This window comes from Cricetulus griseus, chromosome 3 (assembly GCF_003668045.3).
Source record: "Cricetulus griseus strain 17A/GY chromosome 3, alternate assembly CriGri-PICRH-1.0, whole genome shotgun sequence".
Taxonomy (NCBI): Eukaryota; Metazoa; Chordata; class Mammalia; order Rodentia; family Cricetidae; genus Cricetulus; species Cricetulus griseus.
The window spans coordinates 188,103,848-188,168,670 of NC_048596.1; the positions used below are offsets into that span (position 1 = coordinate 188,103,848).

The window sequence follows — 64,823 nt, forward strand, 5'->3', positions numbered from 1 at the left end:
TCAGTGAAGTGAGGGTTGCCTACTCTGGGACTCTTTTATATCCATAAGGGTCCCCAGGCCCTGCCCAATCCCGGTGACCCTAGCCAACTTGGTCTAAGAGCCGCCCTCCTGGCTATCCAGAGACCTTGAACAGAAGTTGGGGCCAATGCCCTTATCACAGTCTAGCTTGGCTCTTAGCCTGTAATGTCCAACCCATGGGAAAAGGACAGCTGCCCTGATATAACAGCGGCCATGAGCCTTGGTGGTGCCCAGCATCCCAAGGCACTGTGGACAAGACCCCCACTGGACTGGGAGCACACGCTCTGCAGAGCCCTGCTTGTACATTCTTTCTGGGAGTGGGGCTAGGAGACTCAGTGCCCATCCCGATGACACAAGGATTCCCAGCTCTTAAATGGAAGGCAATCCCAGGACAGATTCAAAGAAGCTGGTGATTGGGTGGCTAGGTCACGACCACAAATGTGTTTCACTCATTTAAAAGAAAGGGTTATATGGCCAGTCAGGATTATCCAGGGATCACCTTGTTCCCAGTCCTACCAAAGTCTGAGTATGGAGAGGAGGAGCAGGAATGGTCCTGGGCCACAGGACAGTCATCCCGGTGTGTCTACAGTGATAAGTGGGATTCCCTCCTGTGATAATTCACAACCTATGGAATTGGTTTTGGGGCTGGGAGTGCCTGCCGAATGCACAGGAAGCCCTTGGTTCAACCCCCACCATGTCATACACGGGGGATGCAGACTATAATCAGCCTTCCACAGAGGTGAAGACAAGAGAATCAGAATAGCAAGTTCTAGGCTAGCCTAGGCTACTTGAGAGCCTGTCTCAAAAAAGAGGAGGAGGTCTTTGGATAAAGTCTTAGTTTCTTTTCAAGAATATATATTTATTGCACAAGAGTAATACGTCGTGGATTAAGAGCACTGGCTGCGGGCTGGAGAGATGGCTCAGAGGTTAAAAGTGCTGTGTGCTCTTCCAGAGGTCCTGAATTCAATTCCCAGCAACCACATGGTGGCTCACAACCATCTGTAATGAGATTTGGTGCCCTCTTCTGGTGTGCAGGCACAAATGCCAGAATACTGTATATATAATAAATAAATCTTAAAAAAAAAAAAAAGAGCACTGGGGGCTGGAGAAATGGCTCCCGTGGTTTAAGAGCACTGATTGCTCTTCCAGAGGACCCAGGTTCAAATCCCAGCACCCACATGGCAGCAGCTCACAACTGTCTTTATCTTCAAGATCTGACACCCTCACACAGACATACATTCAGCCAAAACACTGATGCACATAAAATAATAAAAATAAATAAATTATTTTTTTTTTAAAAAGAGCACTGGCTGCTCTTCTGGAGGACACAAGTTTGAATCCTAGTAGCCACATGGCAGCTCACAATTGTCTGGAACCCTAGTTCCAGGTGATCCTTCTGACCTCTTTGAGGCCTGAATGCTTGTGGGGCATAGGCTGACAAAACACCAACACACATTTTTTAAATGACATTTGTTTACTCATGGGGGCAGCACACATAAGTGGCATGGTGAACATGTGGAGGCCAAAGGAGACCTGTAAGGGCAGTGCATCCCGAAATTGAATTCAGATTGTCAGGGTTGATGGCAAGTGCCTTTACCCATCGAGCCATCTCACTGGCTTTCTTTCTGGAAAATGAGGCTTTATTTCTGCACAGGATACACAGCGAACACACTCTTTCCGTTGCCACAGATGGGGAATGGAGACAGGTGTGAAGGACAGATGCACTGGGCACTGGCAGGAGTACAGGATACAGTGTGCACACAAGTCCCTTCTCTCCTGTGGGCAGGCACTGTGTCAGAGCACACAGAGAAGCCAGAGACAGGAGGGGACACTAAAGCAGGGAGAATACGAAGCAATGATAAGAGGGACAAAGTAAGGATCTTGGTGGTGTGGCTGCAGCTGGTGTAGAGGGTGCCGCCCAGGCCTCACTGTCCAGGCAGTTGACAGAAAGCCAGTAGGGCAGCTATAGTGACATATGCCTATAATCCCAGCACCCCAGAGGCAGAGGCCTGCACATTGTGAGGATAGCCTAGGGGCTGGAGAACCCTAGCTAAGATTTTCTTAAAAATAATTTTTATTTCATGTGCATTCATGTTTTGCTTGCATATATGTCTGTGTGAAACATATATGTTTCGATCATCTTGAAACTAAAGTTATATGCAGTTATGAGCTGCCACGTGGATGCTGGGACTTGAACCCTGGGTCCTCTGGAAGAACAGCCAGTGCTTTTAACTGCTGAGCCATCTCTCCAGCCTCCTAGCTAAGATTTTTTTTTTTTGGTGGGGGTGTTTTCGAGACAGGGTTTCTCTGTGGCTTTGGAGGCTGTCCTGGAACTCACTCTTGTAGACCAGACTGGTCTAAAACTCACAGAGATCTGCCTGCCTCTGCCTCCTGAGTGCTGGGATTAAAGGTGTGAGCCACTAACCACCCAGCCCTAGCTAAGATTTTTAAACACTATATAAGGGAATGAAGATGATTCAGCAGTTAAGAGCAATTGCTGTTCTCCCAGACCAGAGTTTGGTTCCCAGCACTTGTATCTGGTGGTTCACGTCCACCTATAACCCCAACTCTAGGGGGTCCAATGCCCTCTTCTGCCCTCTGAGTACACAGATATGTGCACATACTTGGACACAGACACATACAGCCATAGAAACAGGCAGATACAGACACAGAGAAGGGAGGGAAGGAGGGAGAGAGGAAGGGAGGGAGAGAGGGGGAGAGAGAGAGAGAGAGAGAGAGAGAGAGAGAGAGAGAGAGAGAGAGTTTTTAAAGGCTAGCCTGGACTATTGCAGCTAGCCTGGTTGAAGACTGTTTCTAAAAAAAATAAAATAAAATAAAATAAAATAAAATAAAAAGATGTTGAAAGGAAGGAAGAAAAGCAGGCAGGAACTATAGGTGACCTTCATCTTCATCGAAGGCCCTAGGGCCCTCTGGTCATCAAGGCCAAATGACAGTAGCAGAATTGAGCCTGAGTCAACAGGACATGTGTCACTAGGGCTGCTGGAGCAAAGCAGTTCATTTGAATTGGTTTTGTCTTTAACTCTCAGGTTCAGTGTGGGCAGATGTCCTCCAGTACAGTCAGAGCTCCTCTGGCAGTTAGAGCCACAGCCAGCCCACTCAGGGAGTGGCCTGCAGACCCTGAGGCCAGGACCAGCAGCTCTCCCTAGCTACCACTAAGGCTTTTTTCCTTCCCCATTGTAGCACTCGCCCGCCCCGTGCAGCTGCTCAGGGGCGTGAGCCCTAGCCACTTTGATGTAAGGAATCCATGCTCTAGCTCTAGGCTAGGCTGATTTACTGAATCCCACCAGAGCTACCTCCTCTCATCCGCCTTTCCAAGCAGGTGGCCAAGCCATTTGGCCTTTCCTTGCCTAGGGGAATTTTCCAGAGAGAAGACAAAAGCTGCTCCAGAGTATTGGCTCTTCCAGCCTCTGTGAAAGCCAAACAAACGCATCCCAGACTGGAGACAAGGGTTGTCTGGCTCCAGACAGGAGAACAAAATCTGTGTGGCCCAGTTGGCTCTAAGTTATGTCCTAAAGCGCTGCCAGGGAGTCTCTCCTCTCTTTTTCCTTCTTTTGTGATAAAAAATGATTATAGGGTACCTTGGACAGGATTGGAGTCTGATAAGCCGTGGGTCACAAGAGTTACACAAGGGACTTAGGACTCTTTTACTGGGGTTTCTTTTCTTTCTTCTCTGTTTCTTTCATTTGTGTTTGAGATTCCTAGAAAATTGCAGGTTTGCTGCTGGTGAGGAAGAAGGTCAATATAGGTCCCTATACACCTGGCCTTCAGCACGATTCACTGCTATTTTAAAATACTCATTTGAAACACTTGTGTAAAAGGAATGCTGTCTCAGTAGGCAATGTCTATGGAGTTTGGTGTGCTGGGATTCTTGGCTTCCAGCTGGTAAAAAGGCTTCAACCAGACACTGGGTGAGAGCTTCTGGCTTGCCTCAGGAGAAACACAGATTTATTGTTGTGGCTCCTACCAGAGGGGCTGTAGGTGGCTGCCTCTCTCTCCTTGGAAGGCTCTCTCTACCATCCATCCTCTCTGTGTTCTGTAACATTACTACCCTTGTCCCTTCTCTGTCAGGTGTGGCCTACTATTTGTAGTGCCTGTGCATTCCACTAGCCTTTGCTGGCTTCCCTAAGTTCTACCCACCTCTGTAAAAACAGCTTTGTTACAATTCTCCTCCATCTGTCCTGCTGTGACTCTCCAAATCAGGCTTTCTTAGGGCTGAAGAGATGGCTCAGCATTTAAGAGCACTGGCTGCTCTTTCAGGGGACCCAGGATCAGCTCCCAGCACCCACATGGCGACTTAAAATGGTTTGTAACTTCAGTTCCAAGGGATCCAATGTCCTCTTCTAGCATGTATATGCATGCAAACACTCATATACATGTAACAAAAATAAATTCAAAGTAATGTTTTCAGATCCAACATGGTGGTTCACATCTATAATTCCAACATTCTAGAGGCTGGGGCAGTAGTATTGCTGTAAGTTTGAGGTCTCAACCAAACAGAAATTCTACTCCAATTACTTGGAGATTTTTGTTTTTGTTTTTGGAGACCAGACCTCACACTGTATGTAGCTCAAACTGGCCTGGAATTCATGGTCTCACTCTGTAGTTCAGACTGACCCAGGGTAGCCTGATAATTGAAAAGATGGCCAGAAGCAACAATGATAACAAAATGCAAAGTAAAACCACAGTGAGGTATCACTTCCTGATTATTGGGAGGCCTACAGGGTCTAACTCTGTAGTGCAGGTTGACCTAGAACTTATCATATAACCCATGCTGGCCTTAAATTCCCTGCTAGAATTAGAGGCATGAGCCACTGTGACCAGCCTATAATTGAAAGCGTAAAAATGGACTCTGGGCATGTAGCTATATTGACAGACTCAAAAAACAACACAGGAGGAACAAATGCTGGAGGAATGTGAGGAGAACTCCCAGGAAGCTAAAGAGAGCATCGATTTATGACCTAGCAATTCCACAAAACATCCACAGAAGCAAGGACTCGAGCAAAAACAGTCCCACACCAATGTTCACAGCAAAGGGCTCACACACAAGAGTCCGTGGTAAAACCACCCTCATGTCAGTTAACCCGTGAATGACTGGATACAGAAAATATGGAGAGATGGCTCAGCTGCTCAAGGATAGGCTCACAACTGAAAATAAAAGAAGTTTTGAGGATTGGTGTGGTGGTGCACACTTCTAATCCCAGCACTCAGGAGGCAGAGGCAGGTGGATCTCTGCGAGTTTGAGGCCGGCCTGGTCTACAGAGTGAATTCCAGGACAGCCAGAGATATATGATGGACCCTGTCTAAATCAACCAACAAACCAAAACCCAAATCAAACAAAACCCCCACCAAATCTGGGTGTTTAACTTGAGGGGTGACCTTTAGAAACTGGAGAGATGGCTCAGCAGTGAGATTCTCAGCACCACATGGTGGCTCACAACCATCCGTAACTCCAGTTCCAAGGGATCTGGTCCCCTCTTCTGACTTCCGAGGACACCAGGCGTGCACACGCGCACGTGAGAGCGTACACACACACACACACACACACACACACACACACACACACACACACTCGGTTAAGGCACTTGTTGCCAGACTTGATTACCCGAATATCCCTTGCCCTCCCTGGCATCCCTTACCCAATGAGGGAGCCAACCTTCCTGAACAAAAGCTTCCAAGGACAACCTGACTGGTGGCTTCACAGGAAAATGATCTCCTGCGCCACCCCCCAACCCCCAATTAAAGAAGTGATGACGGTGTAGTGTAGAGCAGTTCCAGTGTGCTTGGCTGGCATGCACAAGGCCCTAGTTTGATTCCCAAGAATGACTGGAAAAAAAAAAAAACAACCAACCAACCAAACAAACAAACAAACAAAACCCACCAAAGTATAAGACTTAAGACATAAGGTGGGTTTTCAGCCATTGAAATGGCTCAGCATGTAGAGGTGCAGCCACTAAGCCTGTGGACCTGCGTTCAATCCCTGGGACTCACAAGGTAGAAAGAAAACTAGCTCTAACAAGTTGTCCTCTGACATCCAAACGTGTACTGTTCTATGAGCACACATACCCCTACCCCACCCTATGAAACAAAAAGGACACATGAAGCCAGGCATGGTGGCTTATGCCTGTAAATCCCAGGAGGTCCGGGCTACATGGTGAGACCTTGCCAATGTGTCAAATTTTGTTAACTGGTAAATCTGGGTTAATAGTTTCTGGGGCAATGGCACGCCTGATTTAACAGATGTTCTGAAGACTTGAATTCAAAATTTCCTAAAGAAGAGTTGGAAAAAATATCCTTTTTGTTTTTGTTTTGCTCCCCCCACCCCCCAGACAGGGTTTCTCTGTGAACCTGTCCTGGAACTAGCTCTGTAGACCAGGCTGACCTTGAACTCACAAAGATCCTCTGCCTCCCAAATGCTGGGATTAAAGGTGTGAGCCACCACTGCCCAACAAAATATGCTTTTTAAAGTATCTTGAATGAATGGGGCTGGAAAGACGTCTCAATGGTTAAGAGTACAGGCTGCTCTTTCGGAGGAACCTGGTTCAATTCCCAGTACCCACATGGTGTCTCACAACTGTCTGTAGCTCAAGCTCCAAAGGATCTTACACCATTTGTTGGCACCAGGCATGCATGCAGACAAAACACCCATAAACATAAAGAGGAATACATATTAAATAAATAGCAATGGACATGGGCATCTTGAAGAGAGAGCAACAGTCTGGCTTCCGTAGCACTGACAGCGCCATCAGTAGAAACCTGCACTGTGATACTCCAGGGCAGTTTGTGAAGGGGCTCTCCGTGGCAGCAATCATCTGCATATCGACTTCTTTTGGCAACAAGAGCCAGCTGGAGAGAAGAAAGAGCCTGGATGTGCCACACTGGGAGATTTCCCTGGGCAAAGCCTCAGGGTGGAGAATAGCACTGTGACCACTTCTGAGAAGGATGGGAAATGTAACCTAGCTGGGGCCAGGGGTGTCCATTTGTTTTGGTAAACTGCCAGTTTTTGGGCCAGGCATTGGTGGCACATGCCTTTAATCCCAGTACTCAGGAGGCAGAGACAGGCAGATCTCTGTTAGTTCGAGGCCAGCCTGGTCTACAGAGCGAGTTCCAGGACAGTCTCCAAAGCAATACAGAGAAATCCTGTCTTGAAAAACCAAAAAACAAAACAAAACAAAAAACAAACTGCCAGCTCTCTGAGTTTAAGTGAGAAGCCATTCATGAGGAACACGATTGAAGATCTGGGGAGTCCCTGACTACTGTTGGGTGTGGTCATGCCCCAGAAGTGATGTTTTGAGTTCAGGGATTGAACTGTGCTGTCATTGAGAAGGGCATTTCTCCAACCTCACTTCGCTGGAGATCAACCAGCAGAGAAGAGATTAGGCAAAGAAGCAAGTAGCTGACCTACTCTTAGGATTTCGTACATGCTATGACCAGGGCACCAAGTCCTGTGTAAGCCCAGGCTCTGAGTTTTCTGTCCTTCAGAAACAGGAAAATTTCATGAAGGCAATTCTCAGAACTGGCAGGACTCGAGTCTTTCTGTTCTGCTATTAAAGGAAACTGCTAGATAATCAGCATGGAAAACTGCTAATAGTTTCCGCAAACATCTGCCCACCCTACTACATAGTCCTCCTGCCTGTGCACACTCACTCAAGAGAAATGACTCAACAGGCCTGGGACCCAGCTGCTCTGAAGAGTTAGACAGGAGGGTCCCAAGTTAATGGGCAGTGTGAGCAACTTAGCAAGGGTCTTCTCAAATACAAATAAAAGAAATAAATTTTTTTTTGAGACAGGGTTTCTCTGTGGCTTTTTTTTTTTTTTTTTAAGATTGTCCTGGAACTAGCTCTTGTATACCAGGGTAGTCTTGAACTCAACAGAGATCCACCTGCCTCTGCCTCCCCAGTGCTGGGATTAAAGGCGTGCGCCACCACTAACCGGCTGAAATAAAATGTTTTAAAGAGCAGTTAGAATCCAGGCCTTGGGATCAGGAGTGCAAGGCCATCTTCCACCACTTAGTAAGTTGGAGGCCAGCCTGGGCTACAAAAGAGCCTGTCTCGGCAAACCAAAAAAGGCCCAGGCGTACTTAGTTCAGAGGTAGAACTTAACATGCTCAAGTGCTAAGGTCTGGAATTCAATCCCCAATATATAAAACAAAACAAAACAAAACAAAACAAAAACCCTCAAAGTTCCCCTCCCTTCATCTGGTCCCTGTGCACTGGGCCTCAGCTTCCCCAGGCAGCTCTCTTTCTGAGAGTATTTGGAACTAGCTCTTTGGGCCTTTGAGGGAGTCTTCCTCCATGATGGGGGTCGGGATTACAAACTGGGGAGCTGCACCCCATGCATGGTTCCCTTGCATCACCCCACACCTTGTTGTGAGTCCTGAATCAGCACTGTCATCGTCCCCACCTCCGGCCCCAGCCCCGTGGCAGCTGCCCAGGTTCCCAGAGCCCCTGCACAGGAACAGTCAGGCCAGCTGTGGGTTCCCATGGACAGCAAACACGTCAGCACCAGCTGATACAGCTACCAGGGCCTGGCCACTGCAGCCATCCTCCTGGAGGAAGCCCGTGTTGGCCAGGCCTGGGGAACGTGATGCCAACTCTACACTGGGGATGTTGGAAGATGATTTTAGATCACACGCCCCCTCCCAGGCCCAGAGTCACCTCAGAACCTGGCAGCTGGTGGCCTCATCCCCTTCCCCATGCCCAGTCAGTCGGAGCTTCCCTTTCCTCTTCTGAGAAGTTGCTCACCTACAAGTCAATTCAATGTGATACACGCTGGATATGTGGCTCCTGAGCCCTCCAACTCCCATGAGCCCCTCAGCCCTGGAAAGCCATTGATTGTGAGGAGGGTGGTGGCAGGCCCAGGGTTTGGACCAGAGTTCAACTGCTCAGCTCAGAGTCTCAGTTTCCCCATCAACAACCTGGGGGTCACATCATTGCCAGCTTCACAGGACTGGTTGAGGAAGCAGGAAAGGACAGAGTTCTTGCTCTGTTCTTGATATATATACAGGAAGTGTTCAAGGCGCAAACTTTTTTCTTTTCTTTTCTTTCTTTCTTTCTTTTCTTTTCTTTCTTTTTTTTTGTTTTTTTTTTTTTTTTTTTTTTTTTGAGACAGGGTTTCTCTATGTAACTGCCTGGAACTCACTTTGAAGACCAGACTGGCCTTGAACTCACAGAGATCCTCTACCTATGCCTCCTGAATGTTGGGATTAAAGGTGTGCACCATCACTGTCCAGTGCATAGATATTTTAAAAGATTTATTTATGTATATGAGTGTTCTGTCTTCTTGTATGTCTGCATGACAGAAGAGGGCATCAGACTCATTATTATAGATGGTTGTGATTGCTGGGAATTGAACTCAGGACCTCTGGAAGAGCAGCCAGTGCTCTTAACTACTGAGCTACCTCACAAGTCCAAAGAAAAGACATTTAAAGGATCAAAAATCAAGGTTCCAAATGTACTTAGTCACCAGGCACATATGCTTATCCTCAAGTCTTTGTCCCTCCCAACTTGTCTTTCCTGTCCCAGAGGCTGCAAAGTCTGGAGTCAGATCTGGGAACACCAGTCTCCTTCCCCTGGGGACCTCAGATGGGCTTGGCACAGGGACAGGAGTGGGACCAGCTGCCAGGTTCTGAGGTGATTCTGGGCCTGGGAGGGGCGTGTGATCTACAGCCATCCTTCAACATCCCTGCTGTAGAGGTGGCACTGTTGAAGCTCAGAGGGGAACAGACTCCCTTGGGCTCTCGATACCCTACTGGGAGAACTGAAGATAGAGGGCATCAGCTTTCCTGGTCCCCAGATAGATAGGGCAGGGGTGAGAAGAGGCAAGACTTAAGAGAGCCTCAGAGTCAACTTTGGGTTCTCCCCTATCTCGCAGGCTGTAGAGAATTGTCACTGGGGGAGAATGCTCTCCCAGACTCCTGACCCTGGGAGGTGTTCCTCCTGCAGATGAGAGGAGGATTCTGGGTACATGAGGGCACAATCTGGGAGGCTGTTTACCTGGGGTTGCTGACAAGGTAGGAGTTGACTCCCTCTTTTTTCCTACCCAGGAGAGCACTAGTGTCCACTTCTGTGGGGGTTCCTGTACCAGGATTTTTCTTTTTGGCCACCAACCAGTTCCCAAATCATGACACGGAGACTTATTGTTAGTTCTGAGTGCTCGACCTAGCTTAGGCTCATTTCTGGCTAGTTCTTTTAAATTAAATTAACCTGTTTCTCTTTACCTACCTTTTGCCTCGGGGCCTTTTACCTACCTTCCTTCCTTCCTTCCTTCCTTCCTTTCTTTCTTTCTTTCTTTCTTTCTTTCTTTCTTTCTTTCTTTCTTTCTTTCTTTCTTTCTTTCTGTATATTTTACTTTTACTGCTTCTCATGTCTGGCTGGCAACTGCCTGGCTTCTGTCTCCTCCATTCTCTCCTCCTTCTTCTATCATTCCTTTTAAGTCTAGATTTCTCCTCCTGCTTATTCTCTCTGCTTGCCAGCCTTGTCTAGCCCTCTTCTGCCTAGCTGTTGGCCATTTCAGCTCTTTATTAGACCAATCAGGTGCCTTATGTAGGCAAGGTGAAACAGATACAACACATCTTTACATAATTAAACAAATGAAGCATAAACAAAAGTAACACATCCTTGACTAGTTAAAATAATATTCCAATACAGGTTCCCTCATCAGGGAAGACTGGGTGATCACGGCTGCCCAATGGAAGAAGAGTCAAGTAACGCCTGGGTTGCCTTGGGGCTCTAATTTTAGTTCATTTGGAATGAAGGGAGGAGGTCAATTTTCCATCATCTCCCATGTAGCTTAACACCTAGGGCATCTGACATGATAGTGGTCAGGTAGTTGGACCAGGGCTCCAATGTTGAAAACAACAAGGTTCTGGAGATCTCAAAGGTATACGGGCTGCTGGACAGGTTTTGGGCTCACCGAGGGCTAGGAGAGCAAGCCTAGGAAGACATCTCTCACTGCTTGAAGGATGGGTCACAGTGGGGCTGAGACTGGCCTTGGATTCTCTTTCCAGGCTCAGAAGCTTGTCTCCCTTTCTTTAACAGTCTTTTTTTGGGGGGTGTGGGGGTCGTTCAAGACAGGGTTTCTCTGTGTAACAATCCAGTCTGTCCTGGAACTCCCTCTGTAGACCAGTCTGTGTTCCTCTTTCTGAGAGCCCCACTTCTCCCAGGGTCTTAGCTGGGGATCCAGTCCTTATTGGCAGGTTTTCCAGTAGCCCACATTCAACATGTTCACTCTCCACAGACATTACCCTGCTTGAAGCTGGCTGCCACTCCTGTACATGACCTTGAGCTGGTGTCTTCTGTGTGCCTGCTCAGTGATGGAGGCGACTTTCCTGCTGGGACACTGTTCACCTCTAAGAGAGAGGATACCAGCGAACAGCTGACATGGTGGTACATGGGAGGTGGGTACTGCCATGCTGGATGTGGCTCCAAGTACTGGTCACTTGTTTGCCCCTCCAGACACAGATGACCCAGCCAGGCTGCCCTGCCCCTCTTGTCTACCACCTACTGTGAGACGTTCTGGGACAACATGACCACAGATGAGATGGTCTGTGTTGGGACCAGTGGTACAGCCTACTGAGCTCTTCCCATACCCTTTCCCCTCCCACCCTGTAGGAGATTCAGGCAAAAGCCTAAGCCAGGTCTTGGGCAGAGAAAGTAATGGAAGTACTAGGCAGGCCTTTCTATAGAGCCGTTCCAGCCTCCTCTGGACATACCTGCGCAGGGCTCCAGTCTCATCACTGATAACCTTAACAGGAGTCAAGACCGGGGTTCCAGTGTTTTCAGAGCAATCTTGTTACAGAATTTCACTGAAGCCAATGAGAATGGCCTTGCCTGAGTTACGCAGGGCACAACTTGGAGGATGGAGCAGGCAGGGTAGGCCAGAGGATTCCAGGAGATGCTGAGGTCTTCCCCTTCACCAGTGGCTCCATGGCCAGTACCACTTCCCCCTCGGGTCAAACCAGTTCTACTGAACTTCTGTTAGATGGTGCTTCCCTGGGGGCAGACCTGACTTCCAGGGTACAAATCACACAGGTGCTGGACTCTGATAATTCACCGGGTTAGCATGGGCACAATGTCTACCGGTGTCAGGCTGGCCCAGGGCTGTATGGCAATGCCCAGAGGCTAGGCTGCCTGGATGGCCAGACCAAAGCCCCTTCTCTTTCTCCTGCAGTACAACTCTGGTGGCCACTTGGTCTACCAGAAGGATGGATGGGCATCACAGCCTAGGGCGGTGAAACCTGATTTACCTCCATTGGCTGCAGTGCAAGCCCACGTCAAAGCGCTCATACACTGGGTGGGTGCAACAGATCCCAGTAGCCAACTAGCCCACTGCCTGTGCTCCCCATGAGGCCTCACTAAACCACGGAGTGGGAGTCAGTACTGTCTGCCTCCTGTCTGGGAGCCTCCAAGGCTGCACTCTGCTCCTGAACTGGAAGCTTCACTGGGTTGGACCATAATGATAAAGATCAAATTAAGTTATGAAAGTTTCTGCAGGTGTTCCCGCCTTGGTCCTTGTCCCCACACTAAGACTCAGAGGGTAGTAAGGATGGACACAAGCAGATGGAATAAGAGTGTCACAGGGAGGGTGGAGTCCAGGTCAGCCTGCCTTGTCTACCCCCAAGGCAGCAAGGCTGTTCCCTGTTGGTGTGCTTAGGGGCCCTACCCTGGGAAGAGGGTGTGGGGGAACTTAGCCCATTCTGACCTCATATATTTGTGGTTCCATTACACTTTCCCACAGTGGCCTCTCCAGGCCTTCTGTTTCCCAAGCCATGTTGTAGTCACTGACTTTATCAGACCAAGGACTTGTGATAAGGGGGACTGTGGAGTCAGACTGTGTCTGGAAGGCTCAAGGGGCCCATCAGGTGGCCTTGTTCTAGGTGGCCTTGTTCTCAGAAAGCAGTTTTGGTGAGTAGAGGCCCAGACATCTGGGAAGCACACCTATATATTGTGGCCCAAATACCCACAAACAGGGAACAGAGAGGACAAGGGAGGCTATAAGAGCCTGTTGCTCTAAGAAACTGACTCCATCCTGGTGGGGTACCAGATGGCCAATTTCATATAGGGTCTCTCTACATAGCCTGCCAGGGTCCAGACTCCATCCTTCTGGCAGACAAGAGGGCCACCAGAGTCACCCTGCAGAAAAAGACAAAGGACTTGTCTTCAGACCTGACAAGGATACCTGGACCTGGTGGGGTACAAGGAGATATGTAGGCAAGTTCCTAGGGTTCACTGACAACCCCAGCTATGCTCATGTATTCCTGGAGGGACCTAAACAACCAGCTTCCCTCTGTGAGTAGGAGACACATAGAGCTCACAGAGCTGGTGGCAAGAGTGGGTACCCTGTGGGCAGTACAGCACCAGTCTGGGCAGAGACCTCCCACCTGCCTCTGCCTCCCAAGTGCTGAGATTAAAGGTGTACACCTAACTTACAGGGGTGTTATAAGTGGACACACCCTGGCACTCTCTTGCCTTGATTTTGTTCATTCACTCAGCCACCCACAAATATCTCGCCTGCTTTCAGCCCCTCCTCTGTCTCCTAAAGCTGTCACCTTCTCCTGACACATGCTCTGAGGACATAAAAGCAGCGAGGACCGCAGTAGCAGCATGTCCCAGGACTTGAATCCAAAAGGACAGACATTCCCCTTGGGTACACAGCTGGGCAGAGGCTGCCAACTGTGGAGCCCCAACTTTAGATACCAAGGCTTTGCCCCCTCCCCCACACAGGGGTTTTCTTTCTTTTTTCTCTTTTGGTTTCTCAAGACAGGGTTTCTCTGTGGCTTTGAAGCCTGGCCTGGAACTAGCTCTTGTAGACCAGGCTGGTCTTGAACTCACAGAGATCCTCCTGCTTCTGCCTCCGAGTGCTGAGATTAAAGCCATGTGCCACCAACACCCGGCCACACAGGAGCTTCCTGAAGATGGCTCCTGGGCTGAGTGGAGCTAAGGGTCTTGCAGGGATCAAAGATCTGAATGTTAGGGGGTTACACAGGCCTGGAATCCTCAGGTCTTTGGTCTGGCCTGCTCTAGCCATGTTCATTAGCAGCACTGTCCAATGGCTGCCATGCTGTATGGTCACCTCCAAACACATGCTAGACTGGCCTTTCAGGATTGTCAATGGGGAAGATGCCGACCCTGGCTCCTGGCCTTGGCAGGTGTCTCTGAACATGAGGGGGGTTTTCGGCATGCAGGGGCTATTTTAAAGAGTGTTGTCCCGCTGAGACTTGTGATTTCCTGTTTTCTCACTGCAATAGCAATGTCTCCCACTTGGTGGGAAATCTATCCCATCAAGGACTGGGTGCTCCCTACTGTCCACTGGGGATTAAATGAGGCCTGTCTCAGGCAGCTGTAACCCCCCTGGGAGTCAGGGAATGGCATGTCTCTAACTCCAATCAACAGTGGATCAGGACAAACTACACCCATCCTCCAGTGGCAGGCAGAATGACAACCTGCCAGAGTGTGCCAGAGATGCCTACTGACCCAGTGGTGCCACCCACCACCCTCAAGTGAGAAACTGAGACCCAGGGCAAAGCTGGTTTGCCTAAAGTCTTCCTGAGATTTAGAGGTCAAGCTGTAGGAAGAGCCACTCACTTTCAGGCAGCCAGAGTGCCTGACCTTGGCTCAGTCCAGCACTGGCTCAATGGGGACCAGCATTTGCTTCTCTTCCAGGGACCTTAGTTCAGGTCCCAGCACCCAGCTAAAAGCCATCCCCAACTCCAGATCCAGGGGTATCACACACTCTCTTTTGACCTCTACAGGCATTGGCATACACTCACACAGGAATAAAAATAAACCTTGTTAAAGAAAAAAAAAAAAGTGGTTAGGGCTGGGACTTAGGGGTGGAATGTCCACCTGGCGTGTGTGAAGCTTTGGGCTCAATCTCCAACACTAAAGTAATAAATAAGCCTGACTTATTACTGAAAAATATGATGGCATACATGAAAACTGAGCGTTACTATATATACTGATGCCTGCATCAAAGCCACTTAATCTCTTTGTTATCTTGCTGTATCTCTGGTGTCCTCCAGCCTGGCCTAAAAGGCTTGTTTGCATGGCTGTGTCCACTGGACTGTCCACCATGACATCTCCCTCTGAACCTGGCCACATTTGCTCACCTCTCTAAGCTGCTGTCCTTGTCTGCACCATCAGCAGCTTGCCACAAGCTAAGTGCCACAGCATGCTGAAGCAACACTACCCACAATGCCCAGAGTCCCTGCAGGGGCTTGTTGGAGTATGAGATTTGTCTTGTTGGGGGTGTGTGTGTGTCAAAATTCCAAGTAAATTCATAAATTGTAACTTCCCAGTTCTTTAAAATCCTAAAAACTAAAAGCCCACCAAACATGGGGTTTGTGGAGATGGCCCAGTGGTTAAGAGCACTTACTACTCTTGCAAAGGACCAGGGTTCAATTCGTAGCACCCACATGGCAGCTCACAACCATCTGTAACTTCAGTTCCAGGAGGTCCAATGCTCTTTGCTGACCTCCGTGAATACCAGGCACAACGTGGTGCAGACATACATACATACAGACAAAACACCCATATACATAAAACAAAAACAAACAACCAATTCCACTAAAGAGGGAGATGGCTTAGTTAGGAGCTCTTGTTGCTCTTCCAGAGGATCCAAGTTCAGTTCCCAGCTCACATATCAACAGCTCACAACAATCTTGACTCGGGCTCCTAGACATCTGCAATCAGGTGTACACACAAACACGTGGAACTTGCTCTGTAGATCAGGTTGGCTTCAAATTCACAAACTGCTTTGATTAAAGGTGTCAATCAGCACCACCCAGCCCTCAGTCGGGAGACTTCTGGATGGGTAAGCAGTCCCCGAGTGTGGTTCCTGTCCACCTTCCTGTTAGCACAAGCAAGTCTGCCTCTGTCCTACAGAATCTGAAAGTTGTTACCACCCAGGCTTCAACTCACCATGGATCCTGTTTCCCATCACTGACAGGAACTTCCAGAAAGGGCACACCATTGAAGATGGTAGGCCCCTTCTATCCCTCTCAGGGACAGCCACCCATGTACCCCAGAGGCCAGAGCTTGTGGCCACAGTGCCAGACTCACTGGGCCAGGAAGGGCAGAACCAGTGACAGCCCTGCTTGAGGCCCAGCCCTTGCCTGGGGTAGAACTGACAGCAGCTGTCCACAGATGTTAAGGACCCACAGCTGTTTTCAGTGAGCTGGTAGTTGGAGGGTCTGTGACTATGACCCCAAGCCCCTCTGTCTCTGAAGCCAAGGCCTCACACAACTTGCATCAGGTGGCTCTGCCCTTTGTGTGCAATACCCCTCCTGCCTGCAAATTCTGGGGCAGTGACATCACCAACATGAGGGTCTACACAAACCCTGACAGGGTCTTCTCCAGCATGCTGCGGCTTCTGGCCCTCTCCACTCAGGCCTGCTGAGACCTTGGGCACTCCATGGCTCCCTTGAACCTTGATCCTTCTCAGTGCAGCAGAAACACCTGGGAGCCTGTGCTCAGGGTGCTGTTTGGAGCTGGGTATGCATTCTGATCACAGAGGGAAACCAGATGCCCAGGTCCTCCAGCTTAGAAGGTAGACATAGTGGCAACATGGGGTTGCCACTGAGCTTAGACCCGAGTAATGAGTAATAAGCAAGCCACTGTAACTGTAACCACCCTCCCTGGTTGAGGCACCCACAGGCTTTGGAAACAAGTCCTGTACCCTCTATGCAGACTGCTCTGATAGGCTCCTGGTGGGCATCATGTTCTGGGTCAGCACCACCCACCCTACTGCCTTTCCAGCCTGTTAGGTCCAGGTTTGGAAGGTTCTAGAAGCTGGACCCCTCCCATGCCAGCATCCAAGTAAAATCCAAATAGAAAACAGCAAATACCTGCCCTTGCCTCTCCACTTCTGCTTTCCAGGGTGGCTATGGGGTAGGAGGCTAGGTACCCTCAGCCGGATTTCTTAGCGACAGATCACCTAGTCCTAGTTCCTTCTTTATATGGGCAGGGAAACTGAGGCCCACATTCACATGCACAATGGTCAAAGACGAGACCGCCAGTAGAGTGCCAAACACACACTAAACTCCCACAAGCAGCAACCTGGGTCAAGCAAGCCTGTTCTTGGTCTCCGTCTTTCTAGCTTGGAGGCCAAGTCCCTTTTAATTCAAGGAAGACACTTTGGGTGTCCCAGACTGGAGTTCTGTGAGGCTGTTTTGTGCAGTGCCTCTGTGCACTTGGCACAAAGGATACTGCCACATTATCTCCCCACCAGGCCAGCCCAGCCCTCCTGCCTTTCCCCAGGTCCCTGGGCATTGATTTTCTACTGAAGGGTCCACTCTTCTTTTACCCTCCCAGAATCTTCACCATGTCTAGTCATTTTGGTGGGTCAAGGATACATCTACCTCCCCACATAGAGGATGTCTCAAACATCTTTATAGGCTGCTTCTCATTTTTAAAATTTTATTAAATGTAGACTATTAGTCAAATGATTGGAAAAAATCAATAGTGAAAAATAGTTCTTTAGGGTTTTTTTCTTGGTGCAGAGGTGCACACCACACTGTGCTTGCCTGTCACGGGGAGCTCTGCGGGTGGGGCCCATGTGCCTCCACCCTGGCCCCAGCCTGGTGATTAGCAGTCCACAGTGTACTCTTGTCCAGCTCCTCTGAGGAGGCAACCCACACCTGCCTTGCTATAAATATGTACAAATCCCTGGACAGTTGAGGGCACCAGGCCCAAGGCAGAGCTGGGGTTACCTGTCCCCAAACCTGCAGGATATTCACTTTCAAGACAGATGCTTGGGTAGCTCGGACCATCACTGCCCACTCCCCAGCCTCTATACCCTAGTCCTCTGTTCTCAGGCAGCAGCCAGCTGGCCCAGGACCCGGCGGAACTGCTGAGTGCTGTGACCCAGCTCCTTGACCCTGTCTACCATGTCCTGGGCAGCAGAGGGTGATGGGTACTGCAAGGCAGCAGCCTTGGTGGTGGCCACAATGCCTCGCAGGAGGTCACACAGCAGGTTGCTATAGTGGGTCACCTGGCTGCGCACATCAGCTGCCTTTGCCTGCCGTGACAGTGTGTCCCCAATGAACACCAGCTTATGTGCACTGAGGATGACAAACTTGCTGTGTGCCACAAAGATCTTGGGTGGCTGGTTGGTGGCCACTGCAGTGAAGAAGGCATCTACTGCATCTGTCAGTGTGGTCAGGTTGGCCTCGCACTGCTCCAAGTAGAAGAGCAGCAGCTGTCGGTCTGAGGGCCCCAGGCCCCCTGTCCGCCCTGGCACCAGGGGCTGGGCTGGTGTCCAGTTGGCCAGGTCATGGTCTATAGGACGAGATACCTCCTGCTCCAGTCGCTCAAACTGTTTCAGCTGTGGAAAGCATGACAAGGTTAGGCTCTCAGCTGACAGACATGTGCAAACATCTGTACCATCAGAGCATGCTCACTAAAGGAAAGCAAACCACCAGTGTCAGTGACAGCATTACTGGCTAAGGACAAGCTGGAGACTGCACAGGAAAGATAGCCTGCACACCAACTTCTTCAAACAATGGCACTCCACAGCTACACGTGCATTTCTATTTTAACTGCTATTACTGGGAAGGGATAGTTTGCCACATATCCTGGCTGGCCTCAAATTTATGATCCTTTTGCCTCTGCCTCCTGAGTGCTGGAATTACAGGAGTATGCCCGGCTTATTTTTAATTGTTAACTTGTGTTTCCTTTCACTTTTTATGTGCCACACACTTCCCAAGCAGTTCACACACTACTCATTTACTGCCAACATCATACCTGTAAGGCAGTTACCAGCTGTAAGCCCCACCTGGTGTCAGGGTAACCAGTGAATAACCCATCTCAGGGTGGGATAAGCTGTCCTTTGCCTTCCTTCTCAATACCCAGAGAAAGGACAGCGAGAGTTTTCATATTTATTTAGTGCTGTTATCTTCGCAATCAAAATCAAATATCTTTAGTATCCTTCGAAAATACTTTCTTACCCTGGGAAATGATTTAAAATATGAAGAAAATTGTGGCTGAACACAGCACTATTATTTATATGGAAAACTAGATACAATGTAAACATTCAACAATAGACATTATGTGGCCTATAAAAAGGAGTTATGAACAGAGTTTTAAGTCTGAGGAATGCTGCAGACAGAGGCAGAGTGTGACTGCTCACCAGTGTCATCTCGGGCAGGCACAGGGAGGCACAGCTTGTGGAGAGGAGCTGACCAGTGGGGAGTGGCTTGTCTCAGCTTCTGTACAGCCTCTGGCTGCCTGTGCTTTCTAATCCTACACTGCCTCTGTGCTCTCTACAACGGACTCATTACTCTGACAGTAACTTCGTTTGTGTTTTATTGCTATGCCTGTGATGTCTCAAGCATGCTAGTCAATTGCTGCAGTCACAGCTACTCAGGAGGCTACAGTGGGAGGGTTAGCTGAGCTCAGGCAGAGTTCAAGATGAGGCTGGGCAACAGAGTGAGAATGCCATCTCAAATTAATTAGCCAAATTAATTAGTCAGAAGGCAGTGATGGCTACGATGCCGGATAGTGACTGGCTGGGTGGAGGGCAAACAGGGCTCTCTATTCCTGTCGGGTCTCACCGTAAGGTGACTACTGGGAGCCTCACCTGCTGCAGCTCCAGTTGGCCTTTTCCCTGCCGCATTATGTTCCCCTTTTCTAGTAGCTCCTTCTGTGTCTTCTCAAACTCCTCCTTCCCCTGCAGGGAAGAGACAAAACACTGACTGAGAAGTCTCTTCTGGGACAGAGGCACCAGCAAGTACCATGGGTGCAAGGGCCAGGGAACCACCAGGTGGCAGTGTAGGCACACCAGGCCCAGAAGAGGCAGCTTGTAAAGGAAGCAGCCCCTACAGGAAGGGTCTGGTGCAGGAAGGTAGCTTTGTAGAGGGTACAGTCATTCTACAATCCTTCCCTTAGTCTACAAATGGAATGGCATGCAGGTGTCTTCTCAGAGGTCATTCTCATCCTACCTCCCTATTCCCCTTGTCCTATGTCATCTAGACTCTACCATCTGTCTCCTCAGAATGTTTCTACATAGAATGGAGCCACATCTATGGCCACTAGGAAAGCCCATTCCCCAAGGTGTTCTGGAGCCATCCTGATTGGTCCCTCAAGGCCCAAAAACATAGTCAAGTTGATCATCAGTCTAATAGCACAAAATACAGAGAGGGCACTAGGGTTCACCAGTGACCATTCCTGGAGCCCAAATCTCCCTTTGACCACAAGATCTCTATGTGTGGGATAAGAGGCCAGGGGAGATCATGGTCAGAGCTTTTGGGGCCCAGGCAGGCTGAGAACCCACCTGCAGGTGGACGTAGTCATAATCCTCCATCCAGCCTCCTTCACTGTTCTCATACTGCCCATCTGGAGAGTCCTGGGAGGTGAACTTGGGGGGTGAGGGCAGAGGGCGTGACTGGATGCTGCTGGCTTTATCAGTGGGGTTGGGGTGCAGGGAGCTGCCTCCCTCAGGCCCTGGGCCAGGGGCTTTGGTCCGTCTGAAAAGCAGTGAGGCATTGCCATGCAAAAAGGAGGCCAGCTGTTTGGCATCCTCAGGCACGGCCCGTGAGCAGGCCACCAGGCGGTCCATGTCTTCAAGGGTGAATCCTGGGCTTCCCCGGCCACTGTCAAGGACCTGACCATGGACCACCAGTGTCTGGTACACATCCTCCATCTTCTGTAGTTGCCGGCTAAGCTTGGCATGCAAGGTGCGGTCAGAAGTGTGGGTGGCATTGCTCACAGCACTGCGGGCAAACTCCAGGAGCTCATGTACTGCCCCGTGAACTGCAGCCACTGCAGCTTTGAGGTCCTGCACAGGAGGCTCCTGAGGCTCAGAGGTGCTACGCCAGCCCCCAGGCCCACTGGCACTGCCCACCAGGTCCAGAAGGTGGGCTACAGTGGTGCTTACACCCAGCTGCAGCCGCGCAAGGGACTCCACAGCAACCTCCAGCTCCAGGGGCTCCCGGCCTGGCACCACTACCTCCAAGGAAGATACTGATTGGCTGCTGCGTGTGCTGCCTGTGCTAGAGGCCGACAGGCGCTTGCCATCTGTTGGGGCCTCTCGTTCAGCTGGTGGAGGTACAGCATACACACCATCATCAATTACATTCCCATCAGCCACCTCAGGAGGGAGCACCTGTTCACGAGGCACATCATACAACGTTCCAGGGCCAGGACGCCTCAAACCAGGGGGCACGTCATAGAGGTCAGGAGCAGGGGGTGGCACATCATAGACATCCTCAGCTGGTGGGGAGTCTGTGGGAGGCGCAGCAAGGATCAATGGGTGTCGGGTTGGGCCAAAGGGCTTGGGCTTGGCGAAGGCAGGGGGTACATCATATGTCTCCTCTCGCTGCAGGGGGCCATCGGGCACATCCTTGCTCACGGACGGAGGAACATCATACACCTAGGGGACCAAGTAATGATTAAGACTGTTGTCTGTCTGCTCAGCCCTGGAGCTCAGGGGCAGAACCCAGCCAATGTACACACCCAGCCTGATTCTTAGCTATGACGACTATGCCAAGAACCTAGCCCTGGGGCTAGCTGACTAACTCTAAGTGCCTGGTTATTCATCTGTAAGATGGGGAACTCCCTCCCAGTGAAAGGCTATATATGTGTTCAGTGTGCAATTCTTAACTGCAGACATGTAGGAGAGACTTGCTACCATAGTGCCAATGCTGCTTGTTTGTCTCATTCCCACCACAATACCCAATGTCACTCTCATTGGTAGTCTTTCTATTTGTATCAAGCACTTGGCTGGGCTTTGTATGTTAGATTCCGGTTGGCTCTCAAGACAATTCTGTATGATTATCAGTCCCTTTTACATTCCAAGTGTCCTTCCTGGTTTGGAAGACAGATTTTGTGCTCTTCCTTTTTGATACCTCTCAGAGCATACATAATGAGAAGACCTGACAATGGGCTATTTTCTGGGGCTCAGAAGGGCATTTATTTTCTTTTTTAAAATTAATGTACTTATTTATTTTTTATGTGAATGGATGTTTGGTCTGCACGGATGTCTGTGCACCAAATGCATACCTGGTGCTAAGAGATCAGAAAGGGACGTTGGATCACCTGACACTGCCAGACAGTGCATGAGTGCTGAGAATTGACCTTGGGTCCTCAGGAAGAGCAGCCAGTGCCTTGGCCACTGACCCATCTCTACAGCCTGGGCATTCAGCTTCTATATCTGTCCCGGAGCAAGTAAAGACAGAGCCAGGGTCTGCAGACAGCAGTCCAAGCCCAGTTCATACACTCATCTGTGCCTTTTTCACCTTTAGAAAGGTCCAAGGCCCCAGCATTTGCTGGCTCCTTACCGAATGATGATTGGCTGGTGGCAGGCCTTTCTCCACACTCGGAGGCACATCATACACATCCAACAATGGGTCTCTGCCATTGGGGCCCTTGACTGCCATGGGAGGTGTGTCATATACCTGGAGGGCACAAAAGAAGGTGCAATGATACAACTGTCAGGGATATATGGTTTAATGGGATGAGTGGAAGTCCCCAGAAACCTACCTTGGGCACCTGGGCTGTAGCTGCTGTGCTTCTCAGGCCCTGGCTAGGCTGAGAATATACAGCTCCCACAGCAAGGCCCAGTCCCTGTCCTCTCCCATGCCTCTGATCCCCAATACTTACCTCCTGGCCATACTGGCTGGGAAGCAGTCCTCGTACAGGGGGCACATCATAGATGTCCTGGGGACCTGGAGCTAACAGGTGGCGTGGGGTATCATACTCGTCTTGCTCTGTCTGGGAGGCCTCGTATACATAGCCCTGTCCCACTCGAGTAGGGACCACCACCTGGGAACAAACAGCTGATTGCACCACTGGCCCTTGAAGCTAGCCCCTATGACCTACCCACAGATCCATGGGAGAGGTAGTGGTGGGGCTCTGCAAGGGTAGGCTTAGAGGCATTGCTTCTCATTCCTTTTCTGGAGTGAAATGCAGTGCTTGGGAAACAATTATTAGACCCCTAAGTTTTGTTTAGAGCTGTGTGGTTCTGGGCCATGAGACAGAAAGTCTCTACAGCCAGATGACCCAGTAGATTCCAGAGTAGGGTATGTGAATGACAAGATGGGATAGGAAGGGTAAAAGGCCTGACTCTTGAGGCAACGCCAGTGGGCAAGGCGCCAGCCCACGTAAGGTCTCTTGTGTCATTCCTGTTGACACCTCTAAGCTGCCCTGCCCCTCAAAGTTCTGCTCGGCAAGACAGCGACCTGATTATAGGACCACCACCATTTCCAGACACTGGAGGCAGAGGATATAGCCTGGCAAGGCAGAAAGCAACCCTCCCTTAGTAGGACTAAGTAACTTAGTAGGACTACTGAACATAATGACCACAGAGCTAACTCTTGAGCAGACGCACAGGGCTAGGATATAAGGTCAGTTACATGGCAAAGGAATTCTAACTGGAACCACTGTAGCCACACCCATAAGCTATCTTGCCCACCTGAAAGGGTAAGGCCTTAGTGGGAGTCCCTGGTCAGAGGGAGCCAGTCCCTTCCTTCCCAGGACCCTGACCCTGGATCCATGGCAGTGGGCTCTGTATGGAGGGCAGGCACTACCCCCTGGACCATGCTGTTCCTCCACAGCAGCACTCAGCCTGGAAGGGATGCAAGTGTGCCAGGCAGCCTCCCCTCTACAAGATTCTCCAGCCAGGCTCAGGGCACCCTCCCCCATGGGGCTCCCTGCTCAGCCTTCTCCACAGAAAGGCCTTTTGTTTTCTAATCAAAGGGGATGTCTGGGACAGGGTTGACTCAGGGCCGCCACACACACACATACCCTGCCACGTTCAGGCTCAACACTCTCAAACCCAACCCAAGCTTCAGCAGGCATACACCAGCATAACCCCTCAGCACCCCCCCCAAGACACAGGGGCACCCGGCAGACCCAGACCTGACAACCTCCATTTGAGCTAGGCAGATAACACTCAGTCCAGCTGGGATTCTGGACTGCCTCTAGCAGACAGCCTGGCAGGCTGGTGTGTGCCACTATAGGGGCTGCAGGGTCTCCTCTGTGGGGTGTCCCCACCCACCAATAACAGGGCCTGGGGGGCGGAGTTGCAGCTGCCTCTCCAGACTCATCTCCCTGCTCAGGCCCCAGACTTGAGTCTCCTCCAGGGCTATTTTTAGATGTTGGAACCTGCCCATGGCACAGCAGACTGGGGCTGAGGGACGTGGCAGGTTAGACGGGCCTGTGGCAAGGCCTGAGGCTTCTCTAGGCCAAGGCCGCCTAGGTGGGAATTCAAACCCAAAAGGGGCGATAGTGCACTTTTCAGACAGAGGCAGGCCAAGACCCAGTACAGAGAGCACCTCTGCCTTGTCAGCACCTATCTGGGCCTCATGTAGACAGGGTTGTATGCACAGGCCAGAGAGTCTCACTGCCAGACCCCTAAAGGTCAGTCCTAGGGCTAAAAGGCAGGGCAGCTCCTATTCCTACACCTGAGTCATATCACATTGACAGTAAGCAGCCATATTGGCTGGCAAATGTTTCTCTGTTGGGAAAACAGCAATAGAGAAAACAAGGAAAGAAGCTCATTAGGGAAATGGCCTCATCAAAGAGCTGCTGAGCTCTGCTAATCCCAGGCTACACTGCTCTGCACCTGATGCCCCATTAGCAGGTCCTGGAGGGAGAGACAGAGACAGACACACACCCAGGCTGGGCTAGAGAGGGCTGCTGTTTCCTCTGTCCCATGCCTACCCACAGGTTTCAATGATAAGGGAGACTGGAACAGAAGCATATCCCAGCTCGTCAGTCCTAAACCGGGATGAAACCTCTAGCATTGCCCTGGATCTACAGGGACCAAGGCAGGGATCCAAGCAGTAGGAGTCAAGGAGGAGAAACAAAGACAAGAGGAGTCTCTCTTGGCTGTTCATTCTGTTGGGGCCTCACCTCTCCAGACTGCGTGGCTGCTGATATTCCGCCCCTGCAAAATGGACAGCATACCACCAGCCTAGGCAATCCAGCCCTCCTCCCACAAAGAAGCTGCTTCTCCTTCCTTGGGAATGGAGGACCACAGGAACACCATGGGCCAGACAGGTGCCTACCTCACCTTCGCCTTCTGCTGGCCAGGAAGTGCTGCTTCCCAGATAAATACAACTAACTTAGTTCACAAGTGTACCCCATGTCTGGCAAGCTGTAGTTCCTGACCCAGGACCGGTCCTTCAAAAGTGTCCTTGCACAGACAGCTAGATGCCTTCCCAGCTGGGGTCCTACCAGCATGTTTACAGCCTCTGTGCCCATGCCTAGCCAGAGGACCCTGGATGCTCCTGACCTGCTTTCTCCAGCCATCAGGCAGATGGCCACTGTTCCAGGGGTTCATGCCCTCAGGGCCCCATCCTTATCACTTACTCTTATAGGCACTGCAAGCTATGGCACTACCGCCTCAGTCCTGCAACAGACACCAAAGGGGGAGCCCCAGAGGCCTCTGAAAGCAAGACCCTGAAAGAAAAAGTAGGCAAAAATGTGCACCCTAGGAGTTTACCTCCATGCCCTTTGTAATAAAATCAAACCACATGGTATACACAGATAGACATTTAAATTAAAAATAAAGAAATGTATTTTTTAAGAGTGATGGGAGTGGGGGACCCTGGAGAGATGGTCAGAGGTTAAAAGTGCTCACTGCTCTTACAGAAAACCCAAGTTTGGTTCCCAGCACCACATCAGGCAACTCAAAATTCCTCTAACTTCAGTTTTCTTCTAGCCTCCAGAGGCACCCACAGACACGACATAGACTCACACAGGCACAGACAAGCAAACAGACACAAAATAAAAATCTTCAGGTGAGGCAAGAACATAGCAAAACTCAGGGAGCCACCTTCATCAGTCTTAAGAAGAGATTTAATGACCAAGAAAATGCTTTTAGTATGTTGTGATGGATTTACAACTTCAAAATGCAAAAATAACATGCGTCGGGCATTGATGGTGTATGCCTTTAATCCCAGCACTAGGGAGGCAGAGGTAGGCAGATCTCTGAGTCCAAGGCCAGCCTGGTATACCGAGCGAGTTCCAGGACAGGCTCCAAAACAATACAGAGAAACCCTGTCTCGAAAAAACCAAAAAAACATGCATATGATCACAGACTTAGGAGGCGGAAGCAGGAGGATTGTGGGTTCAAGGCTAGTAGAGGATATAAGATATAACAAGGTTCAACCAAAAAAAAAAAGAAAGAAAGAAAAAGAAAAAAGGCACATATTCAGATCTGTAAAAGACAAATAGAAAAGATGCTACACAAAATACACCATTTCTCAGCGATTATCCCTTGACTGAGAGACTTCTCTCTAAACATTCTCAGACATTATTCATTTTTTTAGGGCAAACAAGCATTTCTTTATGTTAAAATAAGAGCAGAGGCAATGGCTGTCCAGATCAGGAATGACAAAGGTCTTGGGAATGGACACAGGGCTTCTCCTCCTAGACCATCAGTTAAGTCAGAGTCTTAGGAACACCTCCCTGGACAGCTCCACCAAAGGCTCAGCAGAAAAGGACACAGCTAGTGAGCCTCTAGGTGAGCGAGGGAAGGGCCCTTGGCTAGCCCCCTTGGGCCTCCTCTTCCAGCCTAGATGAACAGCTGTCCCAGGATAAGCTTTACGACAAGGACAGGAAGACAAGGAATTGACTGGGGGCAAGTGTGATGTGTGTGCATGTACATCTGTACATGTGGTGAGTACATGTGGAAGGGATGGACCTTGGCCTGCCACTGAACACGCACTATCCCCATCTCTCGACTAAAAAGAGGCAGGTAATGCAAGAGTGGGGTCCAGGGACTCAGGGGACCCTGTGGTCAGAATGTGGGTCAGTGTTCATGAGATCTTATCCTATGTAGGCCCATGAGTCCTGGTCAGGCCACCTGGTCACCAAGCTTCTCTGTGGGCAGGGATGGGGTAACACTACCTACTTTCTAGGCAGTACTAATTAGGTTCTCAGCACTGGGTAGCTTTGAAGATAGAGGTTCGGTGTCATGGCTGAGCATGCACCTGGCCAGTGTCTTGCCAAACATACATGGCACTGGACCAGATATGATCAGAACTTGAAGGTGAATTAGCTGGGCTTATGAGTACTGGGATTAAAGGCGTGTGCCATCACAGTTGGCTGTTTCCACCAGGGCCTCTGCCTAGCTAGAAAGCCTTCCAGTGGATAGTAGATGAAGGCTTGAAGGAGATGCGGGGAGCTGGACAGGGCAACTCTATCCTCAACATTTGTAGGACAGGTCCAGGAATTCCATTTCCTAGTTCTTTTTTGTTTTGTTTTTCAAGATAGGGTCTCACTATGTAGCTCTCTGGCTGTCCTGGAAATTACTGGGTAGACTAGGCTGGTCTCAGACTCAGAGATCCATCTGCCTCTGCTTCCCAAGTGCTGGGATTAAAGGTGTGTGCCATTATGCTCAGTTCCATTTCCAAGCAGCTGGGTGAGCAAAGGTCAACAAGTAACATAAGTAACCGCCAAGAAAGCTCCTGAGGAAATGTGCAGTCTCTTTTGCCCCCTCCTATAACAAGAACGAAGACTATCCATAGTCCGTAAGGTCAAGATATCTTTATTCAGATAAATACCAGCCAAACACAAGCAAGAGCGTGCCCAGGGCAGCGGAGCAGCGAGGCCAGAGAGAAGGGCCTCCCATGTGCTCGCCATCCCTTAAGAACCTATACCACTGGCTGGAGAGATGGCTCAGAGGTTAAGAGCACTGACTGCTCTTCCAGAGGTCCTGAGTTCAATTCCCAGCAACCACATGGTGGCTCACAACCATCCTTAATAAGATCTGGTGCCCTCTTCTGGTGTGCAGATATACATGGAAGCAGAATGTTGTATACATAATAAATAAATAAAATAAAAAAAAAAATAAATAAAAAGAACCTATACCACGTCATCCTGACCTCACCTTGACCACGCACTGACAGGTGTGGTCAGGCACACCTGTAGCCAGCCCTTAAGAGTCGTGGTTACGGTGTTTCCCCACACCCTCCCACCTTCCTGATAGCCAAAGGGCAGACCCAATGTTTGGATCTCAAGTAGACCCATGTTGGTTCTGACCTGCTTGCCTCTAAGAGGAGGACATTCAGCTCTTCTCATTTCTCCCCTCTATTATCACTCTAATCCTTACCACCTCATTTTCCTGGCCCACAGGCTTTATGCTTTGCTGTACTTTCCACTTGTGCCAGAATAAACTGACTGACATGAGCCGGGCAGGTTCAGCTTGGGTACCAGGCCCTGAAGCTGTGACTGGCTTGCTGCTCACTTGGAACACAACACTTCTCTATGCCTCTAGACCTGTCACAGGCTGTAACCTGTGGTTAACATTCTCCAATTCAGGACAGTCTGCTGTAGACAGTCCTCATCTTCCACGGCCAACTCAATGTCCCTTATTCAGATAAGTAAATGTATCATCAGATAAATGTATACATTTATCCAGTTACTTCCCTCCTTGACCTCAGACCAAATACACAGTGATACTGGAGTGTGGGCACTCTGTGGTGACCAGGCCCTACTAAGCCCAGAAACCTGGGCCTAGGCTAACCCAATGGGACTTTACAGCTGTGCAAAGTTGGCCTTACCTTTGTTGGGGGCTTCGTTCCCTCCCAGCTGCGGGTATCCATAGATGGGGGGACTTGATAGATGTCATGCCCTATGCCAGCGGAAGGTGGCACCTGGTAGATGTCCTGGGCTGGACTTCCCGGGCCTGGGGGCACCTGGTAAAGGTCTGTGGCTGGGCTGGGAAATGAGTGATGAGGTGTCTGCTTTGAGAATGTGGATGTCTGTTTGGCTGGGGGTGACTGGAACTGTGGGTTGGGCCCAGGGGCTTGGTAGAGACCTTGCTGAGCCTTGCTGGGAGTGGGTACCAGGTACACACTGTCAGGCTGGGGCTGGTATGCAGTGGGGAGCATGGGACTGTACTGGGAAGCTGAGGGTACTGGGGTATGGATGCCCTGAGAGAGGTTGGGCTGGGTCTGGGGTGGAGTGGCAGGTGGGCCTGGTCCAGGTGCTGCTGGCTTCTTGTCATACATGCCAACCAGGATCTTGAGGCGGTTACCAGGGACAATGCCCTGGCGCCCATGCAGAGAACAGAGCCACCAGCCATCTAGGCCCTGTGTATCCCGCTCCAGCACTGTCATGATGTCACCCTTTCGGAAAGAGAGCTCATCCGGGGATTCAGCTACGTTGTCATAGAGGGCTTTGGCCAGCACGTTCTGGGGAGAGAAGACATAGGTGGACATGAAGGCAGGAGGATAGGCACAGGTCTCACCTAGCTCCCACCTATTCCAGGAGCAGTAATGCACCCAGCTTTAACTTCCAAAAAGAGACTCAAGTTACATCTGAAAATAGCAGGGGGCCTTTGCCCTCACTGTTTCTGCCTGCCCCCAGCAGCAAAGCAGAGTTGACCCCAGTGTATCTTTTAGCTGAGCCAGGGCCCCTCAAATCCTTGATAGCAGCAGCTGCTACAGCTGCCATCAACACTCCAGAGATGGCGCTCAGTATGTGACTAAAAACCATTTCTAGGTCTGGAAAGATGGCTCAGCAGTCAAAGGGAGCTTCTTGCTATTGCACAGGAGCTGGGTTTGGTTTCTAGCATTGATACTGGGTGGCTTACAACCTAGATCCAGGGAGCTCAATGCTCTCTTCTGGAATCTGTAGGTACCTGTACTCACTTGTACATGTATGCAGACACAGACACACCACACATATAATTAGAAACAATAAAACCCTTTTAAAAGTTCCTGGAGTCATGTGATAGTCTGTACCAGAAAAGTTAAGAATAATGACAATACAGCCATTAAGTTACCACAGGATAGTTCAGTAGAGTTGAGAAACTAATTTGACAGTTTCTTAAGTTAAAAACACTGTGGGTAGGAGGAACATTTTCCTAAGTTTGTCTACCAAAAAGGCCAGTAATTAATGGAGAAACTTAAAAAACTGCTCCTTAAGCTGAGAAGAAAGTAAGATGTTCTCCCCATCTTAGCTCCAAAGTTCAGATCCTAGTGTCTAGGGCATTGCAATTCTCCAAGAGGAGGAAAGTGATGGGGTGAGGGAGAACTATGCACATCATGGGGGACAAAATGGCCATCCTCTGCAGACCACATGATCATCTACGTAAAGGTATTCCAAGTAGAAGAATCAGCAATTGATGAAAATGTCACAGCAAAGACAGAACAATAGAAGTTTTCTGCGAACTCACCACACACACCTTGCATAAGGCTGGAGAGGACAAAATGTTTTCTCAAGTAAAAACTAGAATGGAAGGGAAAATGCACCAAGTTCCTGGAGGGATGACCTTAACACTGTACAGTGTTCGTTTGCTCACACACTTTCTTAGTACAACAGCCTACTCATCATTCATGGTTTTATTTTCTGTGATTCTGGTTAATTACCTATGGACAACCATGGCCCAAAAGTATTAAAAGAAAATTCCAGAAATAAATAATCCATAAGCTTTCAACTATAGGCCATTCTGAGATGCATGATGAAATCTCTTGTTATTCTACCCCACCACCCTGGGACCAGTGCATCCATCTGGTCTGTATGTGCTACTTGCTTATTAGCCTGGTAGCTATTTGTGCTAGCAGATCTACTCAGCTACTATAAAGATTTACTGTGTTTGAGCAAGCCCTATTGTGACAGCCCCAAGATGCACAAGTGCACACGTGCATGCATTAATTCCTACATGTTTCAAATTTGTCAAGAGAAGCTATCAAGGTGCTTCTGTTAAGTGAAAAGGTGAAAGTTAATAATTTATGGTTTTGAAGACCAATCCAATACCTTTTACTACAATATATTATTAATTTTCTATTACTGTTATTAATCTCTTCCCATACCACATTTATAGATTAAACTATTATAGATGAAAGTCACTCATGGCAGAGCATGCCTTTTAATCCCAGCATTTGGTAGGCAGAGGCCAATGAATCTCTGAGTTCAAGGCCAGTCTGGTCTACAAAGCGAGATCCAGGAAAGCCAGAATTACACAGAGAAACCCTGTCTCAGAAAACCAATAGAAAACCTACAATAACCAAGGGTCACCCAAGGGAAATCAAATGGTTAAGACCTGCTGATGGATGCTTAGTATTCCAGCAGGAAGAGACAAAGAGGGATTATGCCACATGGTCATTCAGGTGTCCTGGTATTTAAGGATGGACCAGAGTATTCACAGGCTTTAATGATCTACTTAGGAGTACTCAGCACCAGGGTGCTTGCCTATTACACGTGGGGCCCACCTGTGTTGACCATAGAGCAATGAGAAGGTAAAGGTGAGGCAAGTCAGCTCTGCTCTCCTGAGGTACGGTAAGAAACAAATGTGGTATGGTCCCGAACTTTAAAGCTTTAAGTACAAAGCAATACCCTCTATATGTCAAAGACAATTATTCAGGGACAGATTCTAGGCACATTACTAATGTGGGTGCTTCTGGGGCTTGAGGGAGAAGCAGCAGGAAAAAACAGGAGCATAAAACAAAGTGAGAGCAGCACCTCCCACCCTTAGTGGAGCTCTTGTCAACTGCCACAGCTACTACAAGAAATGGGTACTACTATGTCCTTTCCATATTAGACACTCCCGGAGCAGGAATCTGCACTTCATGTAACCCAGAAGCCAACTGGCCTGTGTTGGGGTCATGTGACCTGAGGCAGGAGGACAACGGTATAGGAAACAGGGGAAAAGGCACAAGAATCCCATGGCTCCAAGACTGTCACTTGAGCAGGGCTTAGAGATGGCAGAGGGCAGGAGCAAGGGAAGAGTCTAGGCTAGGTGTGGCTGGGACATCTTCTGTCCTTCTAGAGTAGCAGAAGATTGTATGCCTCAGCAGGGCTGGTGGCAGAGGCAGACTGAGACCCCATTGGACACTCAAGAAGGTCAGATGCACTCTTATGGCCTTTAACTGAACATCAATTCTGGGTGACCTACAAGGGCTCTCCAAAGACTCCTGGGTCTGAAGACACAAGAAAGATCTAGACTTGGACACAGGACCTGAGTTCTGGCTACCTGCTATGTGGCCTTGCCTACTTAGACCTTAGAAATAGAGCCATCCTCTGGCCAGGCTAGTGATACATAACCTGCAATCTCAGCATGTAAGTGGTGGAAGCAGAGAATAAGGGGTTTAAGGCCTGAGCTAATGAAACCCTATCTCAGGAAACCAAAGCTCATCAACCAAACAACAAAAACCACTACCCCCACACCTGAACCTCACCTCCTTCATGCAATCAATTAGGTGCTAGAATTCAGGCAGCAGGAAGGGCCATGCCCCAGGGACACAAATCCAGAATGGGAGCTCAGGCTCTGAGAGAGGAGTCCCAGGGGGATACCTCTGATTTGTTTCTCAGGCTTGCCACACTGAGAGGTATGAAGTCAGGAGTCACCAGCTGGCATCCATTTCTCCCAGACAGTTTAAAGTCTCTAGTCCCAGAAAAGGCAGGGGCAGAGGAGCTAGGAACCAAAAAGAGCAGTCCCAGGGAGAGGCCGAGCAAACAGACTGCCACAGTTTTGGAACTCTGTCCACACCAGTTACGGAAGATTTCAAGTGCACTGAATAGGCTGGGCATTGAGTACACCAGCACTTCCAACATTCAGGAGGCTGAGGCAGGGGGACTCTGAGTTTTAGGTTACTTTGATCTATAGTGATACCTCCCTGAAAAAAAAAAAAGCCCCCAAAACTCCTCCACAATAAAATATCATTTGAAAATTTAAAATTCAGTATCAAAATATCATTAAAAATATTCAAGATAATAGGGGTGGATATTCTCTCATCTAAAGAATTTTCAACTTGTATTTAACAAGTATTTATGTTGAAGTTGAAAAAAGCTGTTTGAAGGGAATCCACTAAAACTAAACATGTATGAAAATGTCATTTAAAAAATACTATTACTCTGAACGATAGTTTTTTTTAAGGAAAGAAAAATAATCCTTATCTAGGAAAAGAAAACAATGGGTCACATGCCAGGCCCTGGGTCAGGATGGAACAGAGGCAGGCAGATAGCTATAGTGGGTCCAGAGGCCAGAGCTCCTGGAGGAGCAGGCCTGGGAGGGAACTACCTTACAGCCCATCAGGCTCACAGACCCCATCCCAAAGCAGCAAACAAGAGAAACAAATTTCCCAAATATGGTCTGCAGCCTGCCTCCCGGGAATCACCAGGCCCACCCTCCCTCAGTGACCCCAGAACATCAAGCCGCCTGGCTAGGTCCCCTAGCCCCTGCCCTGGTGACCACAGGAAGTGCCAGCAGAGTGAGTCATAGGGAAATTCCCTCCAGCCAGTCAAAGGAGGGTGGAAGTGTAGACAGAAGGGCCTGCTCCTAAGTCCCTCACCTCTTATGATTGCTGGTAGGGAAGGCTGAGAGAGAGGCCCCACTGTGCGGATCTGGGGACACCAGGAAAGAGCAAAGGCAAGAAGGCTAGAAGGGTCTGTTGAAGGAAAGGTTCACTGAATAAACCAAGCAAGAAAAGAACTGCCACAGCCCAGGTGAGCCATCTGGGGCTTCTGACCTCTCAGAGGTACTAGCTAAAGCGCATGCTCACTGAGTGCCTGCCAAGTACACCTTGGCCAAGTAGGGTTGTAACTATATAGACAAGGGCAGCTGGAGCCAGGCTGGGAAACACCTCATGGACTGGGCACGTGGCATCAAGAGCCTGGCACCAGGAGTTCCTCTGCCTGTGTCAGCTGGTGTGCTCTGGCCCAGAGCTCCTGCAGCAGCCTCTCTCCACCCAACCCAAGTCCTAAGCACTGCCTGTGCCTGACCTATCAACTTTTTCTGCTGGCCAAGCAAAGGCCCTTTCAGCCTCTCTGCCTCCCTAGTTATTACTCAAGGCCACATTGCTCCTTCCCTCTCTCAAGTCACTAGGCAACAAACAGTTCAGTCCCAGACCAGGGTCTAGCTCTCCCTCCCACTGCTATGTGACCTTGGGTAAGTCCCTTTTCCCCTAAACAATCAGATTGTCACTGCTAAAATGACACAGCTGGCTTCAGAAAATCCTACTTTTGTTTAACAAGATTACCCTGGTTTCTGTTCTTGCCAAACTCCTAAAACAGTGGTTCTCAACCTGTGGGTCAATAACCCTTAGTGGGGTCACATATCAGACACTTACATTATGATTCAGAACATCAGCAACATTACAGTTATGAAGTAGCAACAAAATAATTTTGTGGTTGTTGGTCACAACATGAGGAACTGTATTGAAGGGTTGGTCACAGCATTGGGAAGGTTGAGAAACACTTGTCTAAAGACACTGTACACCTACACTTTTGAGAGGCTGGGTCCTCACAAAGTTTACAAGTGCAGTGGGGCAGAAAGACATCTAGCAAAAATTTGCCATGTCTAGGAGAATAGCTCAGTGGCACACCTCCCCGGCTTATGTGAGGCTCATGAAAGTAATAATTTGCAAAGAAGGGGAAAAGTGGGGTGCCAGAAACAATGAAGGACAAGACTTTACATACCCGTGGCTTTCCCAAGGAAGCAACCCTCTAGCTGAGTTACTAGCTAAGCATACAGGGCAGAGCAGGGTAGGATGCAGGTTGCTGGAGCAGGAGCAAGCATGAACGAAGACTTCTGTGACCCCAGAGTGGCAGGTAGGCAGGGGTTTATTGCTATAGGATTCCACAGATGATCCCTCTATCATCCTAGGGCCAATTAACACTATCCAAACAATGGCTTCTACAGCCAAATAAGCCCAGATGGGCAAAAGTCCACAGCAGTCTGAGCATTCCTGACGTGGTCATGCTTTCATCCCCTGGCAGTCTCCCATGGGACTGTGTCATGACTGAAGCTGGAGAAGCAGTCAGCTTCCTGAGCTCACTCTCCCAGTCTCCCGCAGCTGGACAGTTGTATGGCTCATGCTATGCTATATATGTTGTCTCAAGTTCACATGGGTACAACTGGGACTCTAAGGGATGCAGAGCCAGGTTACCATTGTCTATCTAGAAAAGTGGTTCTCAACATGTGGGTCGTGACCCCTTTGTCAAAACTCTACCTCCAAAACTATTTACATTATGATTCATAACAGTAGCAAACTTGCAGTTATGAAGTAGCAACAAATGTAATTTTATGGTTGGTGGGTCACCACAACATGAGGAACTATATTAAAGTGTCTCAGCATCAGGAAGGCTGAGGATCACTGGTCTAGAGAAGGTTGCTAGTCATATCCAAGACACCACAGGGGCAGCTACCTGGTTTGCCAATCTCTCTGGTCACCTCACTCTGGGAACCTACTGTTGCATCCTACACCTACAGAAGCAAATCAGACATCATCCCTTTCCTCCTTCAGGAAGGCCCAATGACTGTCTGAAGATACCCATTTCCCCTTTTGCCCACCTCACATACTGCCATTTCTTGTTACTGCCTAATTCTTGTTCCTACCCCAAACATGGGAGGCACAAGTCTGTCTCCAGCAGAGCCTTGAGTGCTAGAGCACCGGGCTTGTCCTAAGAGGTACCACAGCAAGTGCCTGCCGAGTCAGTAGAGCCAAGAAAACCCCTAGCCTGACGTCAATGCTCCCCATTCCACACAACATCCTTGAAATTCAGAACAGTAGAGGGAGAACTACTGATGTGATGGATATTCTTCCTAGCTCCAGCTGCCTTGGGGGCGAGTCCTGCAAGTGCTGTGGGATTCCCTAAACCCTGATGACATGGCAAGGTGCAAGCTGCTGGCTTGGAGTGATGAGGAAAAAACACTATAGTTTCCCCTCCACAGAGCCTTCAAGCAGTACCAGCCTGAGCCCAACCAAAGAACCCCCTGTATGCAGTTCCACATCTGGTTCACACTCATTTACACAGCAAACCATGTTCTCAGCAGCTGTAAACCAGCTCAAGATGGGAACCAGGTGAGTCGGAAAAGGAACTGGGCAACATGACACAACTAACAGGTTCTTAATGACAAGAGCAGTGAATTTTATCTTAGGCCACAGGCCGAGCTCTTTCCCACACCATCAGCTCATTTCATCCTCAAAATGACCCCAGGACACCAACAACTGTCTATCTTATCTGAAGGGAAACAGAGGTTCAGAGTGGGTAAACCTGTCTGATCTGGGTTTACAGAGACAAGAAACTGCAGAGGTAGGTCTAGGGCTCTGGGATCCATGAATATTAACCGCACAAGCCTTTCCTACCCGGCCTAGTCCCACCCCCAATACACACACTGGTACCCACCCCAAGCAGAGCCTCACACACAGCAGGCACTAAGGAAACACTGGCTCCCTTCATACTCAGAACCACTGCAAATGTGAGCCAAGTTTATTTCTGGGATATTCTGTTTGCTTGTCCCAAAGCCACCCCCCACCAGTGGCCAATGGATATAGGCCCAGTGAATAGGTGCCCAACTGGCAGTCATACTCACCATTCTTCCTCATCCATGCCCAGGCATCCACCTGAGGAGCCTGTAGTCATAGACCCGCTGACTAGGGATCTGGCAGCATTCCTTGACCCAATCCAGGATCCAATGGAGCCCCAAGAGAGAGCACTTCTTTCCTCCCTTCCCTATCCTGACAAGTGAGCTTGGGCAGCACCCTGCCCAAGCATTCCCATGGACAACTAAGCAGCCAGTTCATGTCCCTATCATGCTGATATGGAACAAGAGTGTGAGAACCATGCTCAAAATGGCCTGTGCATGAGCCCCACATTCCAGAGTCATCCCAAGGGAGCCACAACTCCAGTCTTGCCTTCCTCAGGAATATGTGACAGGAGGCAGGGAGGGCATAATGAGTAGCTGCCAGCTCCATGTCTCACACTCAGCAGCCAGGGCAAAGGTCTGGAAAAGGAAGGAGTGAAAACCCACCTGCAGAGTGTGGCCACTGCCAAGGATTCCCCTGCACACACATACACTGTCCTTGGTTCTAGTAGTAACAGCAAATGACTTTGTGCCCAGCTCTGAGCTGGGAAGCAGATTCCTGCTTCAACTCCTGCCAAAGTGTCACAGGTATTATCTCTGAGGGTCTGGGCAGAGGTGTAGTAGCATAAGGAATCCTCCTGCTATAGAATCTTACATCTGCAAGCCCCCATCACGCCATGGAGAATGGGGATACCTACTGTTTCTTTCCCTGGCTCTGGGATTCTAATAGAGAACTGGTGTACCTATCAGTGGGCTGGCTCTAGTTCTCCTTTGTGATTTGGTGCCTCAGCAGAGTTTAGCTTAAGACTGGCCCTTCACTTCAGGGACAATATAGGGCCCAGAATAGAGGTAATTCCCATTCCTGACTCTGTCATCATGGAGGGATCCAGAGGTCAGAGCAAAGGGACAGTAGGATCTTAGTACAAGGCCTTGGTTTATTCATTTTCAGATCTTAAGCCCCCTGGAGCTTTGACACTCTATATAATAGTATAATAGCCTTCAGCAGCTTGTAATGTAGTTCATTTTCCTGAGCAGGGACAGGGGGGGCAGTATCACAGAAAGTGTGGTTCTCTAGCATACAAAACACACTGCCCTCCACTCTCTCCCCTCCCACAAAGGCCTAACTTTGTACCTCACCTAGAGATGGGAGGGTAACACCAAGACAAACATGGAACCTTGATTCTTCCTAGAGCTTGGAGGGTCAGACAAGAGAGCCCAGCCCCATCCTTTGTGTCTGAGGCCACCCCATAACCCCTTCTTGCTGGGAAGGCCATCTGCTGAAGAGTGATCCTCATGCCCACCTCCCACTCCCCAATATCAAGCCTAACACTGCCTCTTCCCAAAGGCCTCCCAGTCTGAGTAGGTTGGGTTGGGGGGGGGGGCAGAGGATAAAGCTGTCCAGGCTTGGGGAAAAATTGTGGTAGGAACTCTTGAAAGAATGGTTGCTAGCAGAGGGCCACAGTAGAGCCTGACAGCTCCTCAAGGCCAAGTTCCCTCATCCCAGACAAAGATTGGGGAACATGGTGCAGTACATAGAGACAAGGTTCTGGGCCCTGAGCTTAAAGGACAAACTCATCCTCTCTCTGCCTCAGTCTCTACACTTATAACCTTACAACCAGGGTGGGAAGCAGCAACTGACTCAGGGGTCTCTCTTGTGCAGACAGAGTCCCTTGAGACACTGCCCTAACTTCGTGCCTTGGTCAGACATAGGGAGAATATACAGCACTCACTCTCTTGCTCAGAACAAACACTAATGGCCAGAACCTCCAGTCTTCCTCCCCTGACCAAAGGTGACTTTGCTCGCACAACCTGGACTGCCTTGCCCTGCTCTGCCTCCACCCAGCTTCCAATGGGTTCCTTCCTTGCTCAGGGCAAAGGGGAGGTGAGCGCTAGTGCCAGGAGGGTGTGCCGGCAGTTCCTCCCCAACGGCTCCCTCCCTAAGGCACCACCTGGCTCCTGATCTTCTAGGCACCCACACCTGCTATTCTGGCCCATCAGCCCTGGCCAGTCACCATCCAACCCTCCATCGGGAGAAAGGAGGGCGTGTCCCCTGGCGCAAGACAATTGGAAACTTTCTCACTTAGCAAGGAATGAACACATGGTCGTTATGTGACGGTGACCAAACCCAAAGTAAACCCTGGATCGGGAGCGTCTCTCAGCCTAGACCTTTTCATACAGTACAGTCGTGAAGATAAGCTGCTGTCCTCAATGGGATTCTCCCAAAATCACCCCAAGTCCTAACCTGTCGCGGCTCGCCGCTCGCCTGCAGCCCTCAGCAAATCTCGGCTTCTCAGAACCCTCAGCATACCGCCGCGGGTTCAACCTCAGGCAGCCCGGCCGGTGCCAGGGCCTAGGAGCTGCGGAGGCCGAGTGCGACACGAAAGCTCCGTGGGCTGCGGGGGGTCGAAAGGCTGACCGGGGGAGGAGCGACTGGCTAACGCACCGAGCTGACCGAAAACTCTGCGGCCGGAGGGACGCGCTAGGTCCGCAGGAAACGCCCTTCTCCCCGCCCACCCGGCCCCGCGCCCACCACACTCACCAGGTATTTCATGGTGCTCTCCGGCCAGAGGCCGCGCCGCCCAGGTACCGCCAGCCGCCCGCGCCGCACGTCTCAGCAGCAGCAGCCTCGGCCGCCCGCAGCCGGTCCACTTCGCTCCGCCCGCCTGCCCGCCGCCGCCCGCTCCCGGCATGCCCAGCAGCGCTACTATTGGCCGCCGTGAGCCCCATGCAAATGAGATGCTGAGGTGGGCGGGCCGAGCTGGCTACAGCCCGGGTGGACGTTCCCGCCTCCCGCGGCCGTGGGCAGAGCTCATGAAGGTGCTCAGAAGACGCCGCCTGACCTCATCGTTTTGCTCCGGTACAGCCCCTCCTACCCATCTAGATGCCGGCCTTCTGCCTCCCTCACCTACCAGCCCTGGAGTATTCCCACGCGAGTCCGAAGCATCCGATTCAGACCTGATTTCCCAGGCAAAGTGGAGGGAGTATGCTCCAAGAAACAATTACTGAAAACAGTAATAGCGCACGACTGTAGACAGGCCTTACTGTGTAAGGATTCCAAGAACCCCCGCGTGATGGTTTACGCCTAAGGATCCCAGCAGTCGGGAGATGGGAGGCGGGAGGCGGGAGGCGGGAAGCCAGCCTGGGCTACAGAAAGACCCCAGGGTTGGCCAGCTACACCAAGATATGCTGCTGTTCATAGGTAGCAACAACCCCTGACCCTCTGTATTCCTCGACCATGTGGAATTTCAGCTGGTTCCCGGAACCCAGGGAGAGTGAAACCAGGGCTAACTACGTCCCCTCCACAAATGCCTCTGGCCACTAAGCAAGGAACTCGTGCACCAGTTCTTCACTGAACTGAATGCAGGCTCTGGAAGCAGGGTCTACGTGATAAGACCACAGTCATGCCCTAGGAGACACCCCTACCCCCGATCCTCAGTCAGTTCTGTCCAGACACAAAACCTTGAAAGCTGCTCCAACTTGTCTATTTCAGGACCGTCCAAATGTGCATACTGAGAATGAGGGAGAAGGAAAAGGCACCTGGGGAAAGCAGTGGGCAGAGCCTCAGCTCACCTCAGTGCTCAGGTCTGCTGTTGTCACCCAGGCAGCAAAATCTGGATGCCACAAAGTCTCTCAGCAGCAAAGTCTCTGAGCACAGATGACCCTGGCCAGTCAGCAGTCCCCAGCCAGCCACTCACTCACTGCACACTATCAGGCAGCTGCTGATGCCATGAAGCAGTGAGACAGAGCCCACTCAAGTTCAGCAGAGAGTTCTGCAGAATGGCAGGTAGCATACACACATGCTCAAGGCCAACAGGTAGACTTTCCTTCCCCCAGAGCTCCTTCATCAGAGGCTGTTACAGCAGCCCAGAGAATGCTCACAAGTCCTGAGAACACCTGGTTGAACCAGATTCCTGGGTCGTAACAATCCTGAAAAGCTAAGACACGTGCATTTCCCCAGGGCTTCTGGCTTAGAAACCACAGACCAGAGCTCACAGCATGGGGGAAGGGGCAAGGAGAATGACCCAGTGTCCTGGAACACCACCTGGAACATTCCCTCCTGCTGGTTACCATGTCCTAACTACCCCCTCTCTCCTACATCCTCCGCCTCCATCCAGCTACTCAGTGGGTCAAGGCCAGCGGAAACATGCATAAGCATTTGTCCCACTGTGTTGGGACTGAAGGGTCCTCAACTTGTCACTGGGTCTCTACTTTGGAGGGAAGGAGCAGGACCCATGAGTCATTGTCAGGCCTGAAGGGCAGGCCTTCAGGTAGGAGGTTTCTGCAGGATGGAGACAACACAAAGGGGATAGATGGTCTCTATTACACCACTGGCCACGGGAAGGCACCACAGGGCGTCAGTGACTAGGATCTTGGGAAAGGGAGACCCTCCTTTCTCAGAAACAGATTAAAGTGGCACTGGGGGTGGGGCTGTGGGTATGTGTGGAAGTGGGGGAAGGGAGCTGGGCTCAGGCTCAGGCATTTCAAAAATTTGCTCCTTTTCCACTTAAACACGCCTCCCCCCCCCCACTGTGAGCCTTGGAATGGCATTTCCGCTTTGGAAACTGGACCCCAGACTGACACCCCACAGTGCTGAGGTACGGTGCTACTGGGGAGGGAACACCCATTAGGCTGATTTTGGCTGGGGTATGTAGAAGAGTGCTGACAGGGATACTACCTCTGCACATCTGTGGCCTCTGTGCTGGCCTGAACACATGTGCTCAGTGATATAGTAGCCCCTCCCAGGCACCGATGCAACCTCCATGCTGGCTTGGGACACATGTACTCATTTCATGCCCTCAGCAGTTTTGCAACATGAGCTTTACTGCTGGCCCCATTTTATAGGTAATGAGACTGACACACAACTTAGGGGTCCTTGTCTCATTCCGTGCACAGGAGGGACAGAGCTGACATGCAGATAAGGAGGATGGTGGGGATGCTGGACCTTAACCTACAGTGATTACTCTGCAGTAGAAAGGGAATTTAGGGACTAGGACACTCCAGGCTAAAGCTAAAGACCTTGGTCACATTCAGGTCTCCAAACAGGTGTCCGAGACCCAAGTATTCACTCCTCTCCCATCTCCCCACCAAAAACAAAGAAACAACACCGGCCCTGCATTCAGCTCCGGGGCCAGCACTCCTCTGAAGTTGAGCTTCATTGATGAGGGATGGGATGTGTAATGAGGTGGAACCTTAGGGTGTCTCTTGTGGGAAGAATTAGCCTGAGAGGAAACCAGATTTTTGCCTGAGCACCCAGACAGACACAGGCACACACTGCAGGCTCAGGCACACACAGGTGCATATGCAGAGAGGAGCTGAAAGAAGGTGCTGCTGGAGAAAGCCTGCAGAGGCTTGGCCAGACAACAGCTCCCACTCTCTAGGAGCGCTAGTTGTCAGTCATCCCAGGAGTGGCCTGGAGTCTCTTTTGTCAGATAAAGATGAGCTCACAGGATGCAGAGGGACATCACTAACTCTGGCATGGAATGGGCACTTGAGCAGTAAACACAGTAGTAGGCCACTCAACTGCCCATTACTGATTCTCCTGGACCCCTACTGAGGAGAAAAGCTTGGGATGAGGTTGGAGCCTTGTGGCCTTCTGAGCCTCAGAAGCAGTAGAGGCCCACAGAAGAGCTATCAACACTTAATGCCCTGTAATGTCCACTGTAGCACATATTCTCTTTGGTCTTAATAATAAAAACTCAGTGTCAGCTATCCGGGGGTGAAAGCTGAAGCATCAGAGAAGCAGAGTGGCCAGCCACTAGAGTTTTTTGTTTGTTTGGTTGTTGGTTGGTTTTTTGAGACAGGGTTTCTCTGTATTGCTTTGGAGGTTGTCCTGGAACTTGCTCTGTAGACCAGACTGGCCTTGAACTCACAAAGATCCACCTGGCTCTGCCTCCTGAGTGCTGGGATTAAAGGCCTGTGCAGCCACTAGAGATCTTACCTCTACCAATGTTCAAACCAAAGGGGTAATCCTGTCCTCAGACTACATCCTCAGACTGACTGCATCCTCAGACTGCACTCAGCTCCTATCTCCTCCTTATATTCTTCTCTCCACCCAGCCATATCATTCCTGTCTTCACCTCTGCAGGGTTGGAATTAAAGACCTGTGAGCCCAAATGCTAATATCACTTTTGTGTGAGCTCTGTTTTTTAGACTGGTTCAATTTCTTGTAGCCTAGGGTGGCCTTGAACTAACAGGTCTGCCACTGTCTACAGATTGCTGGGATTAAAGGTGTATGCCACCACTGCCTGGCCTCTATTGCTAACTAGTGTGGCCAGCTCTGCTCTCTGATCTTAGGCAAGCTTTATTTGTTAGCTCATAAACAAAATGCCACCACAAACAATGACAAAGAAGGGGAAGGGTGTAATGGAAATATCCAACTCTAGGGGAATGGCTGAACAAACCAGTCCTTCCAGGAAGACCATGCAGCTACAAGACCACTTCCAAGAGCAAGTGGTCCATTACACAGGGGAATGGCTTATGACTAAGAGTGAACAGAGCAGGCATAAAATGACTTTCACGAGATAAGGCACACAGCCTCTCCCCTCCTAAAGCTTGGGCTGCACAGACAGGTCAGCTGATGGCCAGCTCTGGGAGTGGCAGTAGGAAAGGATTTCCTGAGGCCGGAGGTAAGCACTGCAAGCCCCAGGGGCAGGAAGACACGTTGTCCCTAAAGGGCCACAGGAGCTACTGCCTTCCTTCTGAGGAATTCTCACAGTGTCAAGCTCAAAATCTGGGCAAGGCTGTGATATAACACAGCCTATCACATCAGTCAATCCTCCCCACTCTGGGGACCAGGAGACGGAATGCCACCACCCAGAGGCTCAGAGGGAAGTGCCTCTGCCAGCTAGGAAGTGGTAGTAGAGTGTACATCTATAACTGCCCATTCAGCAACCTAAGCGTGTCCCTATGGTGAGGACCCCAGGTGACCTTAGACAGCAAAGTGTGTACTCCTAGGCAGGTATAGGAGCTGTTAGCCTTAGAGTGTTCCTGTGCTCTAAGGCCGGGAAGACCAATGAGAGCACTCACTCCTCACTACAGTGGTGGGCAGGGCCCTACAGCCTGGAACCAGATTCTTCCTGGTCAGTCATGCCCTTTGTAGTCATCCTTCCCACGTAGTCTGCAGAGGTAGGACTGAAGGATGTGTGGCAGTGCTACCTGCTCTGTAGGGACATAGCCCAGGGGTGAGAAGGTACAAACTTGACTTCAGCCTCCCAACAAACTCCAGGGTACACAGAAGCAGCACTCCTCTCAGTTCCCCCGTCTCCCTTCATGCCTGGTCCTGGGACAAAATGGGGGTGGGAAGGGCAACTCTTCACATTTTTTTTCTGCAGCAGTGGCACCTTCAGAGAAGTGCTTGTTTCACATAGAACTTCCCTCCAGCAGAGGCCTCATTGGGTGCTGGCAGACAAGAGTGGGCGTGACCTACTATTGTTCCAGGTCTGCCTCTGCAAAGCTGACCCTTGTCTTCTTATTCCCTCAACATTACGGAAGAGTCAGCTAGTAGCGAAAACCCATCAAGGAATAGAGTATAAGGAAGGACATGGGACAGGTCCCCATCCTTGGAGAGAAAGCTCAGCTGCTGGTGGCTGCCCTACTTCTGTCAGCTAGGCTGGGTGGGCAGGGACAGGGTGTGGTCAAGAGACCTCACCAGCTGAGCCATCTGCTCTCACTCTCCCATAGCAACCAGCAGTGCAGACAGAGGGGGTGACTTCACATGCCATCTGCTACTGCCCTCAGCAGCTTCTACTGAGCACCAGTGCCCACATCCACAGATACCCACAGATGAGCAAAGAACAGGGTTGTCAGCCACAGAGGCTGGAGTCAGTGAGCTAGCTACAGGGCCAGGGGAGTCAAAGGCAGCAGCCCAGAGACTCCAGGGCATACAAAAGCAGCTTCTTCCTCGAAAAGAAACATGGTGATCCCCCATGAGCCTATTTCAGCCTACACAGCAGGGCCCCATCTGATGCTGACCAAGGCCTCAGCTCAACTAAGCCTACTCAGACAGGAGCCTACACAAATGACTCCAGCTGTTTATGGCCTTCTCAGCTGGTTATTGCAGCTCTCAGAGCCTCACTATTCATATGTTAAAGACAACCCTTGCCAGCAGCTGGACCCACACTCAGGCACTGACATGGATGCTCAGGCCATTCTGGTGTGTCTCAGTGCCACCAGCACACCCACATCCCAAATCACCATACATCAAGTTCCACCCACCTTCCCTTGAACCACCACCACAAACACAAGTACACACCTCTAAGCCCATTCCCCAACCAAGCCTTCCCTGCTCTCCCTCTCCCTCTTCAGATAAGATTCTCTGTGTGCCCCCAAAACCTCATTTGAGGATCTGTGTACAATTCCTCCTTGGAGTGAAGCCACACCAGATCCACAGCCAATGCTGGAGGTGGCAGGTCTTCCCTCGAACTGCATTGGGGTGGCTAGTTATGGTATCCACCTCTTTCATTTGCACTCTTGTGAGCATCAGATGCGTGTTGTTCTGTACTAGGACACTGCCATGGAAAGAGTCCTGTCCCCAGAGAACTTACATTTGGGCTGTGGGAGGTGGGCATGAATAGATCATTACACCTGTCTGTGATGACCAAGGACTGAGGGAGGGCAGAAAATGTGGCAGGGATGGGCTAGGGGGTTGCTCCATGCAAGGGCTTTGGTAGCTTCTCTGTGGAGGTGACATGTGAGAAAATGTGTGACTCTTTGCAGAAAAAAAAATCATTATACAGAAAAAAATAACAAGCCGGGAGATGGTGGTGCACACCTTTAATCCCAGCACTCGGGAGGCAGAGGCAGGAGGATCTCTGAATTTGAGGCTAGCCTGGTCTACAGAGTGAGTTCCAGGACAGGCTCCAAAGCTACACAGAGAAACCCTGTCTTGAAAAACTGAAGGAAAAAAAAAAATTAGTTGCTTGGGAGAGGAAGAGAAGAAGACTCAGGACTAAGGAGCTACAGGAGGGGCTTGGTAGGATGTCTGGGTCAGTTCCAGCTGGGGAGGACGGAAAGGACAGTCAGCTTGTGTTCATGACTTCTCTAACCTGCTCTCCTTACAGCCCTCCAGCCAGGCAGGACCTCAGGGAAATGAGGCTCAGGGAAAATCACAGGTGACTCAAAAAGCCTAAAGTTAACCTTTGATGACTGGGTGGAAGGAAGAATGCAAACTCTTAAGGCCCTGCTGGGAACGCTGGGAACAGGGAAGACTTACCACATTCTGAGCAAACAGATCATTTTGGTAGATACAATGTTTGAAAGCATAGACAACTCTCTGGGTATGACCTAAGGTTGCATGATTAGATGTCAGACCTGTAGACCAGGCGAGCAGATATCAGGTTTTCTTTCTTTCTTTCCTTTCTTTTCTTTTTTTTTTTTTTTGAGTCAGGGTTTCTCTGTGTAACTGTCTTGAAACTCACTCCGTAGACCAGTCTAGCCTCGAACTCAGAGATCCACCTGTCTCTGCCTCCCAAGTGCTGGGATTAAAGGCGTGTACCACCACCATCTGGTGATATAAAGTTTTCTAATACCAACAATATACTAGTGTTCTGATAGTTAAAAATCCACATTAAACAAAAGTAAAGAACTATTCATCAACAAGAGAATGGGATAAATGCACTGTGGCATATCCACAAACAGAATAATATTCAGCAACCAAGAAGTAATAAAATAATGATTTTTAAACTATTTTGCTTAATGAAAGAAGCCAGAAGTAACACAGAATCAACAGGCAAATATATGACAGTGAGAAAAAGCAGAGTGGTAACTGCCTGATGAGAGAGGATCTCTGAGAACTTTCTGAGGTGATGGTGACATTCCTTATCCTGATGGAGCTCTTCATAAGCCCAAACTTACCTTATTGTATATTTAACACCTGCACATTTCATGACATGTAAAAATCTACCTCAATATAAAAGTCTCAACAGGTAAAAATGACACAAAGCACAGAACAGGATGCATGACATTACATAGTATTCTGAAGGATCCCATAGCAGGTATTAGGATCCACTAGTAGGTGTCAGGGAACTTAACAGTTAAATTTCTATGCCCATTTAGCCTAGGCTTTCTGGAATAATGTTCCTCTTTCCTCACACATTACATAGTTCTAGAGGTTTTGATGATCCCAGGTTATTTGAGTCTTCCACCATAATCTGTTTCAAAGCCATCTTGGAATTTGGCAGGGTTTAATAATAAAATTACTGAAAAGCCCCCTTAGTCTCTAATCTCCCACCTAGAAAAGAGATTAACTTTAGAGCCACAACAACTTGTGACCATCTCTCCTGCCAGAATGGGCATCCCTCATCACCTCTGCTGAGGTCCTGGCTCTTTCTTGGACTTAAGGAAGACAATGCCTCAGCAAACAGTGACTAAGAAAACACAAAAGGGGCAGTTAGAATCAAGGGCACTTGCTGGGCAAGTCTGACAACCTAAGTCCTATCTCTGGAGCTACATAAAGGTGAAAGGAGAGAAATGACTCCACAAGTCATCCTTTGACCTCTACTCCTGCACATGTGCCCCCACACACATGATGACAATGGAGACAATTACAATGATCCTAAGAAGAAAATAAATAATGAGGTGTGGCCAGGAAACAAGGAAAGCAAGCAGCTATGAAGAGGCTAAGTCTGAGGCTGGGAAATGGAAAAGATCCTTGAGGGCAGTAGGTAGGAGGGGGCATAGCTGCTGACAAGTAGTACTCTGGAGTTGCCCAGGGTCACTCACCCTTCCACTGTCATCATTAGCACCTTAAGGTACTGAGATCCACAGATGGGACTGAAGTCTTGCCTGGCTACTTCCATTGCTAGACCACTGATCATGCCTGAGATGATTAAGCCTGCACCCCAGGAGCTTTATGAGCTTGCAACTCTATCCACTCCAGAGAGCACTGCTACAGAGCACCCAGCTAGCCTGCGATCTGGTGGGCTAGTCAATGGTGCCATCACAGGCCACACTCTGTTGAAGAAGATCCCACAAGCTGTGCAGAGCAGGGGAGAGAGGCCAGGGTCATCTCACCACTAAGGCCTTGGCAGGAACTAAACTAAACCACAGAGAAAAAGCCACTGGAGGGAGATGGGTCAAGAGTGGGTCCTTGCTACCATACCTGCCAACAGAGACTGGAAGCGGTGACTATCTCACAGCAGTAGCCACTATACAGCCTCTTTAGAAAAGCTGCACGCATCCCTTGCTGACTTCCTCCCAAATGCTAGGGCTCAATGCATTCCCATGACACCCCCAAGGAAACTGAAGCATGAGGTTCAGTAACTCACTATTGTAGAACCCAGCATGATTCTTTCTAGAGCCCTTAGCCCTGGTCTACCAAAACACTGTCCCTATCCTGAAGCAGCAGCTTTTTTGATCCCCACTTGGTCTTCAATAAAGTTCCCTGACTGACTCACGCCTTTAATCCCAGCATTTGGGAGGCAGAGGCAGGCGGATCTCTGTGGGTTTGAGGCCAGCCTGGTCTACAAAGCTACACAGAGAAACTCTGTCTTGAAAAAACAAAAAACAAACAAACCAACCAAAAATAAATAAATAAAAAATAAATTTCCTTGGAAAGGGACTGAGCAATCTGAAGGCTTATGTAGGGCTCTCATTACCTGCCCTAGCATGGTGGCAAATAGGGGGATAGAGGTACACTCTATACCCTTAGCAGGTGGCTAACCTGGGGCAATGAGAGAGAAAACCTAAGGGGCCAGGTGGTCATAGGTCCTGCACCTGATGAAGCCTTCAGCCTGGTGACAGAACCTGCTAGTAACCACATGATTCTGTCTTTACATACACAGTAACAAATGAGGCCAGGAGGTATCCAGGGGTAGTACTGCATGGGTGAGCAGGGGTAACCTACCTAGTGAAGTGGGTACAAGGTTGAGACCAGTTCCTGCGAAGGGAAGGGCAGGAACGATCAAAGTCCAGGAACAGGAGAAGACATGGCATAGACTTTGGGGACTGAGGTGAGGCTTTCGACTCCGACACTTTCTTCCACCTCTTGTGCCCTTTCTACAGGGCTGCAGTTGACTACCTGGCCAGCTGTAAGCCCTGGTTCAGACCTCTGGCTCCCTGCCCAATTCTCTCAAGCACAGAGAGGCCCCAGGATCATCCCAGGTTCAACCAAGTGCCCAACGATTTCCACTGGTTGCTGCTGGATTAGTCAAAACTAGACTGACATGGGCAAGCTGCCTGGCCTCTGTGAGCACAAGATGGTTGTCTGCAAGGACACCATAGCATAGCAAAAAAAAAAAAAAAAAAAAAAAAAAAAAAAACCAAAAACAAACAAACAAACAAAAAACTGGGCATTGGTGGCACACACCTTTAATCCCAGCACTCAGGAGGTGGAGGCGGAGGCAGGCAGTTGTCTGTGAGTTCGAGGCCAGCCTGGTCTACAGATCAAGTTCCAGGACAGGCTCCAAAACAACCTTTTTGTTGTGGGATCCCATATCCCACAGGGGTCACAGAGAAACCCTTTCATGAAAACAACCCCTCCAAAACAAAACCAAAAAGTAGAGTCACACTTGGCAAGCTGTCAACAGTTCTCTGGGCTGCGGTCCTGAGATGAAAGTGGCCATGCAATGCAGGATGACGGTCATTTTACCACTATGAACCTTGACACTATGGTTCCCACACTGCCTTACCTCTCATTGGCTGTGGCCACATATGAGTCCTCCCTGAGGCCCTGTCTATGCTCATGCCCATGCCCATGCCCAGCACGTAGGACATGCTTACATGTGTTCTTTGGAAGGGCCCATCCTCCAAGAAAGGGCACAGTAAAGGCTAGATGAGCTGCCTGGTTTCACAGACAAGAAACAAAAGGCAGAGACAGCAGCGGTGCTGCTCTGCACAGGACTTGATCTTCACCTTACTGTGACAGGGTGGCCAGCCTCTTGTCACTCATGAACATGGGTGAAATGGCAACATGCTTATTTTTCAGTGTGAGCTTCAAGCTAGGACAAACTATCAAATAGGCCTATGGCACTAGCCAGCCATGCACTGAAGGAAGGCAGATATCAAAACAATCAGGAAATGAGTGGCCAAACACTGCCAAAGTACCTTTGCTCTCAGCTCCCAACAGAGGAGAGAGCATGAGCTGGGAGCCAGGGCCGCCATGGTGCCTTCCTCCCTCTGGATTCCATATCTCACAGGGGTCACATAACAGAGTTAAGACCTTAGCACACAAGGAGTCATGGTATACACATTTAAGACCAGCACTGGAGAAGGGGCAGAGGCAGAAGATCTCTGTGGGAGTTCATGGCTAGCCTCATCTACACAGTGAATACCAGACTATTCAGGGGGCTACACAATGAGATCTTATCTCAAAAACCAAAACAAAGTGAAGCAGAGACAAAACCCTGTACAGGCCCTGCTTGGATACCCTGGAAACCACATCAACTCAACCTAGTCCATCCCAAGTTCTCTCTCTGCTATCATCTCCCATCTCCATCTGTAGCACCTTGTAATTTCCGTGGGTCAAAGTGCCTTCGTCAGCTTTATCCAAGAAAAGACTGCCCAAATGAATGGGTGTGCTTAAAACTCAAACGTGTCTCTGAGTACCACACGGCCAGTCACCAGTCTGGGTTCCCTGAGCAAGGACAGAGCAGGAAACTCTTTCTAGAAGGCTCCACCAGGGTACCAAGGTCCCAGGAAAGAGGACAGTGGTCTGACAGCCTAGCTGTACACCATGCAGAATTACTGAGGGCTGTGGCTATAAGCAGGAGGGTGAGAAGTGACTTTTGGATGGGAGCCTGATGGGGACAGATCTTGATTTTAGTTCTTCATAGTGATCCTTATCTATGCATGCAAGTCCTATCAGACCCCTCGCTCTCTCTAGTTACAGACGGTGTCATTATGGCACAGAGCCAAGGATGACTACCTGAAATCTTGGGAGGTAAGGGTCTGCATGCTATCCATGTCCAGAGCTCTGTAATGACTCCAGACAGCTAAACCAATCCTGGACTCCCAACCAGAGGCATGTCCAGAGGGGCACTGGCCATTCACTACTTCCCGGGACCCTGGCCCTCCAGCATGCTCAGCCATCTGCCTTGTTTTTCTGACCAGTGTCCACAGGGGTGGAGCTGGCTGGTGCCCTATGCCCCAAGCCAGAGAAAACCCTGAGCTTTGCAGAACAGCACAGCAGAACAGGAGAGGGGCTTGGCAGGCTTTCTCTGTCTCTTCCTAGAGATGAGGCAATTATGCTTTGAACCAGAAGAGATGGGGGTGGGGGCTCCCATCAGCTTAGCCTGGAAGCCCTAATTTTTTCATCTGTAACTCAGCATTACCACTTCTGGGGGCGGGCAGGAGCTGGGCTCTTTAATTCTGTAATAACAATGCTTCCCACTTACACAAGCCTCTCTTCTCCAGGAATCTCCATACCCTATGGCGGTTAATTAAGAGGCCACTTGCCCTGCCAGGAAGCCTAGACTGCGTGCATCGGAGAGAACCTGGTTCCCAAGTGGATGAAGAGCAGTCCCAGAATAAGGTCAGGCTGGACAAGGCTCTGGCCCACAGCCCCTTCCTGTCATTGGTAAAAATCCCTGACTCAGCAGAGAAATAGTGGCTGCAGGCCATTACTACAGTGCAGACAGGAAGAAGGTGTGGTCTCACACCTGTCTATCTGTAAAGTGGAGCCTATACCTGAGTCAGTCACCCAGGTAGCCATAATCAATCGCTGGCCACCTCAGGAGAGACCCCTGGACTAAGTAAGGGCTGCTCAAGTCTGTCTGATGGGTTAGGAAGAGGGGGTGTCAAGCAAGGGGAAGCCCCTACAGAAGGCAGACACTGGTCGAAAGGCCCTGGGGTTACACCGTCCAACAAAACTTCCCACAAAGTGAGCGCAGAAAGCTGAGGTAGGGGGAGATAATGCTCGTTCCATTAGCCAGCCAAGCTAACCAGTCTGGGTTAAGGGACAGCACAGACCCCGCCCCACGCCTGGCCATCCGGGTGGGGATCCGGGAGCACAATAGGGCAGCTCTCCCAGGGAGTTTTCTGCCGAGCGGCACAGACCTTCCCACCCCCTCAGCCGGCCCAGCTGACCTGGACGTGGGTTTCCAGAGAATGACAGAGCCCTCTTCTCGGTAGGCCTGGCCACTGCGGTCAGAGGTCGGGAAAAGCGCAGACCCCCGCCGGGCCCACCAGTCCCAGGGGCTCTTGAGAGAGAGGCCCACAAACACCCTCTGCCCAACCAAGCAGTCCGGGGGAGCTCCCTGTGGGGCCAACAACGGCCCCGGTCCACTCGGCTGGAAGAGGCTGGGAAACCAGGGTCAGCGAAGCCGGCTAGGTGGCGGCGCCCCCATCCTGTTCCCCACCACAGCCAGAGAAGAACCCCCGCCGACCCCCGGGGGCCCAGGCCTTCAGCGGGGGGCTCGGGCGGCTCGGGCGGCTCGGGCGGCCAGCACTCACCGGCACGGTCATCTTGGACGCCGCTCCCGGGGTCCTGCGGCAGCGGCGCGGGCTGGCTCAGGGCTCGGTGGGCCCGCGCCGCTCACAGCCCCCGGCGCCGGATACCGGCGCTCTCCGCTGCCTTCTGCCTGCTTTCCGCCACCGGACAGTCCGGCCGCTCCCCCCCCCGCGCCGCGCATGCGCCGCCTGCGCCGCCCTCCCCCTCCCGCCCGCTCCGCCGCCGCCGCCGCCCGCGTTAAAGGCGAGGACCCGGGACCCCAGCATTTTTCTGTCGGCACAACAGGGAAAGGAGGCCGTGTTCCCACACCTTGCCCGTCCTTCCAAAGGCCACCTCTATTAGAAAAGAAAATCCCGTCCGGTCCGCCCACCCGATTCTGGAGCCCGGAATCCCCACCCTCACGTAGCACGTCCCTTGGTGCGGTTCCCAAAGCTCCTACCCCCCAGGTCTGGCAGCAGATAGGGTAGAGACTGTCTGGGTGAAGGACATCTTAGATCAGCTAGCCGAATTCCTCTGCACGCACACACCCCCCGCCCCAAGCTGAGGGGGAGCCTAAGGCTCCTCCAGCGCCCACTCGATCCCCCAGGGAGCTCCAGACCCCGGGTAAGCAGCCAGACTTAATCTTGTGTCCCCCTGAAAGAGAAATCTAGAGTGGCTTTTAGGGAGGGTCCTACAGTACCCCCCCCCCCGCCTTGCCCCTCTGCCCAAGACTGGAAGACCCGGCAGTCCTTTGGAGATCTGAGTCGTCCTTTCCCCCATGACAATCACCCCTAATTTCTCCAGCTGTTTCACACCTGACATGGTGTCCAAACATGCACCTGCGAGCAGGGTACACATCAACACTGGTCTTCAGAATGCCACACCCTTGCTGTTTTCACCTTCCTCTCAGTGCACTGACATTCTGAGATCCCATCAGCTACCCAAAGGCTAAGAACCAGTGGTCGGTTCCGCTGCCCAACAGCATACAGCTGTCACTGCTCCACGGGAACTCCTTCCTGGGCAAGGCCAAACCCAGAGTAGTTAGCGGCTACTGTTCACTAGTGCATGCCTACACCAAGTGGGAGAGGGACGCTGGGCAGTGTCTAGGAGGCCAACCCACTGCTTTCCCAAGGGAGCAGGTACAAAAACTCCTTCCTCCTCCTCCTCCTCCTCCTCCTCCTCCTCCTCTTCCTCCTCTTCCTCCTCCTCCGCCTCCTCCTCCTTTGTTTCCTCCTCTTTTCTTCTTTTTCTTCTCCTCCTTCCTCCTGTTCTTTTTTTCTTTTTCTCTTCCTTACTCCTCTCTATCTCCTCCTTCTTGTCTGATTTACTTTATTTTTGTGTATGTGTGTTTCTGCATTCATTATGTATACCAAGTATCTGCCTGGTACCCTCAGAGTCAGAAAAGGACGTGGGATCCCCTGGGACTGGAGTGACATAGTTGTCAGCAGCCACATGGGTGCTGGGAACCAAACCTGGACTCTGCGAGAGCAGAGTGCTCTTAACCACTGAGCATCTCTCCAGTCCCAGGGACAAGCTTTTTTGTCTTCCAAGTGTACAGTGGTTGGAGGCCCAAGTAATTGGGAGACAAGGCGAGGGTGGGTATCTGACTTCCTCAGAGGCTCAGGGGTGGTCCCAGGCCCCCCAACTTTTCCCTCCTAAATTCGAGGCAACCTTACTCCCCTCAACCCCCAGGTAGATTCTGAGAAGGGACCCAACAATGTGGTGAAATATTCGAGAAAGGGACCATCAGGACAGCCATGACCCAGGTCCTAATTCTATGTGTGATGAGAGAGCCTTCCTCTGCTTTGAACAGGGTCGCCCTGTACCTCTTGAGTAGCTGTTTCTGGTGCTGTGCAAGGTATTGCTAGGAGAGGGCAGACAAGGCCACAGCAACCAGAGGGGTTGTTGCTTGGGCCGACAGCTGCTATCTCCTCAAAGGGCATTCTGTGTGTGTCTGGCACATGGCCCTACCCGTGCCCACCCGCCCGCGCCCAGCTGGCACCCGGGCTTCTGAGCCGAGAACAGCAGCTCAGCCTGGCGCCTGGGCTCCAGGCCACGCGCGCCCGCCCGAGGACTCGGAGCCCCGCCCCGCCAATCCAGGCTCCGCCTCACCTCCCTTTTCTTTTTCTCTGGCCCGGGAATTGCGCAGACTTCTGGCTCCTCTCCCTTCTGTCTGTTCTAGGTGTCCAGGACAGAAGACGGGAGCAGTGGATAAAATACCCCTTTCACACTATGGGTACAGGGAAACGGGGACTCAGGGGACAGTGCATGTGGAGTTGGGCTTTGAAAGACAGCTAGTCCTTGACTCCAGGGTGGCACACAGCAAATTTACAGGGGAAAGGATTCCAGGAAGATCCCTCATTTGTTCTGGCAGGGATCAGGGACTTGGGTATGGGGTGTGAAGCAGCTAGAGGAGGCTCCCTCGGGGATGTGACTATCCTGGATCCCTAGAGGCCATGGCTGCTCTTCCCTCACTAAGCCTTGCAGACAAATGATTCCAGAATGACTCACCAAGTTCTTCAGAGAACAGCCTGTGGGGATGTTCAGACCAGAAGCAGCTGGGCTGCCTGACGAAGGCGCCACAATTGAGAGGGTCCTTGAGGGCTGACCGGGACCCTCAGAGGAGGGCACTCCCTCCGGACCACGGGGAGGAGGTAGCATACTCAAATGCCCAGACACTTCTGTTCCCTGGGCCTTGCCACATCTCTAGGGACTGAGGGCTAGGAGGTGGCTTCTTTATTCCCCTCCCACTCTTACCCAGGGACTTCCGTGGTGCCGAAGCCTCTGGCCCAAGAGAATGCAGCGAGTCTTTGAAGTCCTTTTTCAGACACCGTGACAATTATACCTTAGTATGCATGGCACCTTTGTCGCCATTTGTGAGCCTGTATTTCATATTATTGACCAAAGTTCACACTTGGTTCAGATCTTAGTTTACCCCACTGTCTTTTTCTGTTCTGGTACCTCATCCAGGATCCCACATCGTTTTCTGAGTCCTCCAGGCTGTGAAAATTTTTTGACATTTCTTGTTGATGACCTTGATATTTTTGAGGTGTATTGATCAGGGGGTTTATAGAAAGTCCCTCGTTCTGTATTCATTTGACAATTTTCTCATGATTACTTTACAGTCAGTTTTAAACAGAGGTAAAATACCACTCTTACTAGATCATCTCAAGGGCACATACCATCAGCATGGCTCACTGCTGTGGATAATGGACTTTGATCTCTTAGCTGAGGCAGTGCTTGCTGGTTCCACCGCTGTGAAACTCTCCCTTCCCCACCACTTTGCCTTCCAGAAAGGAAGTCAGTGCATACAGACCTTGTTTCAGGATGGCAGGCTGTGCTCTGTCTCCTTTGGGAGCTCCTGTTGAAATTATATGAAATTTACTTTCCATATGAGAGAATTGCCTCTTCACATGTATTTCAATCATTTATTTTATCTTAGGGGCCCATGAATGTTGCTTGAGACAGGGTCTCTTGTATCCCGGCTTGGTCCTGAACTTGCTATGTAGCCCAGGATGACCTTGAACCCCTGATTTTCCTGCTGCCACCTCCCAAGTGCTGGGATTACAGGCTTGCTGGTGCTGCCATACCATTCTAACCCTGTGTCTGTTCTTTAGCCTCCTTATAATTAGTGCTCTTAACCACTAAGCCATCGCTCCAGCTCCTATTTTATAATTTTCTTGACTTCATTTATTATTTATGCTGGTTTTTTTTTTTTCAGTGAGGGTGTCAGATCTTGGAGTTATAGTTGTGAGCTGCCATGTGGTTGCTGGGAATGAACCCAGGTTCTCTGGAAGAGCTGTCAGTGCTCTGAACCACTGAGCCATCTCTCCAGCCTCAGTAAACACTTTTTAAATTATGGCAAATAACCCCAAACTAGCCATTTTCATCAGTGCTTGTGCTTTCATTGAACTAATCTCAATAATTCAGGAAATTCCTTTCATCTCAAAATCCTTAGTCACATATACAAAGTGCCTTTTGCCTTCTTAGGTAATGGATTCCAGAAATTAGGGCGAGGATGAATGTGAGGGTCATATAGAGTTGACCACAAGGAGGCTCAGGCACTGCTGGCTGTTCTTGGAGGTAAAGACCAATCCTAAGTAGTCACCCATTCACCACTCAGGAAACCTGTCCCAGATACGGGCTGTTCAGACTAAGGGGCAGGTGACTCCTTCCTAAGTAGCTTCAGTGGCACAGTGGAGCCCTTCCACCCTCACTAGGCAGCATGCCTGAACTCCTACCACAGTTTGGCCAGTGTAGAAATCCTTTGCTCGGTTTAAGTATCATCTCCCACTACTAATAGAAACAGCCACAGCCGGTGTTGGTGGTGCACACCTTTAATCCCAGCACTTGGGAGGCAGAGGCAGGCGGATCTCCATGAGTTCGAGGCCAGCCTGGTCTCCAGAGCGAGTGCCAGGATAGGCTCCAAAGCTATACAGAGAAACTCTGTCTCAAAAAGAAAGTAAGAAAAAAAAAAAAAAAGAAAAAGAAACAGCCACAGAAGGGCTAACAAGAGGCCCAAGACCCTATATGAACAGATTCTTTTGACACCCAAATTCCAGGAATGTTTACATTTAAAAAATTCTCACAAGTCATCAAGGAAACACAGGCTGTGTATGAATATGGAAACCTTAGAACTTGCATGTTTAATAATGGACATCAGTTAAATAGGTCATGGGTGGTTACTGCTCTAGGTGGTGGCCTGAACCTGGGACAGTAGAGTTTAAAAATAGCCAAGTTTATTCAGAGCATCACACAATTTATATTCAGGGTTAAGAGTCACCTGAGTTTCAATCAGAAGACAAGTCACACAAGGCAAAACATGTTTTTCCATAGAGGCCTACAAACCAATAATAGCCAGGGTAATGAATAATGTGAAGCAAACTCAGCTCCTATCAATACACCTAAGAGGGGCAGGAAAGCACATTCCAAGAACAACCCATGTTTATGGAGGAACAGAGGTTACAAGAATCTTATCTTGTTTACTTGCAATTTTTTCACAAGATCTCAGAAATCTCACATAGCTTCGATCATGGACCCTGTCCCGACAATGGGAATCCTCAGACAGCAGAATCTGAGTACAGACAGATACAGCCTGCCAGGGATATATGCTGACAGTTTTCTGTAACAAGAGAAAAAGGAAAGAAGCTCCCATAGTTGCATAAATTTACATTAATGTCATGCATTTGTACTGGGAAAATGATGGGAGAAGAAATGAGAAAATATTGACTATGATTTTATTTTGAAGGTAGGGATGGGCAGTTGGTACCATGATAGCTCAGAAAGGGAGCCAGAGGTCCACATCAGGTGGATTCCTCAATCAATTTCTGCCCAGTTTTTCATGTTTGTTGTGTGTGTGCGTGTGCGTGTGCATGTGTGTGTGTGTTATGCTTTAGGTCCTCTGCAAGAGCAATATGTGCTCTTAATTGCTGAGCTAGCTCTCCAGCCTCTCCAAGTGTAACTATTTTATTATTATTATTTTATTATTTTATGTATACAGTATTCTGTCTTCATGTGTGCCTGCAGGCCAGAAGAGAGCACCAGATCTCATTACGGATGGCTGTGAGCCATCATGTGGTTGCTGGGAATTGAACTCAAGACCTCGGGAAGAGCAGCCAGTGCTCTTAACCTCTGAGCCATTTCTCTAGCCTGTAACTTTTTTTTAAAAAAAAGCTTTTTTAGACATAAAAGTATTTTGTCCGCACGTATGTGTGTGTACTGTGTATATGCCTGGTACCCAGGAAGGTCAGAAGATGGTGTTGGATCCCCTGGACTGGAGTTACAGAAAGTTGTGAATGCATGTAGGTTTTGGAAATTAAACCTGGTCCTCTCCAAGAATAACCAGTATTCTTTTTTTTCTTTTTTTTTTTTTTTGGTTTTTCGAGACAGGGTTTCTCTGTGGCTTTGGAGGCTGTCCTGGAACTGGCTCTTGTAGACCAGGCTGGTCTCGAACTCACAGAGATCCGCCTGCCTCTGCCTCCCGAGTGCTGGGATTAAAGGCAATTTTACTTTTTATTTTTATTATTTTATGTGTGTGGGCATTTTGCCTGTATGAATTTCTACGTACTTCATGTGTACCTAGTGCCCTTGCTTCTGATTCCATGGAACTGGGGCTACAGTCAGTTGTGAGTCACCATATGGGTGCTGGGAATCAAACCTAAGTCTGCTGGAAGGGCAACCAGTGCTCTTAACCACTGAGACATCTTTTCTTCTTCGAGATAAGGTTGGTCTTACTATTTAACTCTGCCTGGCTTGGAACTTGATATGTAGGCCAGGCTGGCTTCAAACTCTCAGCGATCCATCTACCTCTGCTTTAAAACAATTTGTTTGGGCTAGAGAGATGGCTCACCAGTTAAGAGCACTGACTGTTCTTCCAGAGGACCCAGGTTCAATTCCCAGCACCCACAGGGCAGCTCACAACTGTCTATAACTCCAGTTCCAGGGGTATCACACAGAATATGCACAGGGGAAACACCAGTGTACATTAAATAAATGAATAAATCTTTAAAAAATGTTTTTTGAGACAGGGTCTCATGTAGCCCAGGCTGGCTTCAAACTTGCTATGTAGCTGGGTTATCTTAAATCCCTAATCCTCTCCTCTCCATCTCCTGAGTTCTGGGATCACTGAGGTGTACCATCCCCCCCAGCTAATTTTGAACAAGTTTTGAGATAAATGTAGTTACTGACTTATAAGAACTGAAAGCTACCCTGGGAAGATACCCCACTAATCCTCTGGGGCCTCGTCCAAGAGTCTTCCCCAGGGGCTGACACTGATGGGAGTGCAACTGAGCAATGAGCCACAAATATGAATTCCACATTCCAACCCTCCTCACCTCTAAGGAGGCAATAGATGAAAGAGCTTTCACTGGGCAGCTGAGCTGGGGCAGACCCCCAGAATAGTCTGCTGGCCTCCTACTTTTCTAGAATGTTTGCAAACACACAGTCCCTTCCAGGAACAAGCTCCCATCTTTAGTGGCTGTGACAAGTGGAATTTCATTCTTCACCATAAACAATCTCCAGGGCATTTCGTTTCTGAACTCAAAACATAGCCAATGGGCAGAATAGTATACATTCTCTAAATAATTAAAGGACCCAAATCAGCAGCTGCCACGTTGGGGTCATCAGTGCCAGTTCTCAAAGCCACAGTGTCGTGTTCTCAGTGAAGGCAGATCACCAGGCACCTCCTGAGGCTCTGGGATGTTGCCCAAGGCCAAGGGTCTTCCCCAGGAAGGGGGCAGGGCACTGGGAAAGTCTTGATACTCCCAAGGAGTGAGACCTCTTTGTGAAAACAGGAAGGAACTCAATGTAGAGACCAAGGTCTTTATTTTGACAAGAACCCATGGTACTTGTCAGCCTTGACCTCCAGTATCAAGGCAGGATTGGGTGGGGCTGGCCTGGGTTTTGGTCTCTATGTGAACTTTTGCATGGTATCTTTCTTTCAAAGGCTATTTTCTTCCCCATCTGTCAAGTGAGTTTTTCATAAGTCAGCCAGGTCTCTGACCAGTGTAGGGGGTACTATCCTTTTTGTACTCTGTGATGACATGAGACATGGTGACCCCGGTTCAAATAAATGCAGTACCTGCTACACTAGGCAGCTCTGGGACATAGGACGTACTGAGTAGGGGCTGGTGTGACAACAGGAAATACCCAGTTAGATGCCAATACTATCAGAATCATATTTGACTCAGTTTCTGTTTTCACACTGCCTCGTGGGGCCCTGAGCTTTCTACTTATCTGTGTGCTGGAAGGATGCCCTCTGTTTACTGATGGGCTGACTGGAGGGGAGATTAGTGTGAACACCAGAGGCATCCTTGATGACCTCAAGCAAGTTCTTAAAATAACACCCAATGATTGATCAAAGGAATGTCTGTAAGTTTCTAGAAAGCTGAACATTTTCCAGAGTGCTGGTTACTGAGGGCATCCTGCATCTCTGGAGTGACAACTTGAGATGTAAGGAGATAGATAAATAGATTCCTTTCAGGAGGAACCAGAGTGTCAGGACCTTCCTTGCAATAGGAGCTCAGAGAGTGTATAGGTGCTCAGGGGTCCTCTCTGGGCAGAAAGCTGCTCTAGAGAGTGGCTCTTCTTCTAGAATCCAGTGGTGGCCTGAGCCCCACTGTGTGTGTGTGTGTGTGTGTGTGTGTGTGTGTGTGTGTGTGTGTGTGTAAGCAAAATGAGGTTCAGAAAAGCTGAAGCTTTTGGGAGAGGCTATGTCAGATAGGACTCTGCCTGCTCTGGGGTGTGAAATGCCAATGGACCACCTAATCAAGCTGGTGGAGTCCCCATTCTGTTCAGATGTCTTCTACAAAGACACAGACCTGAGTCTATGCTGCAGTCATTGTAGGTCTTACCCAAATTATTGGATGTACACTCAGAGACAGGCGGACAGGTTTCTTTTTTTTTTAATCAGGGGTTAACATAAGCAGTAGGGCCAGGAGGGTTCTCAGAAAGAACTGGGCATTCTATTTCAGATGAGATCAGGCGTGTTCAGGTGCTATGGCATTCTATTTCAAAGCCTTGAAAATACTCACTTTCTCTGACAAAACACCATCTTGTAAAAGTCCTCTAGAAATAGTTAGTGGTAGTGGTAGCCTGGTAGTGGTGGTGCATGCAGCATGAGTTCCAGGACAGGCTCCTACAGAGAAACCCTGTCTCGAAAAACCAAAAAAAAAAAAAAAAAAAACACCCCCCCCCAAAAATGTTTCCTAAATTCCTAAATGGCCAACGGTAGAAGATCAATAAAATAAATTACAGTATGTAGTTCTTAAAGACTAAATCTTCATCACAGGTTTGAGGCCAGCCTGGGCTATACACAGGGAGACCTTGTTTCAAAAAGCCAGAATTGTGGCTGAGTGTGGTGGTGCATGCCTTTGATCCCAGCACTTGGATCACTGTGAGTTCGAGGTCTGCCTGGATTACAGAGCAGAGTTTCAGGACAAACAGGGCTAATCCTGTTTCAGAGGGAAAAAAAGTCAGGGTTGGAGATGTAGCTCAGAGGTTTAGAACGCTTGCTTAGCATGTCTGAGGAGCTAGTATAGATTCCCCAGTATCACATAAAAACAAGATTGTCAAAACCACATACAGAGGTGCAGTCTGACAGAATTTTGCAGTGGCTGCAATGCCCCACACCCCAGAAGCCACTGAGCACGTGCAACCACTGAGCACTTCCAGTCTCTGACTTCAAAAGTGCTTTTGAGGAACTGCATTTTAAGTGTGTGTGTTGAGGACTGACCCTACAGCTTCCTTACAAATAAATGTTAGGCCAATGCTATGCCATTGAAGTACTCCCCCATGCACTTTTTATTTTGAAAATGTAGTACATTAAAATTATAGGCTGGAGGAATAGGGCTTGTTTTGTTTACACAGACTCAAGTATCCCAAGCCAGCTTTAAACTCACTATGTAGCCTTAATTTTTTATTTTTTATTTATTTTTTTATCCAGCATGATTGGAACCTAAAAATCCAGAGGGTATACCCGAATCAGCACCACAATAAGATCCTATCTCTTAACACAGAAAAGAGAGACCTAAATCACAAAACAAAACCCCACCCAGATTATTCAGTGCATCCTTCATTTCATAGATGTAGAAATGGGATCAGGAGAGGCAGAAGGCTGTTCAGAAGAGCTAAGTTTAAATCTAGGTGTCTTTACACATCACAGAGTCCCTCAATATAATGTAGGAGGAGTTAGACAAAAGTGAGGTACATGTAGGTTTTCTCCAAACGAACCGATTCTCTCAATACCAACTGGATATCCAACAGTCTGATTCAATTCTGACATTAACTACCCACACGATAAGGGCTCAGTCCCACAAGCCCTGTCCCAAACGCCAACCACAATGAGATGCCCAGGCTATCCACCCTTTCGCCCATCCGACTACAAATCTGGGGGCACCCATGGCTATTTCCTCATTGTTTGATAATTCTCTAGAACTCGTAAGCTCAGGAAACTTCCCTACTTACAAGCATTTATTATATAGAATGCAAATGAATAGCCCAACAAGAAGTAGGTAAAGGGTTGGAAGATCCTGAGCACAGACCCTCGGGAGTATAGCACCGTCTTGGCATGCGGATTGTCACCAACCTCCAAAGCCTTGTTCAGAGTTTCTTTTTTGTTGTTGTTGTTGTTTTGTTTTCAGGACAGGAGTTCTCTGTGGCTTTGGAGGCTGTCCTGGAACGCGCTCTTGTAGACCAGGCTGGTCTTGAACAGAGATCTGCCTGCCTCTGCCTCCCGAGTGCTGGGATTAAAGGCGTGTGTGCCACCACAGCCCAGCTTGTTCATAGTTTCTAATGTTGACTTCGTTACATTGCTAAGACTGATTAGATCAGTCCTGGCTATAGGTGAGTGAACTTGATCTCAGGTGAGGTTCTTTCTCTTTCCTGGAGATCAAGGAAGGGCTCAAAGTTCTAACCCTCCAATCACATGAGCCCTCATTAGCATACAGAAGAGAGCAAATTCCAAGGTTCCAAGGTTTTCAGGAACTCCTTTTTGTTTTTTGAGACAGGGTTTCTCTGTGTAGTCCTAGCTGTTCTGGAACTTTCTTTGTAGACCAGGCTGGCCTTGAACTCACAGAGATCCACCTGCCTCTGCTGGGATTAAAGATGCATGCTACCACCACCTGGCATCAGGAACTTTTTACAGGAACATAATAGGCAAATATTAGTTTCGTTATTCCACCTGGGGATATTCTTTGCTGGTGCTGTGTGTGTATGCATGTGTGTAAATAATACTTCCATTGGAAATACTAAACAAGTCTGTCCAATGGCCAGTTGTTAGCGCTAGCTCTGGCACACAGAAGACCATGCTGATGTGGGTGGCATAACTTTAATCCCAGCAGGCTGATCTCTGTGAGATTAAAGTTAACTTGGTTTACAGAGTAAGTTCTAGGATAGCCAAGACTGTTACACAGTGAAACTCTGTCTAGAGAAACTAAAACACACACAAAAAAAGGGAAGTTCTCTTGCTTGAATCTCACATTCAAAAATCCCATGATGGACGTAAGAGAATGGAGACCTATTAAGCACAGTAAAATGGGGTAGTCTGAGATGCCATTTTCAGGCATCCAGAGTTTAAAAAAAGTCTTCTAGCTAGGCATGATGACAATACTTGTAACACCTGCATTTGGTAGGTGGATGCCAGTGAATCAGGAACTCAAAGTCATCCTTAATTACACATAAGTTCCAGGCCTTCGGAGTTATAGGAAATTGTACCTCAAAAAATAAAAGCAGGAGCTGTAGCTTAGTTGGTAGTGCTAGCCTGGCATGCGTAAAGCCCTAGGCTTGATCCCCAGCTCCATAATAATGGGCACCGTGGCTTTGTAATTGTAATCCCGGCACTTGAGAGGCAGAACAGAGTTCTGTCATCCTACATAGTTCAAGGCCATCCTACGCTACAGGAGACCCTGTCTCAAACAAAACAAAGTAAAACCCAAACAAACAAAAGCAAAGAACAGAAGTGTCTTCCATTGGTTGGTCAGTGTTTCATAGGGCAAATGTGTTCAGTGGAGGAGAGGAGGGGACACTGTTGAGAGGTCAGCTTCTTGTCCTCTGACATAGGACTAGGGTAAAGGACAGTGACATTCCTACATGCCATTTCAGCCACACTTCCCACTGAAGCCTTGAGTCTTTCCAGTGGCCTAAGGGCATAGGTAGAGTTTGAATATAGACCATTCCAGACATAACTTCTGCTAGAGAATCTGGACACAAGACTGTGATTCATGTTGATATCTGCAAATTGAAAAGTCATTTATCCAAGTCAGGAACCATTTATTTTGCATCTAACAAGTTGGGGCCTGCTTCAGTATCTTCATAAGCTATGGGGTGCTCACGACCTATCACTGTGCATCTGTCAGGGCTGTCAGCGAGTGGAGGCCAGCTCAGCTTCCACAAGTCTGGGAAGGGGCAGATGACCCGGCCCAGTCTCCTCAGCTCCCCCAGCCAACCCTAAACCTGATTTTGTGTGTGTGCACATACTCATGCTGTGTAGGAGACCAGAGGTTGACATCAGGAGTCTTCCTCAGTTTCTCTTCACCTTGAGACAGTCTCACTGAACTTGGACTACTCCCCATGTCCTGTCATGCTTGGGATCACAGATGAGCTATTTTACCTGGCTTTTATATTGGTACTGGAGATCCAAACACAGGTCCTTATGTTTACCCACTAAGCCATCTCCCCAGCCCCTCAGACCTGCTTTTTATATTTATTTTTATTTTGTGTATACAGGTGTTTTGTATGCATGCTATGTGTGTGCACCACGCACAAGGCTAGTGCCTGCAGAGCCCAGGAGGGAGCATAGGATTCTCAGGAACTGGAGCTGCAGGTTAGCTTTCATATGGGTGCTGGAGTTAGCTTTCATGTGGGTGCTGAAATTCTTCTGAAGAGCAGCAAGTGCCGATAAGCCATCTCTCTAGTCCCTCAAATCTGCTTTTAAAAGTAGAATAGGAAGCAACTTGATAGGTCAATTTTCTTTTTGTCTTTCAAGACAGGGTTTCTGTTTAGCCCTCTGTAGACCAGGCTGGCCTTGAACTCAAGAGATCTGCCTGCTCCTGCCTCCCAAATGCTGGATTGAAGGTGTACACTGCCACCCCCGCCCCTGGAGTTTTCCCACTTTGAACCACTCTTCTGAGAATTGCTCCTGGAGTCATTGGGGCAGGGGTTCAGTTGGAATGTCTGCCAGCCTCAATGGGACATAAAGCTTGCTACCTAGAAAGCTCATCACCATGTGACAGACAGGCAAGGATGGAAGTGTTTGAAGTAAATGATTGCTAGAACTTAGTGCTTGGTGTATCTCACTTAGTACAACAATGTAAGGGGGCAGAGCAGAATTAAGACTCATTCTTAGCAACTTTTTGAATATGAGGACTCTAAGCCAGAATGTGGGAAGCAGGGAGGCAACTGCAGTATTTAACTGGAAGATGCTCTCCTTAATTTCTCAGCCTCATCCTCCCCAACTCCCCGGAGCCAGGCAACATCCAGAAGTGAAGAAGGTAGAACTCCTACCGTAGCATAGCAGAGCTCCATGTGAGTGACACCTGGCTAACACCCTTTCAGCCCAGGACAAAGGTGTCTGAGGGATCTCAGTGGCACACTTCTTCAGCAGTCTCAGATGCTGCTCTGGCTGTGGAGGCCCCAGGGCAGTGGCCGTATCATGTGATGCTTGTCACTTGGC

The 64,823-nt window shown here is 49.5% G+C and overlaps 1 protein-coding gene across 3 annotated transcripts; it reads right to left on the reverse strand.

The window, feature by feature from the left end:
• Positions 1-17,428: 17,428 nt before the first annotated feature.
• Bcar1 (BCAR1 scaffold protein, Cas family member) lies at positions 17,429-54,331 on the reverse strand. Of its 3 annotated transcripts, none has more exons than XM_027406047.1 (7): positions 54,167-54,331; positions 28,544-29,176; positions 22,635-22,796; positions 22,313-22,429; positions 20,308-21,405; positions 19,615-19,704; positions 17,429-18,360 (listed from the first exon to the last, which is right to left on the reverse strand). In XM_027406047.1, exons 1-7 carry the CDS (start codon positions 54,314-54,316, stop codon positions 17,848-17,850), a joined length of 2,763 nt encoding a protein of 920 aa, XP_027261848.1. In that variant the 5' UTR covers positions 54,317-54,331; the 3' UTR covers positions 17,429-17,847. The 3 variants fall into 3 exon arrangements, with proteins under 3 accessions (XP_027261848.1, XP_027261849.1, XP_027261850.1); XM_027406048.2 differs by lacking the exon at positions 54,167-54,331 and adding an exon at positions 51,679-51,833; XM_027406049.2 differs by lacking the exon at positions 54,167-54,331 and adding an exon at positions 38,831-38,970.
• Between the last annotated feature and the right edge of the window lie 10,492 nt (positions 54,332-64,823).

Bases quoted from the DNA above. Each gene is read 5' to 3' on its own strand.
- Bcar1 (XM_027406047.1), bottom strand. From the start codon at position 54,316: ATGCTACCTCCTCCCCGTGGTCCGGAGGGAGTGCCCTCCTCTGAGGGT. The intron at 21,406-22,312 runs GTAAGGAGCCAG...TTGGTCCCCTAG, and splicing joins CACCAGCCAATCATCATTCG to GTGTATGATGTTCCTCCGTC. The intron at 19,705-20,307 runs GTGGGTTCTCAG...TCTTCCCTGCAG, and splicing joins ATGACTACGTCCACCTGCAG to GGGAAGGAGGAGTTTGAGAA.